At 37.2% G+C, this 55,037-nt stretch overlaps 1 protein-coding gene and 1 pseudogene across 1 annotated transcript; one reads left to right on the top strand and one right to left on the bottom strand.

Annotated features, from left to right (window-relative positions):
• Window positions 1–9,571: 9,571 nt before the first annotated feature.
• LOC106940170 (metal transporter CNNM4 pseudogene) lies at window positions 9,572–11,091 on the bottom strand (annotated as a pseudogene).
• A 4,476-nt stretch (window positions 11,092–15,567) lies between these two features.
• LOC106940171 (phospholipid-transporting ATPase ID-like) lies at window positions 15,568–51,410 on the top strand. The gene is made up of 28 exons (XM_015022837.1): window positions 15,568–15,720; window positions 29,836–29,923; window positions 31,662–31,723; window positions 32,603–32,716; window positions 34,434–34,532; window positions 38,478–38,539; window positions 39,575–39,647; window positions 40,712–40,782; window positions 40,891–40,973; window positions 41,562–41,720; window positions 41,802–41,890; window positions 42,966–43,153; window positions 43,228–43,436; window positions 43,601–43,644; window positions 44,384–44,549; window positions 44,616–44,804; window positions 44,948–45,063; window positions 45,895–46,059; window positions 46,151–46,262; window positions 47,002–47,107; window positions 47,194–47,326; window positions 47,411–47,594; window positions 48,074–48,297; window positions 48,389–48,472; window positions 49,054–49,299; window positions 49,379–49,517; window positions 50,238–50,368; window positions 50,870–51,410. The coding sequence occupies exons 2-28, from the start codon at window positions 29,881–29,883 to the stop codon at window positions 51,197–51,199; spliced, it is 3,621 nt and encodes a 1,206-aa protein (XP_014878323.1). The 5' UTR covers window positions 15,568–15,720; window positions 29,836–29,880; the 3' UTR covers window positions 51,200–51,410.
• Window positions 51,411–55,037: the final 3,627 nt, after the last annotated feature.

Below are 55,037 nucleotides of genomic sequence, written 5' to 3'. Positions count from 1 at the left end.
GTTGGATGTTTGTTTCCAACTTGCTGCTGTTTGTATTTAGCCCTCACCCGTCCAGGCAGAATCACCCATTTTAGATCCCACTACAGTTTACATAAGGTGTAAGCCTAAAGAGTAAGCAAAAATATCCAGCACAGTGTTTCTGTAACAAATTTCTGCTGAGCTGCTCTTTCCTCATGTTGACCAACATTATTGAGGAACGTGGTCTAGATTTGGTAACCTAAATGAAGATGGTGAAAAAGACTCACCATGTTAAAGTGTTGAGTATGTTGAATGTGAGGAAACAAAAGCACAAGAGAAAACTGAGTAACAAGCATGATGCCTCAACAGGAAGACTCCAGTTGCTTCAGTAAAGTCTAACAATAATGACATTTACAGTTAGGGTAAGGCAGCAATGGCTCAGAATGTCATTTCAAAATATTAAAGTACAAATACTATAATAAGAATATGAATGTGAGTGATTGTTTTTATTTGGTTTAAAGTGTAACTACCACTTTAAATGTGAAAAACTGGCCCCGCCCAGAACAGTTTTTAAAATTCCAAAGTGGGCGGAGTCAAGAGACTCGACTTCGTTTTTCAAATAAGCGTCAGATCTCTCGACAATTTTCAAATTTACTCAAAAATGTCATAATTTGAGCAGAAAAAGAAAAACCTTCAACTTACTTGCACAGCTTATCTGCCAAAAAGTTGATTTTGTGGTTTAGTTGTGCTTTAAATTCTTTAGGGTTTTAAACCTTTTGCATAACTAAAGAAAAAAATACCTGCAAATGCACATTATGAAAAATATGATGACAACAGAAAATGTTTAACAGCCTGAAAGTAGAAAGATAACAGCAAAATATTGAATAAACATTAATTATTATTTGAGGCTCTAATAATTGTGCTTTGATGATCGAATGCAGTGAAATCTCGTCATCTTTGAGCTTAAGTTACTAAATGAAGCCATTAAGTCTGTTGCAGTAAGCAACAGACTTCCAGTTCCAGTTCCAGTGTTAAATGTTAAATCTTTGAGAATGTGTTTTTGTATTATTTAGGCGTTACCATTACATTACTTGAAATTGGTCTCAAAACAACAATATTATTTTTTTATTGCAATAACTTCTGGGACAATTTACTGTCCAGCTAAATTTGCCATCATGACAGACCAAGCAGCTCTCTGTATTAGTTAGGCTGTCAAAGTGAGACTCACAGCAACAGCAACAACAAAAGTTTTATTTTCCGCACCTTAAAGTTCAGACGCTGAAGAGAGAAATGCCATCTAACAAAAGTGAGAGTAAATGAATGAGGGTGTGTCTCTGCGGGTGTGTTTGTTGTCTCTGAGGAATCCCTGAATGTCGACAGACCCGTAGAAATATACCTGCCTGCAGCAGCACGACAGGTGCTCTGCAGCTCCTACATGCAGCCTTGGTCCAGCTCAGCTGCATCAGACGCATGAATTTCTCCCTCAGCATGTTATTAGATTCTCTAGAGTCAAAGTCACAGTGTTATGGGAATAAAGTCGTACAACTAAAAGTCTAAATAAAACAAGAAAAAAAGTCATAACATCATGGGAATGAAGTAGTAATTTTATAAGGCCAACACAAAAATATTAAATTAAAATGAGAAATGTTGGCATTGGTTTTATAAATAGGAATTATTATCAATAGAAGGACTTTGGAGTGATTGTGCAAACAGCTCCATAACCGTATCAAAGATTTGCTCTCATTCTAACAACTTTCTTCTGGTTTTATTCAAGGTTATTATAATTAACTAACACTAACAAAATAAAAACTGAAATTGAGAAATTATTTTTAAGAAATAGTAATTAATGGGGGAAAACTAACTGGAGCTATATCATGAATTCATAAAAACTAACTAAGATATACTGCAGTAATAGATATCCATTTTCATGTTTATGAATCTGTTTATTAGCCTTTCAAATGTAAAATGTAAAATAATAACTTTTTTGCCTCCACTCAAGTAGTTTACATCAACTGTCAGCAAATTACGGTAAGTTGGTTGTTTTAACAATTACTGAATAAACTTTTGGAAAATTGCATCTTCTGTTGAGTGTTAATTACCCAATCAATGTGTACATAATACAAACACAAAAATGAACCAAAGGTTAAAATAATTAAAACCTAAACTCCGCTGTAGGTGTGTGTCAGTGAGGTTGATATTTATTGGGCAAGGAGTGGCTGTCGCTCTCATTAGGATCAGTGTTGACGTATGTGTAGCTGTGTGCGTCTGCACTTGTTACAAGACACAAAAGGTCATAAGGTTAGCATGTGACTGAGATCAGATCTTTAGGCGTCTTCAATAAATATGTCACTGTGAAGCAATGGGAGAAAAAAAAAACAACATATTAGGAAGATGCAAAAATATCAAGTAACTTTATGAATAACTCAAGTCAGGATGAACCAGAGTGACTTAAATGAAATGAGAATGCTCTTTGTGTCGGTGTGGACACCAACATGCAAGGAAAATTTGACATTAAAATGTTTGCAGAGGGAAATAAAAGCTGCCAGTCATCCAGGGGCTTAATGCTAAGCTCACTTTGCATGCTGTGTATTAATTCCTAAAAACTTGTTTTTTTCATACCATTCAAGTGACGATAGAAGATTTTTTTTTTCTTTAGGGAGACTATAAGTACTAATTATCATATGTGGTAAAAATATTAAAGTTTTTAAAAACACCGTTGGCACCGGTGGTAAATAGGTGTAAAAAAAAGTGTTCAAACAAATTTAATCTCAATGTTTTAGAAAAGGCCATCCTGTAATTTAAGTACATTTTATTCAGAAAACTAAATCCATACAATGAATCACACAAAACCAAAAACTACTGGCTACAGGCTCCACTAACAATTCCTATCAAAATGAATTTAACTGCACCTCTGTTTATTTCAATTTTACTTTTACATTTGGTCAAAGTGTTTGAGCAGATTGGAGTTGCTTTCTTATTTTGAGTCATATGTTTGAACAATTATTCCCTCTGCTCCTTTTTTTTACTTTCAGACAGTTGTTAAGATGCATAATTGTGGCAATAATGTGTTGATTTCACAACTGGGAGCAGCTGATAAGCATCTCAATAGCTCAAGTAATATCTGAACTATGACCTCAAATTCAACAGGAGTTGAAAAAGGATGCAGAGCAGGAGCGAAGGAGGAAGTTCAAAACATGTTTTCTTTGGGATAAAGAAGCCAAATGTGTTGAATCTGGATGTAAACAATGGCTAATGATTATAATTATGAAGTTATAAAAGCAATCTATCAGTGAAGCGCATCTCATCACATCCCACCACTTCAGGATCCGACTCCAAATCCAAACAGACTTCTCCACAGAAGCTGCAGTCAGGGCTCCAGAAAGGCTACGTTTAATTTGCTTTTTCATCTTGTTATAATTTTGTGACCATCCTGTCGACTCTGAATAACTTTAGAATATATCTATAGGCAACGGCAGCCATTTTTACTTCCATAAACTGAGAGCTGCTGTGTGACATCTACGTTCTTCTTCTGCACATTTGAGTTGCTTTGGGGTCGTATACCAGTTACACAGAAATCTAACTGTGGTTGCATTTAATACACACACTCAAAAAAAAAAATTCAGCAAAAAAATTGGAATTGAGCATCAAGACCTGCTGTGTGAATGCAGCTTCAGTCCATAGCAACACAAGGAAAACACACTGACTCACCTCAGGATCCTGGATGCTTGAAACTGAATGTGAAACTGGCAGCATCACCTACTTTCTGATTAATTGGAACGTCACAGCAAAAGTAACGTACCAGCTTGTGCTACCATTTTTTCCAGTTTCTTCTTCTTTTTAAATAAAACTCTATACTATTAAAGCAAACGGTACGATCCGAGTTTGTGTTAATATTACATAAACCCTGCGTATCTATCAAAGCCTCATCAGTGTCAGGATGGCTTAAACAACTACAGCAGGCTGAATGTACCAATGAGAACTAACACCAGTGTTCTCATAATTAAAAAAAAAAAACATTATGACTCCAGAAATATGTTTGTATCAAACCACATGACTCGCACACGGTGAGTGAACAGAACAGGAGTCTGCTGGCTTGGGTTCCCAAACCCGGATAAGCTGCCTTGACAACCACAAACAAAACGGAGGCTGAGTCATTTCCTCAAAGGCTTGGAAATGTTCGAGTAAAAAGTGCTTAGTCTCAAACGAAACCTGCTTATCCACTCAAAAGTCAATCTGTCCAATCAATAGAGCATAAATAAAACTGAAACTAAGCTACTTCACAGGGTTTCATCCTGAAAACTTCCTAAGTCCAGGGCTAGGGTTGGCAACGTGGTCATCCAGAGCCTTACCAAAAAATATGTTTAAAGTCGACAGGAAATTTGAAAATATTGCTGGGAAATTACATTTAAAGGAAGAAATTATTTACAAAACCTAAACACCGACTACAAAGTCTTAGTTCCTAAAACACTGAACTATTAAAATAAATATTAACTTGTTGCACTTGAGTTGTTTCATCGCAACGTGTCTTTTTTAATCTTTTATCCATGACTTGTCACTTTATTTGTTGAAGAACTATATTGTTCCAGTTAGTCGTGTGTTTATAAAGCTAAAACATACTGAAATTATAGATAAAATATTTTTCATTTTTGTGTTTATGAATCTATTTATCCGCCTTTCAACTTGCTGTGATTTTTTTTTTAAAAACACAGAAGCAGTTTGCAACAGCTGTCGGCAAATTACGGCTCTCCACTTAAGCTAGCTCGTGAAAGTTGAGAGAAAAGGCCAGTCAGTCAGTTCAACAATAACTGAAAACACTTTTAGAAAACTGTATCTTCAGTAAAGTATACATTACGCAATTGGTGTGTACATAATCCCAATATCGTACTTTGACCTTTTTGAATTCTGCACCTAAACTTAAGTATGAAAAAACAAGAACTAGTACTATAACAAATAAAAAACTAAACCAAAACTAAACTAATAACTAATAAAAAAAACTAGCAAAAACTAATTAAAAATATCAACCTTTTTATCTAAAGAGACTCTTTAACATGTAACACTGTTAATGATGTACAAAAAAAACCTATAATAAATAAACAAACACTTAGCCTGGTGGGGACACAAGTAAAGCCTGGTGGCCCGCCAGGCTTACATTACACTGGGGGAGCCCTGCTTTTAGATGTAAAAGTTATAGTAAACCACTCACACTTATTTAACCCAAATAACGTTTAATTTACCCACAGAAAACTAATGTTGCTTTATAAGATGGAGGCTTTAATGTAGGAGCAGTATAACTCAGAACCTGAGGCTGGTCATGTGACTGTTGACAGAGTTCCTCATGCCTCCAGACCTTCATGCTTCACTTGTCGTGTACCTTTTGAATTTACGCCTCATGTCTCATATCCATAAACCCTTGAATGTTATAACGGTAAAACAATCAGCTTAAACAAATAATACTTAGAACTTATAGGTTTACTTTTAGAATTTCCAATGAGTGGAAAATCTTGCGCCATAAGCATGAGCTCACTCCTCCGTCCTTCAAAAGGTGAACGGGAAACAAAACGCAGAGAAATCACAGCAGCGCGTTGTACATTTAACGAGGTAAAACCGTAAATCTGACATAACTGGAGCGCTGGACCATAAGGAGAGCTGTATGTGTGCACACACTGACGCCGCTGGATGCCTTCACCGTGGTAACCGATGCCAAGCAGCAGGTGAGAGGAACTCGAGATGCAAGCGGGGAGTCGGGTCAGAGCAGGAGGCGAGTTCCTCTGTATAATCTACCCACTGACCGCAGCGCTGCAGGTAAGAATAACATAGAGCAGCATCCCTGGCTTAAACCTCTCAGTGATGTTCAAATCAAGGTGGAGATTTTTAATTTAGTGGTTGATGTTCTGCTGAGATGATTTCAAAATAAAACAGCTTCTGTTGCTCAAAACTAAAACTGATCAGTTAACAAGAGATCTGTTAGCAGATAAGAAAATGTTTGTTGCATGTTGACTGGCAGGAAACTGATAAGATCCGTTCTTACATGAACCACAGCAAACCATCACTCCAGCAGTGACTAACAGCCTGTCATGAAGTCTCCTATCTTTGCTTTGCTACATTTTCTTTGCTGCCAGTCCTCAGCCTTCGAGTTAAAACGAGCACAAATGTTCTGCATTTAACACTTTATCCAATCTGGTGATCTAAAAGTAGGATTCTGAAGCAAACCTGCACCTCCAAGCTCCATAAATATGGATTATCATAAATATAGGTGATGATAGAGGTGGTTACCGACATTAAGTTAAGTTTTAAATAGTTGTATGGAGCATAGAGTACCATGTTGCCACGACACGCTGCTGTGCAGCACAAGGCTCTGCCTGAGGACCTGTTCTCTTGTTGACCATATTTAACTCCATCCATTTTCAGTTTAATAACAAGGTATTCTCTAATCCCACTAATCTAATAAATATACTAGCTTTAACTACTTTGTCAATGGATTTCTTTCACATCTGTTCAGAAGTTAGTATGATGGAGCTCTATTGAAACGTCAGCTCTCCATCCAAGTTTTTCTTGACTAATTGTGCATTAAAAGTCCCTTTTCATGACATATTAACGTCAAAGTTAAGTTTCAATTAAATTTTCCAACAGCAAATGGTCATGTAGAATACTGCTAAACGCACTGAAGATCATATAATAAAAATAGAATTTTTCTTGTAAAAGAAGTGAGGCGCTGGGAATCGACACAAAGCAACTGTGCATTAATATTACAGCAATTTATCCTCTGCAGGCAGATTTATGGGTGTTTATATAGAGAGACTGCAGCTTGTTACCAAAGCCTCCCACCTTCCTGGCCGAGCCCTCGTAGATGAGCTGCAGAGCCTTTTCTTTTGCCAAATGTCACGCAGCACCATGCGTCGCTACAACAGCTCTAAACCTGATTTATGTCTGTTAATTAGGGACCTGAGACAAACAGAAACAACAGCACATGAGAAGCAGACACAGATGCTTGGTAAATGCATGCAGCCACTTCCTTTAAAACCACGTCTTGAATTAAGTCAAGCTTTTTGTGCCAACACACAGATATGACACCAAAGCCTGAGCAGATTTTATGTCACACTGAGACCAAATTATGATCCTGCTGCAGATTGGATGCATAAAAAACAAAAAGTTAACTTATGTAACCTGTGAAACTCGTCAAGCTGCTAGAATAATCTGTCTTCACACAGCTTTTGGTGAAAACAGCAACATTTTTTTTGGATAATGACTGTTTATACTTCAAACAGACCTTCTGTTTGGTAATCCTCCCAGTTCAATCACTAAACACCAATACAGCAAACTAGCATTTCCTTCATGTCTCCAAACTAAGGGCTTCATGTTGGTACCCACCAGTTACCATTTCCTGCGGTTGGCTCATTACAGACTCGTCTCACCACTTCTTCCTAAAATCAACCATAAACTGCTGCTGCACTGGAGTGAACACAATGTATTACTAATTAAGTTGCTGTCTGATCTACATGCAGAGTACAAATGGAGAACTGTTCAAAAGTCTTGAGTCAGCACTTCTAACTTATCTCACAATCAATAAACCAGTTACTGATCAATGTTTTTTGTGTTTTTCAGGGTCTTACTTTTCTTGGTTCAGTGTTTTACCATGTTTGAGGAATATTTTTATTAGGTTTTTTTTGCTACATTATTATCATCCCTCATTCAGGCAAAAAAGGCTCCTGATCTTAAAGAGCGGAGCACCTAAGTGTAGGGTTGGAATTCTGATGCATTATTTTCAATTAATTAATTACATAGATGTTGATGTGTTAAAATTTTTAATGCAATTAATTGCATTTTTCATTTTTTCTCCTTTTCTTTTTTTAAATACAAAGGTTCCCCCCGGAACCTTTACATTTTCTGGTTTGACCGTAAATCTGACGCACAAGCTAATTTCTGCTTCGAAACACAATCTGACTGGACGCTGAAAAACACTATTGTTGTATTGAAGTTGTACTAAAAGCAGTTAGCTTATCAGCAAATTTATTCAAGCCTAAAATAGCATCTCAATGCTAACATGTAGCAGCAGCACAGCTAACGCTAACACTTTGAATAACCGGGATTACAGATTAAAATCTATAAATATTTTTGTTACTGGGCTCATGTCTGTTCAAAAAAGGGTGTTTGAATTGAAAATGTTGCTTATTTTATCAATATATGGTTTTCCACTAATTAATTACAGACCCTGCAGTTAACTTGAAAAATTTTAATCTAGTCTAGTAATCTTTGTTACAAAGCCTAAATTTGTCCCAAAGGCTAAATTTGTCCCAATTTAGAAATTTTTTAAAAGACTTTCTGCTAAACTGGTGATCAAGATCACCTTTAAAACCTCACGACAAAGTCTGGCTGGAATATAAAAACAGAATAGTTTCAAAGTATTGCACAAGCTTCAAACGAGACGAAACAGATATTATCTGAATCCTAAACAATAAGCCCCCTTCAGGCATAACATTATGACCAGCAGGTCCTCCTGACAGGTCTGTGCTGTCTTACTTGTTTTGACATGTTTCTATCAGAACCAGCTTTGACTTCTTCAGTAGCCGGAGCTGCTGCAGCTCATCTGCTGGATCTGTTGCCCAGAAGTGTCTCACTGTTCCTAGATTAGCCATCCACCAATCCGTCTTTTCCAGGTCAATTTTCTTTGCCTTCTGACCTCGTGATTTAGATTTTGACTGGTAAAGATTATTTTTCCTAGCAACAATAAACAAATGAAGGAGAAAAAGTGTTGCATACTGATTATTTTAGTTATCAATTAATCTCTTGATTATTCTTTCAATGAATCAGATTTTAAAAAATGAGCACATTCTGCAGATTTCTCATTTAAGCCGTTTTTATACAATATTAGAAATACAAGAAAAGATGCAAATAAGCAAATAATTCAATTCATTTTATGAATACCATTAAATAAAACATTTTATTGTGCAAAATGTAAAAATATAGTATTTCTTTAGTGAACATCGGATTATTTGTAGCAGATAAAAAATATTTCTCATACGGGAAAGCTCGGCACTTTCTGCTTGACTGAACATCAGAACAGTGTAAGGCTGAGCTGGTGATTATTTTTTGGATTAACTGATTAATAACTGGATAACAAAAGGTCAGCTATGAGTACTTTTTAGCTGCAGATGCATTCTTTGCTACAAATTATCAAGCATTCACAAAATGAAAGCTGTTACTGCATTTTAGGCCATAAAATTTAGATTTTCTTATTGAAAATGGTTTTTTTATGCATTTCTAATATTGTATAAAAAGCAGTTGAGTGAAAAACCTGCAGATTAATCCGATTAATCGCCAGAATAATCGTTAACTACAATAAACACAGCACTAGCACTAATGGTGTTAGTTGCAACAGTTGTCAGTAAGTAACGAGATAGTTTCGTGTTCTTCATGTTAGTTTGAGGAAAAGGTTCTACAAAAATGTCAGTTTTGTTATTTTAAATTGGAATTTAATTATTTGTTTATTTGGATTTTTAAGCATTTCTAATGCTGTATAAAAAAGGTTTAAAGGTTGAATGAAAAATCTGCACATCAATCCGAATAATCGTGAAAATAATCGATAGAACAGTTGCAGCCTAGAAATAGTTATTTTTAACCACCTCACCTGTTAGGAAATAAAGAGTTGGTTTCTTGTTCTCCACCTGAATGTGGGGAAACTCTTCAAAACAACAATATAAGATTCCCACAAACCTTTCTTAAACTCCTCCAGCATGGCGTCCAGCTTGGTGTCATGGAAGACGAAGTGGACCGCGTGGTTGTAGTACTTGGTGATGGTCTTCAGGGTGGTGCAGTCGTCTGGGTCCACGAAGGCCAGGTCTTTGACGAAGAGGATGTCCACGATGTTGGACTGCTCGTGCTCGTAGACGGGTATTCGCGTGTATCCGCTCTCCATGATCTCCGACATGGTGTTGAAGTCCAGCACCGCGTCGCTGCTGATCATGAAGCAGTTGCCCAGAGGCGTCATGATGTCCTCCACCGTTTTGGTCCGGAGCTCCAGTGCGCCTTGGATCATGTTGAGCTCCTCTTTCACCAGGTCGTTGTAGGGTTCGGTTACTTTCAGCATTTCCACCAGCTTCTCCCGGTTATATACTGTTCCAATCTCCTGGCCCAAAACGCAGTCCAGGAGCTTGCTGATGGGCCAAGACAAGGGGAAGGTGAGCAGCATGAAGAACTTGGTGAGCAGGATAGTGTTGGCACCAACTGCCAGGCCGTGTCTGGAGCACAGCGCCTGGGGCACGATCTCTCCAAAGATCACGATCCCGATGGTGGAGGCGACCACAGCTCCAATTCCGGACTTGGTGAGGTCGTCCAGGAGGATAGTGAGGGTAGTGTTCACCAGGACGTTCCCGAGCAGCAGTGAGCACAGCAGGTAGTTGCCCTTCCTGCGGATGGGCTCGATCTTCCGGGCCCACTTCTTCTCCTTGTCCGTGCCGCAACTTTGCACGATGCGGAGCTCCATGGGGTCCAGCGCCATCAGTCCCAAGTTGAGCCCGCTGAACATCCCGGACAGCACCAACAGGCAGCAGATGAGGATCACCTCCAGCCAAAGGGGCAGCAGGGACGTGCTCTCCTCCTCCACCACCAGAACTCTTAACTCCTTGTCTTCCAGAAGTAACCATTTGTTCTTCTCCTGGGGGTCGAGGATGCACAATACGAACACTTTCTTATCATCTTTTTTTCGAAGCTTATTCACGGTGATGTTGACAACCCCGACGTTGTTAAGGTATTTTAACTCCATGCTCCCTTTCACTACCATACCATTCGAGTAGTCGGGACAAGTCCCGTTAGGAGACTCTTCAAGTTCGGCGAACCTGATGAGCGCCGAGATGTTGGGTAACAAGTGAATACCGTAGAACCTGAAGAGGTTCTTGCTGTCCTCGGTCACCTGAATCATCCCCTCATTGTTGATCTGGGCCGGCTTGTCGCTCTTCTCCAGCCGCATGCCAAATATCTGAGTGCCGCCCTTGGACTTCTGAGTCGCTGCCTCGGCCTCCGTTCCCGCCAACACGCACAAAAACAAGAAAAAAGTCAGAGGAAAGCCCAGTCCACTCGATTCTGTCGCCATGTTTGTTTCACTCTATGCCAACGTCCGACCTGACGTCAACTACTCCTTTCCTGGGGCCAGCCCACTAGTTAGCATAATCACACATAGCCAATTAGCGGACGATACGTCACGCGAAAACTTTGCTCGACCCTCTATGGTAAGCTATTTTATCATAAAATCGGCTTCACCACACTTACACTCCAGTTACAAGAAATAGGTTTATGACTCGACATATTTAGTTCATTGAGATATTTCTAATTACAATCTGACGTCATTTATTATAAATTACATCAGATTTATCAATAAGTTCAATGAAGGCTTCATATCAAGATATCTACAAATTGTCCATATTTTGTCACATTACAGCTACAAATATAAATATATTTAATTGGAATTTAATGTGAAAGATCAACACAAAGTTATGTAAAATTGTTTTTTATTTATAAAATATGTTTTGAATCATGTATAATTTTCTTTCTACTTCATAATTGTACACCACTTTGTGTTGGTCTTTCACCATAAATTCCAATCAAATGCATTTATTTTTGTGATTGTAATGTGCCAAGATATGGAACAAAATTCAAGTGGTATGAATACTTTTGAAAGCCACCGTATTTTGGATACCAATAATTAAATTATGAGTGGTGAAAAAATTAATTTAAGATATCTCTTTTTTTTTCTGACTTGTCAAAATTCCAATTAAAGAGAGCTAGAATTACACAAGAATTCAACAGATCTTATATGTATTTTTAGACAGAAGATTTACGGGAGATTTGACAAGTAAAATTGCAGCCATCTTGAAATTCAATAAGGACTGAGCAAAACGAAGAGAATTTTGTCTAGATAAAAGACAAAGATGATATCTACAAAAATTAGATATCTTGAAATTTTTTAAAAAATAAACAGCTTTTCTATTTTGCATATCTTGAATTAATATTCTGACTAATGCAATTTTGACCAGTCATAGTTAAGTTTGAGATACCTTAAATTTTAATTACGGATGTGTGACTCTTCAAACCATGACTGATGTCATTTGAGATGTCTTGAATGGACATCTCAAATGTAAATATAGTCAAAATGTAGTTGTGTCACCACATCTGGAATGTTATCACAGATAATCAGGCAAAACCGATTTTATATTAAAACGGCCTGCCGTAAACTCAGTTTAGACTTTTTCAAACTCTGTTTTTGTTCTTAACGTAGTTTCGTCTGAGCCGTTTGATTAATTCACCTCAGTTTATGCAAACATTTGGCTGCTTTCTACGTCAATTTTACACTAAGCTACTTAAACCACAGCATTTCAGATTTTTCCAGTTTAATTCAGCTCAAAAATACTTCATTAATCCCAAAGAGAAATTAAATGCTACTCTAGCTATTATCCAAGGTTCTTCAAACAGTTGCTGCAGATGCTGATGTCTGTGGACAGGAAGGCTCTCCTGTAGCAGTCTGTATTACAGCGAATCTGAAGAAGCCTCTGACTGAAGATACTGAAATCTTAACTTCCGTCAAGACTTTTTTATTCAGGCAAGCCTTCAATGCCTAAAAATGCAGTGGCACTTCTGGTCTTATAATCTTATTTACGCCATTTTGTTTTATCTATCTTGTTTTTAAGCCACATTTTATGGTTTATCAAGCACTTTGGTCACCAATATTGTGAATCTGTAATATAAATTATTATATTTTTGATTTTCACTTTGTTTGAGGTCCTCTGACTCCAACAAAATCCAATTCAATCAAACAAATATCAAACAAAAATCACTTTTAATGACATCCTGTTGGTAACTGTTATTTGTTGGAGTCACAAAAACAGATTTATTTAGACTAGGAATAGAAAATAGAGGCATCTATGAATCATTAGTTATGTAGAAAATGACTCAGGATAGCTACAAATTGGTACAAAAAGTGCCACCACTCTATTTTATATCTGAAAAAAGTTTAAATGGCAGTGAAGATGATCGTTACAAGATTTCATCATTTTGTATTTTAGTGTATTTGATTCAACTTTTCTGGTTACAAAATTCAGCTTTGATGGATGCTAGTCATTTTCCCTCTTCTCTATTTGTTGCTTTTGTTGTTTTGGACATTTTAAGGCACAAACCTTCACTGAAACACACATGCGTAACACTCTGCTCTGCTGTGCAAACGTTTTAAGCTTCTCTGTATAATTTGAAGAAGCTGTCAGCTGATTTATTTTTGGTTTCACTTAGATTCAAGTAAATTCAATCAAAATGAAACAAAATAAATAAGTTAACTTGTGTCAGCAGACAGGTTTCAGAACAATAATATCACAGTTAAATACCTAACTGATTCAAGCGTTTAGCAGTAGGTTGATCTATTTGGATAACATCTTTAAAAAAAAGAGTAAGAGTGGTTAATCAGTAAGTTTCAAGACAGTGCTATCTTTAGTTTTTGATTCTGATTACTGACTCATTAACAACAACATTATGTAACAATAAATTTATCAGCAGGACAATCATTTCAAATAATTTTCTTTAGTGCAACTACAGCACCGCCTTGTGGTCAAACCATGAACATGGTTTTTAATCTGTTGATCTTGGCCTGGTGTTCCCTTTGCTTTGTGTTTGGATATTTAAGCAGGAAATTACATGTCAAACATTAGTTTGTTGTGCAGAAACATGGAAAAGCCCAGTTCTCACCTGTAAAACACACTTAAAACAAAGATATTTCACTTTCTGACTGAATCAACATCTGAAGAGTCCCAGCTGCAGGAGGAATGTGTTTGGCTCACAGCGAGTCGCATCTCAAAGCCTGGTAGATAAAGATTCACTCTGTTCTGCTTCTGTTGCCCAATGAGCAGAAATGAAACCAAAGACTTCCCACTAAACTGTGCAGATCTCTGTGGAATATTAAAACTAAGAGATAAATCTATCAGGACGCCGATACATTCCTGCTGAAACATTCACAAGTAGAGCAGCAGACAATACACTTTACAAAAGTATTTACGCCTCTTGAACTTCTCCAACAAGACAAAGTCACACATTGAAACCATATATTTACATAAAAGCACAAGTGCAATTTTTCTCACTGTGAAGTTGAATCAGATCAAACTTTTCTTGTTTTGGGTCGTTTAGAATCACAAAAATCATTAGGAGACTTAAGAGAACTTGTTACAGTTATTCTCCTTCACTTTGGTTCATGTCTCAGAACAGAAAAGAACTTCTCAAAACTATTTGCTCAAACTTCAAATTATTTCATCATTTGTGCAAATCAAGTTAAAAATGCTTTAGAACATCATCCTAGAGGTTATGTACAATTCTCCTCTGTTTCCTGTATTTTCAACTGATTTTGTTATGTAGATAAAAATACATTATACACGTTGAATTGTCTCAGCCTCCATAACATTTAAATATAATTTCCTGGCTGGGACATCTGAGCTCATGTCTTTTAATAGTGGCTTTGGACTACTGGACCTAGTCAAAATTATGGTAATTCCAGTACATCTGGTAATTCTCAGATGCTTAAGCTTATTTATTTATTTTTGCCTTGAATGCAACCATTTTACTTCTCAGATATCCCAGTTTTTCACCAGCCTTGAACACATCATCACATTTGTGAATCGCTTGTGGTAAGAAAGCAGCTGGTGATTTGTTGTTTTACTACTGGTGCAGTTTGAAACATGTCGATTTGAGAAACTGTTTTTATGCACATTATTATATTATTACAGACATTTCTGAATTATGTTATATACTTACAAATCTTGTTGTGAGCTTTGTGACTAATTCAGCTCCATACTTTGGGTCAGCAAGGATAGCTTCAGACTTCCGTGCAGTTCTGGTTCTGTCCAGCAGGGGGAGCAATACCAGACTCATCCCTAACTGCTACACACCCTAAGAATCCTGTTTAGTCTACTTATTTTGTAAATTGAAGAAAATGTTAAAAGTGATTCGATAAAACAAGAGTAAAACATTTTCATATAAACGGTATTAACATGAGATGGATTTTGAAGAAACAAACAAACTGGGTTTAGCAGGTAATCCATGGTGTTTTGTTGTTTGTACCAATAGCTTTGAGAAATGATCTGTTTTACAAATGATTCGAGAAACACACCAAGGTGACTGAGGAAAACTTCTGAGTTTGACTTTTTAAACTCAGAAATTTCCAAGTTTCTTTTTTCTAGAAAATGCCTGAAATGAATCTAAAAATGTCTGAATTTACTCCTTTTTTCTAGCTACAATGACCCGAATAAGTTCATGTTCAGATTCATTTGTATCGTACCGAATGCAGTTCAATGTCCTTAAAAACACATGAATACAAAGTCGTAAAAGTCAACCAGTAACAAACATTTTATAAGTGCCATCACCAAATTCATCGATACAGACCAAATAAGTTGGTCAATGATTCACTTATCCTGGTTCGAAAGTACAATAAAGACCCAGTAAGGTTGTTATGTTTCATGTTCGCCTACTAGAGGTCCGTACAGCTCCAAACATCTTCATCAAATCTCTGCGTCACGTGACGTCGCCGTTAGGTTTCCTCCTGAAGCTTTGCACAAATCTAAAGCCAAACATCGTAGGGGAGTGGAGGCTCCGGAGGGAGGAGGAACAGAGGGAGGAGAATGAAGCCGGGGCGAGTGGGAACATTTTAGACCTCGACTTTTCTCATCTGGAGGTTTTTTTTCCTCTTTCTTTAATTTCTGTTTCTTCACAGAAACCCGCAGGGAGACGTGCAGCTTTACGGTAAGAACCAGCCGCTCACCTTTTGCTTCCCCCTGTGCTGATCCGTTCAGAGGTTGAGGTGAGGTTCGGTGCTGTGAGATGGATTTTTTAGAGTAAAAAGATGTAGAAAGAAAGTAGCTGCCTTCTAAAGTAAACCGAGAAAGTGACCGGTGGAGTGGAAAGGAAAAGTTTGTTTCAATTGGGTACAGAAACTTTGCTTCGCTTTTTCTTTAACTTCTAGTAACGCGAAACTTCACTCGACTGTACAACATCTGCTCACTTCTTACGGAGCTGAATTTTGAGACGGAAAACATTCCTCCTGAGACTCTGTTGTTTAGATGCTGCCGTAAACTTTGTGAATATTGATAAATGATGTAGAAAAGCTGTTTTTCTAACTCAGTGTGATGGTTTTTAAGCTGACTGTGATGTCACTGATGAGTCATCTATACATCATCAAGAGGCTTTCAAAAGTTCATTCACATCCGGTAACACTGGAGCAGATATCTGTTATCAGAATCAGAACTTATTTTAATATTAAAATGGCTCCTGATCAATACAGCTACAGTTTTTAATCCAAAAACTCTTCAACAAATCAGCCCTATAGACTGCTTTGTTTTTATTTTAAAAATGAATTTATTTATTGCATATTGCATATTTTTATTTATAATATTGTATAAAGAAAGGCTTAATTGAAAAATCTGCAGAAAATGCTCTTTTTAAAATCAGATTAATTGATTAATTGTATTAGTTGCAGCCGTATTATGTTTATAAACTTTTGACCAGAAAACTGCAATCAGTGCACTCCTGTCTTTTACCATAATTATGCATTAGCAGGTGTTAGCTGGTATGAGATTCTTATAACTTTAAATGGAAATACCACAATGCACCGGCCACTTTATTAGGAACCCTTTTTTTGAAGAGTGACGGGTGATTTTCTCTTAGTTCCATCATCATGGTTTTATTTTTTTTTTACTACTTTAACTATTTCCAAAGACACTCATCTTTCTGGTAGGCTACTTTCTGCCAGCTGAGAGGCAGTGCTCGGCAAAGTAGCTTTCATTAAACAGACCAGGGGTTCCCAAAATGTGGGTCAGGGCCCCAGCAGGATCATGAGATGTCGCAAAATCTGTCAGGACCATATGTGATGTAATGCATGTAGACAAAATGAAACAAATAAATACATCTTAAATAAATGTATCATTAAGTAATGTGCAGTAATATATGTTTTAAGTTTTATAAAATGAATACTTTTAAAATATGTATATTTGTTTGACTTTTTATATTTATTTTAAATAAATAGAGGAAAATAATTAAATGTAATTTCAGAGGGTTGCCAATCTGGCACTGTTATTTTATAGTCTGAAAAGTTTGGGAACCAATTAAACTGTGACTGAATATTTTAAAACCTTTTCCATGCTAAGCTGTGCTTGATTGAGGTACAATCTTATTTTAAGGAAACAAAACAGCAGCATGGTTTCGATTAGACATAATTATCAATGTTAATGTTCATCATTTAACAAAAAGACTCGAATACATAACCTTGAGGCTCTCCATGTTTTTCTTTAGCTTCTTACAACATTTAAAAGTTTGCTTTAGTACAGCAGATGAGCCAGTTCAGTTACACCGTTTCAGCTTCATTTCACACACAAAGTAATTACAAATTGTCTCCAAACTGTTAAAAAAGACAATGAAACAGTTATAATTTCTGGAAATAATTTGAGGCTCCTTTTATTTGTTGTTTTACTGGCAACAAACTGATGTTATTTCCTGTGATTCAAAGACAATGTCCTAAAAGCCAAATAGATAATCAGACTTTGTGGTTGGTGATGAAATTGTTTCTTTGTAGAAACGAACTCCTCCAGTTTCCTGCCGCAGACTAAACCTGTTCTCATTGAGAGTGAGTTCTTTGTTGTTTGCTGTGAGTCTTTTTTTAGCGTTGTGGTAGCTGTCAGTTGGCAAGAAGTTCCCAATTTCTGTTATCACCAACCAAATTTTAGGTGGATCCAAATGATGAAGAAATGATGATCTGTTATTGAAACAATAAAGTAAAGCAAAGCAACTAAACATGATAAAAATAGACATTTTACAGTAAAGTTTAGCTTAGCTTAGTCGAATCTCTTCTATTGGGTAAAATGAGAGGACAGGAAATGTTTGTCAGTTTATGAGTAATAAAACTGACAAACATTCACACCAGTCCTGTTTAATCTGCTTTATTCCAACTCTAGTTTGTTTATGCAGTAAACCGGTTCGTCTGAGCTGTGAAACATACTCAAACTGATGCAAACTTTGGTTTGTCTAAAATTATTGGTCTCAGATCAGCTGAAGGGAACTCTCGTGTGGTTTGAATGCCTATGTGAACACCAAGCGAAAAACTAGGAAGCAGACTACACCTCAGGGCATTCTGGGTAAATACAACCAAAATAAACGCCAGCGGCTAGCGCTAGCAGAAGAAATGTGTCGCAGCCTTTTACCGGAGACAAACACCCACCAGAATCTGACGCCACTCCAGTTTACATTTTGTGAAGGAGGAAGTTGCCCTCAATGTCTTCCTCAGAGGTTTTCATGTCATTTCCTTTAGTGGTTCTTGGTGCAGCGCCCCCTCAGGTGAGGAGGGGAACAACCTTTTCAAAAGGTTTGGTTGGTTTGACTCTGAGATGAAAAATGAACTGAAAATGTGATCAGTTTTGTGATTTTGGTCCACAGACGAACTAAATCTAATGGAGTAGGTGTGAAAATGCCCTTATACACACCCTCTATGAGCGCCCCCAAGTGGTCAAATTAATAGTAACTGAATAATCAGTGAGTTTCATCCCATGTCAACCTCTTAAATGATTCCAGCTTAACTGAGGAGATAAAAAAATGTTTGAAAATCTAAATGTCCATATTTGCACCAACATTTACTTTTAAGGATCTGATTGTTTGACATGAACAGAGAAAATAGTTTTAGGAGGTCAATCAAACTGTTAGCTTTTTATGGGGTAAGATGAGAAGAGGAGTGGCTATTGTGACCTGAGAGGTCAGGTGAATAATTCAGAGGTTGATTGTTTTGGGTCTTTTTGTTCGGCGCTCGGTCTCAAAGCCTTCGTTCTGTCATAACAGCACCTCGTTTTCCAACTCCTGCTCTGCTAATTTCTGTCAGGCTCCTGTTCAGGTCACTGCTTCACTCTTTAGTTTTACTAACAAATTAAAACCTAAATCTGTGTGAGCATCTCTGGTCTTCAGAGTCACAAACCAGCCCCGGTTTATGGAGAGTTTTCTAAAAATGACAAGTTGCTGGTTTGGAGTCAGCTTCCAGGACATTTTAATTCTGTGTTTACTTATTTACTCCCAGTTGGAGGAGGACTGACATTAATCAGTAACATGCAGAGACCTTGAAAAACCTTCACAAACAGCCCGATGTGATTCACAGTGTTTGTTCAGCCTCGTTCCCGGTGAGGTTGAATCAATTTGGGCTCAGATCTACACATAATGTTTGACGAGTTCAAGAAACACAGAAATCTGAGAATCTCATAAATAAACATCATGCCGCAATTAAATTCTTTTCCTTCCTTACTTCTTTCACCTCTTTACCTTTAAATATCAAAATATTACAAGAATGGCGTTTATCTTTCTAGGTTCCTACTCTACTTAAATTGAACTTCAGGTGCACAAAAACAGAACTTGTTCCAACTTTCATTATTTATTAAATGAAAGCAAAGACAAAACATGAAAAAAGGATTCTACTATGTCACATACAGTTTTTATTTTGTTTTTTAAATATGTAAGGCACCTTGAAATGCCTTGCTGCTGAAATGTGATATACAAATAAAAGTTGATTGATTGATTGATTGATTGATACTATATCGCGAAATTTTGTGTATTTGTGGATTTTTTTCTAAAATATTTGAAAGAATATACATCCTGGGAACAGATAATGCTACTTGACATGCTATTCATTGGTGTTTGGAAAGCAACCAATCAGTGAGCAGCATTTATGTTCCTTAGCGCTGATTGGCTGAACCCTCAATCATGGAGATAACGAGGACAAATTCAGATTATCATCATTGTCAACAACGTAACATCAGAGATGCAATGCAGAACAAAATTACCATCAGAAAATAAATGTATAAACTATAAAAATGATAAAATAATAAAATAGAACAAAATAAGATAAAAAAAATGGGAGTCTGCATAAATAAAGTACAAACTTTTGCAATTTGTGCAAGAAATGTATAAGAAATAATATGTGCAATCAAAAATAAGTAGATAAAATAGATAACATCAGGAAGACCATGGATGATTGAATTTATTTATTTGGTCATTTTAACCATTTCATAGACAAGTCAAAAAATAAATCAACTTCACACACAAAGCTGGTAAAAACGTTGTGAAAGGGTTAATAGAGGAGCCATGTTATGACTTCCTGAAGTTTCAGAAAGAGCAGGAGCTTCTTAAAGAGACAGAGGCCCAATTTCAACCTGTTAAGTTACAAACTCAAATTTCTGTTATATTTGACATATACAGGATTTTTATAGTAACTGAAGTTATAAAATGCTTCAGGTTTAGAACTGAAGCCAGGTACAGATAATAGACGGAGGGATAGTCGAGGGTAAAGAAAATGAATGACCTGGATCAGTAAGTCTGAAAACAAAACTCATACCTGGATTTTCATCAACTGAATAATTACATTTAAGCTAACAAAGATCTTTCCTGAATCTTTATCAACTATCCAGTAGTTTTACTTGTTTGTGTTCTTACGTTTTTCCTGTTCCACACAGAATAAGAACTGCAAACATGGTCTCTGTAACATGGTAAATGTAAGAAAAGTCCCAATTAATCAGGGAAAATAGTTTTTTTTATTGTAGAACAAACCACTTCACAAAGTCAGAACATAATTAATAGAGTAAAGGAACAATGAGTCTGCTGAGCCTCATTAATGACAGATTCATGAGACTCTTCATCATAACTGAACTTGTTTCTGTCAGAAACAAAATTCCCAGCATCCTTCCTATTATCACATTCAGGTTTCAACGTTTTAACGACTTTTTCCTTCGATGCAAATGCAAAACGTGTCTGTCTTCTGTGACTGTGTGGGTGAGGTGTAAGAAAGCATGCATTGAAAACTGAATTTTCTCTGATGTACCATCAGCAGTGGTTTTCTTCCCAACCAAACATCAGAGTGTCTGGTTGGGGTGTAAAACTGTCTGTGGTTGAACTGCGGCTGTAGCTGAAATCGAAAATGTTCTGCAGTTTAAACTTTTAACTCATCTCTGCATTTTCTCTGCTACTGCAAGTTTTTTGCAAAACAGAAAGTGGCACAAACATGAACTAAGCTAACGCTTTGTCGCTTTTATGTAGGAAAAAACTTCCCAAAAATCATCACGTTTCAGCTCAAACTGTTAATAAATACTATGACTAAAAACAACAATGACTTACTTATGGTATGCATTCAGTGCTATTTATTATGTTACATATTTGTATGATGTAACGCTGAAGCGCTACGCCAACATGGTGTTTAGTGGAAGCTACTGCTAAAGCATTACCTTTAATTCAGATAAAATCTGCCCCTGAAGGACTGCAACCCTTGAGCACCAATTTAGTTTTGACTTTGTAAGTTACATATTCTATTATGCCCTTAAACGTTGTTTCATGTTTATAACTTGTTCTGTACTAACCGTACTTTTTTTTGTTCTTGTTTGAATAAACAGAAGTGCTGCGCAGTCTTCACCTACTTCAAAATAAGAGCATGAATATATAAAAATAATTTAACTTAAAGTTTACAAAACAGCCAAGCAAATTAGTGCTGTAGAATGAATTTAAGGGAAGCTAAGTGTGCTAAGCATCTTCATAGTTAGCTAAAAATTAGCCACACTATTAGCACATCTAATAGGAAACAACAAACAGTGTTTCTGTTGGATCGCCAACGATCAGGGTGAAAAACAATAAAACACTAATAATTAAAACACTAAAACATGTAAAAGTACATTAAATAAGTGCAGGAATGTGAATAACAGTAGTTGAGATTTCAGTCGATTGGTGGGAAAAGTGTGAAACAGGAGGAACGTCTGAGATAAAAGCTGTGTTGAAGAGAGCCTCTGTGTTTTTCTGTGTGCCTGATGTTCCCTCTTAACAGCTGCTGTGATAACGAACAGAAGATAATAAACATTTTTATGTCTGATGGTTGAAACAAAGCAGGAACTTTAACAGCCAGTCAATTCAAACTGCTGCATGTTAACGTTAAACAAAACCCAACAAATTACAGAAACAAGTTCCACAGATTCTTTTCTGCTTTTCTAAATCACCAACATGACTTTTATTTATTATTTTTATGGATAAATCCACTGATAAAAAACAGAAACATGAAAAAAGGAGGAATGATGTAAGATGAAGGACGATTTTAGATTGGAAGAGAAAAATGAGATAAATTTGTGGTTAGTTCATATTTTATCAGATGTTTACCTTTTATTTTTGCAGTTTATGACTAAAACTTCACCATTGTTTGCTCAAAGTGTAACCAAAGTTATCAGAAATGCTGTGAGTAAAGCTGGAGAAAGAAACAGTTCCTTGGAAGTTTGAAAGTGGTTGGTTGATTTATTTAGTTGGGAATTCATCAGAATTGGCTCCTTTATAAAAAAATAACTTCCCTCTGTTCTTGCCAAACTATCGCTAAAAGGAAGTTCTCCCTTTCATCACTTCTTCCTGCTATTGTCCTCTTACTGTAATAGATTTATGGAGAGAAGCATGCAGAGGCTGAACTTCCAGGTTGAATCACGCTTTTATGCTACTGTGTTAGGATATTAATCCAACCGTTCAAACAAAACAGAAAATATGAAGGAAGAAAGAGTTTGGTTATTTAAGTTAACACTTTTTCTGCTGAAGTTTTAGTCGTTTACGGTTTGAGTCCAGATGAAGCTGAAACATAGAGAATGCAGTTAAAATTAGATTTCAAAACACTGAGAATGAAGTGGAAATAATAACTTGAAAAACTGGTGTAATACTCCCAAACAGCTATATGAAAGCCGGCAGAATAAAACCCAAATAACAGAAGTCTAAAGGTTGCTGCTGGAGTTCATCGTCCTGCTGATCAACTATTTAAATAATCGCGTCGTCTCTGATCCTACAAACCAAAAGGCTCAGAGAGTTTCAGCATGGCTGCTGCTATTTTTGGCAAAATCTCTGATAAATGAAGTAGTTGTTGACGGAGACGCAGCAGAAAACCCAAGCAAGAGGCTGAACACGTTTCAGATTTCCAAGATTTATTCCAGATATGGAAGAAATCATCCAAGTTTGAAACACTTAAATCTCCTAACGCTGTTATTGCATGAATCTTCACTTTCATCAAACTGGCAGGTTCATGTTTGAAGTTATTGTTAATAAATGTTCTGGTTCAACTTTAAACATGCCAAACGTAAACAGAAGAAATATTTCTAATGTGACAGGAAAATCTGTAAAAAGATTAAAATTTACCATGAGTAAAATCAATCAAAAACTGAAAAGAGAAAAATACAGCATAAATTTAAAAACTGCTACTTTTATTTTGGACTCTAAATGCATCAGCAAACAGCAGGATCTTGTTTAGATTTTCTTTTATTAGAAATAACATTAAAGTTAAGAACGTGCTTTTGTAACCCTTGTGTTTCAGTTTGACGTGGATCAGGGAACCTGTTGCACGTTTTATTTATGTTATGGGTAATTTCACGTTTCGTCGTTCCACTGAAATAAAACAACTTTATTTGTTGCAGTTCTTAGAGGCTGGAGAAGCAAATAATTAAATGTAGAGAAATGCACAAACTCACATTTCTTATATAAAACCAGATGTTTGAAATCAACATTTGAAGTTGTGAAATCAGAACCACAGTAAAAAAAAAAAAAGACTGGTTTTCCATTAGAGGATGGAAACCTTAAACATGTCCAGCGGTCCACAGTTTACTGGAACCATTAACATCCCATCAACACCAGCTTCTCGCCTCTCGCCTTGTTGCACTTTTCTAAAAAACAGATTTCTGTTTACTGGGAACCAGCTGGAAACGCTGCCGCTGTCCTCAGGCTCTTATCTCCTTCTGCAGCTCGCTCTCTGATTGGCCCTCTGTTGGAAAATACCTTCAAACAACTTCTGTTTAACTTCACTTGGATCAGGAAGTTAAATACATTTATGACCAGGTTAGCATGGGGAGACGGAAGCAGGATTTCTTAAATTACTCAAACAAACTTTAGTACAGAGTGCAAAACCAAAAAACAATGAAATTATAAAGCAAAGATCAAAACAAACAAATAAAATAGTTTTCACATTTATTGGTAAGTTTTGATTGATATTCAAATCAAAGCAGAAATATTTTTCTTTGGAGGTTATTTTTATTTTTGGTCGATCCTGCCCTGAAGTTGAGTTCAGCAAAGTCCTGCTAAAAATTTAAATCAGCATCTCCAGGAGGTCCAGATTTGAGCAGTTATAGGAATTTTCTTCTGTTTTTGGCAAAAACAAAAAAACACGAGCCATCTCTCCTGCTAGCGCTAGCCTCACGTTTGTTTTGGCCGCGTTTACCCAGAATGCCCTGTGCTGAAGGCCATTTCCTGGTTGTCCGGTTGGTGTTCACTTAAGATTATGAATCGAATCAGAGTTCATTTGAACTGAACTAAGACCTAGAATTACAGACAGTCCACAGTTCACTTTTTTGGTCCACATCAGAATTTGATTACACATTCACATCTCCCCAAGTAAACCGGACTCTCAAAACAAACGGACTGGAGTTGGATTGAAGCAGAATAAATGGAGCTCCAGTGAGTGCACCCTAAGAAGGAGAATTTGTGAGTTTTATTGCTCTGGACATTTCCTGTTAGCTCATTTTACCCAATAAGAGAATTGGTTAAGCTAAGCTAACTTTTATAAAATGTAAACAAAATTGGAGTAGCATCAGATTTTAGCTACTGTAGGATTTCTCTTTTATCTTTGGTAAAAGACTACGAGTCTTCTAGCAATAGACTTGTACGTTTGGCTATATTTACCCAGAATGCCGTGCGCTGTAGTCTATTTCCTGCTTTTGGAGCAGTTTCTCGTCCACTTGATGTTCATATATGTATTCAAACCGAACCAGAGTTCACTTCAAGCGAACAGAGGCTGGGGCTTTTAGGCGGACCAGAGTTCGATTACCCGTCCACGCCTCCCCAAACCGGACTGGAGCTGGATTAAAGCGGACTAAACCGAGCTGGTGTGAATGCATCATTAGTCTTAGATGAGTTTGTTTGAAGCTGAAAGACCTTTTAGTTGTGAATCTGCTGCGTTTACCTAAAACTAAACCACCATCACTTTCAGACTAACTCAGGATGAAGAACATCAGTTTGCAAATCAGAACAATAGGCTTTATTGGTTTTAGCTTCTCAGAAGCAAAGTCAAAGGAAATCTGATAACCGTCAGGAAGAAAAGACACATAGATGCTGCGAACGACAGGACGCCTGTGGTATCTGTTGTTTTTGCTCAGTTTATCTGGAAGAAGTCCTTTCTGTCAACGTCGTAGCAGCTAATGACTCTTCAGTGCTTACACGCTTCGAAGAAAACTGCTTTCCCGTCGGTTTCGATGAAGGAGCCCAGTGTGCAGCGTAGAAACAAGAGATCCGCAATGGGACAACACCACCATTCATGAGCGTGACCTCTGACCTGTGAAACCAGTCACAGGTGACTCTGACTCGGCGATACTGTTACCCACCTTTGTGTGCCAAAAATAACAAAAAGGAGTTATTCACTCAGAAAGTGCTCAAAAAATTAAATAGGTTATTTTTGTTTAGTTTTTTTTATATACATATTCAAATCTGCATGTCTGAAATGAAAGGTTAGGACTTTCCAAAGTAAGAGGCGTGATGTATGATAATTATGGTTACATCTTAGGTAAAACATATGAGATGATGACGCACACACCTAGAAGAAAACACTCATGTCTGGGCTTAAATCACAAGAAAACTGCATTTCGTTTCATATTAATTGCCTTTTTCTTTACCGTTCTGTCGACTTTAATACGGATGTAAGGTAGTATTCCTGTAAAAGATAAAAAAACTGCGGTTACATGTGTATTTTTATATTTTCCTCTCAGTCAGATTATAGATGATGTAATTTAATAAAGTTGTAAGAACTTTTGTGACATCATTATTATTCATCAGAAAAACAGTTTCCAAGTGAAAACCAGCTTCTGTAACACAAACATCAATGGAAATTTTTGTCATGTTGAGATCTGGGCTTTGACTAGGTCATTGCAACACTTTAATATTTTTTTTGTTTGTTTTTTGTTTGTTTTTTGTTTTTTTTTTTGATATGACATCTATCTATGTTTGAGATAGATGTCATATTATGACAAACTAAATTATGATCTAGTTTGAGTTCCTGACTCCAAAACAATCCGGTATCAATTTGGTTCAGTTTTTTTAATTTATAAAAAGTGATTTGAAATATGCTTAAAGGGACAGACTTATGTAAAATAGACATTTTTTTAGTTTTCCATCATGTTATGATGTTATTCTTTCATCAAGAACAAACCTGGAGTGTTGCTTTGATTCTTTCATGCATGTTTGAGGAATCATTTAATCTCCATGGCAACCACTCAGCGTTAAATGCCTGGGTGGACCTAGCCCCGCCTTCGAGGCTGTAGCTCTTTGTCTGAGCTGCAGTTTCCAAGCTACTGAGCTTCCACCTCACAGAGCAGCTCTCCACTCAGCTCCTTCAGACTAGCCTGCAGCAATTAGCAAACACTTGGTGGATCTTCTCAGCTCATGATAGGAGCTGCTGCTCAGTTAAACGCTGGTAAAAACATTGTTAAAGGATTAATAAGGAGCCATGTTGTGCTGACTTCCTGAAGGCGGAGCTTCAGAAAGGGCAGGAGTTTTTAAAGAGACAGAGGCCCAATTTAAAGGCGTTAAATTACAAAGTAAAAATTACTTTAAATCATATTTGATATGCAGCATTTGTATAACAACTGAAGGCAGCATAGGTACTTGGTTGTGCTATAAAATATCACTGGAAAATACATAATACTGCCCCTTTGAAATATTTTTAGAACTACAAGCAAACATTATGATATAATTTAACAATGTAAATACCTGAACCTTCAATACATAAATCAGACCTGCAATCAGTGGCACATCAAACACATTCAGGGGTTTATTTCAGTTTAGGTGAAATAAAAACTATTAGGCAACATGATAAATAATGTTTACATCCTTTGTGATCCGCATCGGGATCACTGTTTTGAAAAATACTAAATGGGTCTGAAAAGTCACAAAATATGAAGACAAAGTCACTAAGTTGGACTCTGTCAGCAACAGGCAGGGGAGGGGCAGTAATGTGGAATCTTATCAGACAGAATAAAGAAGCAGATTTGAAACTTTCACTGTTTAAGTTTTAGCGTAAGCCGCCCACTCCTCCTCATCCGCCAACCGGAACAGATTTCTTGCATTTTTTTTACCTGATGTGTTCAAGTACGTGTTACAAAGAACAAAAAGCAGAAATAAGTAGGCCAGCGACTCTCTGTGACTGATGGTGGTTTAACCCAAACCTCAACCTCTGGCTCTGCCCACTTCTTCTTCTTCTTCTCTGCGGTTTGAAGCCAAATGTGAAACGGTTTGCAGCTCATCGCCAAACTGTCTGAAGATTCAAATTTGTTCCAAACTGCTGCTCTGGTTCACAATACAGGCCTGAGATTTTAATGAGGATGTTTTATTGTGTGTATGTTGTTGGCTTCTAGCCATTTAAAATTAAACTGAAATTATCCACAAAAGATTTTGATTTAAAATGGATTTCATTCTGAAATGAGACAGGAAGCTTAAAAAAAACAATAAGAAAATGGAAAAGAATCACATTAAGTGGCACAAATCCATATTTTTGAATGTGAAATTGTCAGATATGTGTCACAAAAGAGCAAACAAGAAAATCTGATTTCCTCCAGTCCAGTTCATTCTTTTAAATCAGGTTGTGATTGCGCCGTCTGAACAAATTATAAAACGTTTTAATCAATTCATGTTTTCATGCCAGCAGAAATCCCTGCAGGTAAAACAAATTTAAAGCCTAAACTTTAAATTCAAAGTGACTTTAGTTTATTTTTAGCCTTATTAACTCTGTTAAAGGGCCACAAGGGCCTCATTTCATTTTCATTAAATTCACATGAATCATAAGAGATATATTTGCTTTTAGTGCAGCTACCTAAGAGCTGCAAATGTTACATTACCTTAAATTACATTTTTGATAAATATCCATCATATTTTTTTTAAATAAATTTGTTATCATTTTTAGAGAACCCCATTTTATTTCTGTTTTTAGGTTTTAAAATAAAGATTAATGTAAATTTTTTGCATAAAATAAGATGGATGCATTTTCTTCTGTACGAGATTTATGGAAATGAAAAAAAAATATCAGTTTCAAACTTAATGACAAAAAGGATCTAAACCATGTAATTCGTATTTTTAGTGTCATTCTGTCGTGAAAAATCAATTTATTATATGAAAACAAATCGTTAAACCAACATTTGTTATACATTTCTGTTTTAAACATGCAGGTTGCAAACCCCTGATTCAGACTGACGCTGGTTTAATCAAAGGATCCGTTTAGTTTGTTTCTTTCTCTTGTTCCTCACATCAGTGAAGCCCAGATTTCACAACCTACGTTAAACTGCCTTTTCTGACGTTTCTGGACTTTTCCAGTCGTTTTTTCCAGTTGCTCTGTGACATTTTTAAAAAGCCGCCTTTCCCACACCGGCTGCTGCCGAGCGTTTCCAGCCTGCTGAAACACCCACATTCTTCTGCAAACTAACACGGCCGATATTTATAGCTCACTTTCTGACATCATCCTGGAAAGTAAAAGTGGATTTCCAAAAGACCTGAAAGTTTGTTTCCTCAGTCCTGGACTCGTTTGTCTCTTTTATTCAGAGTTTTATAGTCTGTTTTTCCTGGTTGCTCTGGTTTATGTGATTAGAAACAGATTAGCGGAGGAAACAAGTTAAAGTTGTTCCCGTTTAACAACATTAAGAGTTTATTAACATGTCATTACCACAGTGGCAGTGGGTTATGTTTTATTTACTTCAGTAACTTTGTGAAAGAACATTACTTCTTGAAGTTTTACTGCACTTTTACTTCTACTAGTGTAAGAATATTTTGAAGTAATTCTCTTCTTAAGTATAAGTTCTGGCTGTTTACCCGCCTCTCCTTACTACAAAACAACAAATGTGTTTTTTTGATTGGTATTTTTTATATGTTTTCATACAGAATAAAAGTGTTTACAAATGTCAGGGTGCAATAATGTTGAACTTCAAAATGCATGTGTTCAGGAACAGAGTACGTGCAAAATACCTCAAAAATAATAAATAAAAAAAATATAAAAATAAATAATAAAATAAAATAAAAAATTTAATAAAACAAAATAAATAATACAATTATAAATATACTGCATAAACTAATATAAATACAAAAATAAGTGAAATAAAATAAATAAATGAAAACAGACTAAAAGAAAGACGGATTTACATCAACAAACATGTTTTTACCAAAAATGCACAAGGCACAGATACATTAATAAACTTTAAATTATAATAAATATCTAACACTGGAACTGGAGACATTTTAGATATCCAAAATAAATAAACAAAACAGAAACAATATATAAAATGAATTTGAAGTCTCTGTAAAATAAATTATTCTTCAAAAAAAGGCTAATTGAGACCAAAACACCAAACTGAAGACATTTTTTAAAAGAGAAAAACGATAAATAAAAAAACTTTAAATCAAGCAAATGGAAATTATTGAACTCTTTTTAATTTATCATGTGATTAATTGATTTATTGCTTCTTGATCAAACCAGCGTAAACTGGGATTGTATTTACTCCCTTTGACAAAAACTTTGACATTTAAACGTCTAGACCTTTAACGGCTTGTTTAGGTCAGAAATGAGGCTGCAGATTGGAAAATTTAAAGGTTCCCTCTTGGAAACGATGAGCTCATGAAGCACATTATGGAAAAGGTTGTAAAGACGGAGCAGCTGGCAAACAGGAGCATCAACATCAGAGCAAACGTTCGGCTTAAAGCCGCAGTAACTTATTTTTAATAAAAGTTATACAGAATTAAGACTGATTTCCCTCATTTAATGAATGTAATTAATGAATTTTTATTTGATGTCTGTTTCCTCCTCAGATTGTTATGATGGAGAGATAACAGACGGAGGAAGAGGAAGAGAAGATGTCGTTCTTTGGGTTGGATTGTTTCCCAAAGACTGAGGGAGGTGAGCCCAAAAGTTTCTACACATATTTCAGTAATTTAGCATTTTTTCTTTGACATGGAGTTTATTTTGCTGTGGATGTTTGTGTCATTCTTAATTTACTGATAAATATAAATAAATGCCTGAACTTAACACGGACACATTCACAGATTTTCTTTTTGCCACATTTGATCTTCACATTATGTGCCGACACTGTTAACCTAACAAAATAAAACAGCTTTAAGTTTATAAACCTTTTAAAACCTTTGAAATCTAGTTTCTGTAAAATGTTCAATACTTAAAACAAACAAAATAACTGCAGAATGGATTCCTAAAACATTTCTAAACACTAAAGAATTACCAACTCAATCCAAAAACCAACAAAAACCTGAGAAACGTTGCCTGTTATTATGAAACTAAAATTAAAGCATTTGGCCATAATAATCCTTAAATAAGGTGAAATAAAAATGAGATCCCAATCCTGGAAGCGCCGTTCTCCACGGTGAAGTTTGGGTGTGGCAGCATCATGCTGCATGGGTGAGTTTGTTGCCAAAGGGAGAAAAATTATGTGGAAATATTAAAGCTTCATCTCAAGAAGTCTAATCTTGGGCTCACAGGGGTATTTAAAACAGACAATGACTCAAAGTGTACCAACAGATTAGCTTCAAAGTGGCTTAGCAACAACAAAGTCAATGTTTTGTATTTGCCAAAGCAAAGCCCTGATCTCATTACTGTAGGTTTGAGGGAAGAGCTGGAAAAGTCCAAATAAATCTAAATTACGACTTTTGGGCCAAATGAATCCTGTTATTATTCCTTCTTAATGAAATTCAGATGAAGTAGGTATTACATAAAGTTACACCAACTGGTTTTCTCTCACCAGTTCGATGTGGAGTCAGACAGACCTTTCACAGTAAAACATTACACTTCCTGTTGCCAGGGGGCGGGGCTTGGTGATGTCAGCATTGGATCAGTTTGTTTTGCCAGGATCTGCTGAAAACCAATCACAGCAGGTTTCAAACCTCTGCGACTTTTAATGTAGGAGTTATAGCAGTTATTATTATTATGGTGTCTAGTCAAAGTTTGAGACCTGGCCACGCCTCTTCACCATGCACAAAAAGTCAGAATTTTAATAATTTCAGATTTCCTGTAACTTTTGAGCAAATTCACCAAATTTCAAGCAGATCAATCAAAATCTCTGAGGAGGAGAGACTAAAAACTTCCAAAACGGGTCAAAATCCATCAGAATCGCACTGCAATCCAAGATGGCCGACTTCCTGTTTGTTTTAGAACATGAGTCCAAGAGAGTTTTGTGTAGGTTCACGAAAAATCTTCAAGCGTATCAATTTCCATATCTCTACGATAAAGTAGGGTAAATAAGTGGCTGTAGGCCTGTATCTGTTGTGATTTGTGTAAAACCATTAAAATCTGTAGATTTCACACAAGTTTGTAAAATATGGTGAGTTTTCTTTATATTTATATTTTCTTTATATTTATATTTTCTGCCTCCAAAAAGCCAATTAATTTGGGAAGAATAAAAAACATTTGAAATATTTGGGATTGTGTGTGTGTGCTTTTTTTTTTCCAAGTTGAACTGCTTGGCCAACATGAATAAACTGATTATCTTTAAAGTCCCCGGGTTGGACTTTAAAGTTATGCTGCTGTTTGTTTTGAAGAGTTTCCTGCCTTTTATACATCTGCTCTGCATTAAACATCATTCTATAAATGATGCTCCTACAATAATAGTTTCTTTGTCTTTCTAAAGCGGAGCTGGAGAGGAAACTCAGAGCCAATGACCGAGAGTACAACCGCTCCTTTAAATACGCAGTAAGTGGCCTGCAGTCGCTGCATGCTGTACCCACTGTTTTCAGAGTGTTTGTTCTATTGTTTTCTGCTTTTGTCACTTCAGCAGTGTGTACTTTCAAGACAGAAGTGAGTATTTTGTATGTATGCAGAGAAAACAGCCATTTCAGGCATGTCTTGATTTGTTTGTGTCTGGTTCTGGTTGTTATCAGGAGACTGGATGTCAGCCAAAGAGCTGAAGGTAGAAACCTCTGCTGTAGTCAGCGGCAAATCCTGCACTTTTTTAGAGGCGTAGCCGAGGATACGATCAAACAAACCTCTAGTTTTCTATGAAACAGATTTTATTGAACTGCGGTTCTCTGATACTGCATGAACCCAACCTCCATACTGCTTCACTGTGGAATAAACACTCATTTCCCCTCATAAGCATTTATGGACAGAACTATCCCGTGTGTGGGTGGTGTAGTGAACACGAAGATCCAGTGATAATGTGACAAACCTTCCAGCTGCCTGACAAGAGCCACCTGGGTCTAAAGCAACATATTTAGACCCCAAATTACTTCCTTAGATTTCTGATTTAAGGAAATCCTTTGGATAGTGAGAAAAATAAACACAGCCTCTCAGTGGAAAAAACCAGCAAAACATTAAATCAAGAAATATGGTAATCAATAGAATGAGAAATAAGAAACAGATTTATTATTAAATTATCAGGAATTCTGAATACTTATGGAAAAACACCTCAACAGAAATTTGGCTGAATTTCTTTACAAATGTTCCATCACATCTAAATATAATATCCTTCAATGTTAATTTGCTTTCTGAACAGAAAATGATAGTTATGACTCTCCAAACATATCTGCCGTCTTTTTAATTTGGATTTTCTTGAACTTTAACTTTTTGCAGACAAACGCCATCAAGACCTCCAAGTACAATTTCTTCACCTTCCTTCCTCTCAACCTGTTCGAACAGTTCCAGAGGATTGCGAATGCCTACTTCCTGGTTCTGCTGGTGCTGCAGGTAAGAGGCAACACAAGCTCAAACATCACTGACTTCACTGAACATATTTAAAAGACCGTCACATGTCTAAACATCACTTATCATTTATTTGATTTTTTTTTTAGTAAGGAGAAACAAACTTCAATCAGTTAAACTTAATTTCAGCAAAAATATGTTTCAGTTCAATTCGGTTTATTTACAAATGGTGAAAATATTTCCCTAAACTGTTTTGCTCTTTATTAAATCACTGATAGATGAATAAAAAAAACTAAACTGATCAATTGGTAATAAAGTGGATAGTTGTAAATTTAATTTCCAATACATGCAGCTGTAAAACTTAATTTATTCGAGTGAAGCCAACTTCTGGGTTACAAGTTAGCTTATTACTAAAAATGTAATAATTTTACTATTAACAAGTATTACATTTTTAATAGTACAAAATTTTAATAGTTAAAATGTAATAATTCTGTCTGTTTTTACTAAAGTACTGGATATTTGTCATACACTGGCGATATGAATGAACCAAACTGCTCTTAGTCGAAGTAAAATGAACTGAATTCATCTGTTTGTGTCAGTCGAGGTCTAAGGCATGTTTCTCATCATAGTTTGCATTATTGCAGAGGCTTTTTTTAAACATTAAACACGTGGTTGTGGTTTCCTCACATGCTAACTTACCACAGCGTTACATGTCGCAGCTCAGTAACTAAAGTCCTGCTTCTGTTGGTGAAGATCTGCAGTTTGATTCCTCATCCTGACTTATTACAACGGGATATAAAGTTTACTCACAGAAAGTTGAGTGGAAGGAAAAAGTGCACACCAGCAACAGGGGTAACCAAAGGATATTGAAATAGTTTGAGCTCCATTTGTGTGCAGTTATGTTCAATAAATTCAGATTAATTAAGAATGTTATTGAAAAGTTGAAACACATTATACACTATCTTTGTTTCTGTACGTTTTTATGATTTTCTGGTTACAGATAATAACCACCCAACATTAAAGATAGCATATCAGACTAATAAAAAATACATATTTTAATACTGAAACCTGGGCTTAATGAAACATATGTTTACTATGTGCTTAAAAGTTATTATTGAATATGGCTGTTTACTGGGAGGAGTGAAAATAAAGAAAGAAAAACAGAAAAAGTCTCAAAGATCCTGACGTTTTGTCAACATTTGTTTTTCTCTAAGCAGCAGAAATGTCTCCAAGCAACTTGAAATCAAACAGAAACCCAAACCAGTCGCAGCCTTTACATGTCGACTCTCAGTTTCAGTGAGAGAAGTTTCTCTGGCTGACGCTGCAAACAAAACACACAGAAAACTAAGGAAGTGAGATATCCAGCGCAGGAAGTTACTTCATCATGAGCAAAGCGGCGACTTTACTCCAGCTGCAACGGCCGATCTGCAGAAAGAAAAATCAACATAACAAACCGCTCTGTTAGGAGTTATTTAAACCTGACTCTTCCTGGAATCATTACATTAAAGTTATCACTTTATTCTGAAAGCTCTTTTAAAGGAAATCTGAGTTTCAAAATTAAATTTCTTGTAAATATTTTTAGTCTTATCTATAATAAATATTCTGAAATGGTGAATTAAGGGGAAGGCATGTAGTTTATAAGTTTTCTTGGATGATTGTTTCATACATTTGTTTAGAAAGGTCTTGTAACTGAGCAACAACGTTTATGCGATGGACTGTCTGCACATATGAGCAGGAATGAGCTGTTGTCTGCTGCTTCCAGTTGATTCCTGAGATCTCCTCCCTGTCCTGGTTCACCACCGTCGTTCCTCTCGCCCTCGTGCTGACGGTCACCGCTGCTAAGGACGCAACTGACGACATCGTAAGCAGATTTTCAAATATTTCCTTTTTCTTTTCCCTTTGAAGAAGAACGAGAGTCTGCTCTCTCTGCAGTGACATAATTGCTACCTTTCTTAGATCAAATAGTTTGGACCTCATTGTGAGGCGAGAATCAGTAGCTGTGTTTCCTTATATTGACCTTATATTTGCTAGGCCTTAATATTAGGCCCAAAGGCCTTTACACATATTTCCTGCACCATATTTAGTAGTGCAGAAAATAAAACATTTAGTTTCCATTGCTCTTTTTTACTGTTAAATAAAGTAGAAGAAAGAAACGTAAAGTCCTGAGCGAGAAACCTGATAAACTATCATCCTCAGGCTGCGTTCACACCAGCCCTGGTTAGTCCGCTTCAATCCAACTCCAGTCCGTTTGTCTAGAAAGTCCGGTTCGGTTAGGGAGGTGATGTGGACCAAAAAAGTGAACTCTGGTGCGGTTTGAATGGACGTGTGAACACCAAGCAGATTGGAGACCGCTCCAGAAGCAGGGAGTGGACTGCAGTGCAGGGCATTCTGGGTAAGTACCACAATGCCTTGCTTCCGCTAGCAGGATGGTTTGTGGTTTTTTTACCAAAAACAACTGATAAAATCTGACACCACTCCATTTTTGTTTTCATTTTGTATCCTGAACCTCTCTCTCTCTGGAGTTTCTCCTTGGAAAAACAACGTAGAGCAAACAGGAAGCAGCGTCTCTTCTCATTTTGAAATGTCAGGACTGGAGTGTCTCTGGACATCAGTCGACTTCCTGAGACTCTTTCTTGGATGAATGACGGATAGAACTGGTATCTGTTGCTCGTCATTGACACACCCACTGAATCATGCAGTAAAATGACCTGAGTGGTGGTGAAACTAATTTTACTGATTGTTTGCGTCAGAGACGCCTACATCTGAACTACTTTGTCACTATTTCCCCGCAGCGCTGCTGCATCCGTTCCTCCCTCCGTTCGGTTCGTCATATTCGTTCTGTTCGTTAGTCTGTTAGTTAGACTAACAAGAAGTTAGTTATTCTTGTTAGTCACAAGAAATTAGTCACTTACTTTAGATGTGACTTGAGTAATTTTGATAACTGCATAATAATAAACCTTTAAACACAAACAGGTGTTGGCGGTTCATCCGGCCATTTAATGCTATTTACTCTGACAGTTGGCAAACAGATTTTGTTCTCATTTTCTTTTTAAAGTTTTATACTTTAAAAAACAATAGATTTTAGATTGCCATGAGATTTTGTGTAACTTTTTCATCAAACTCATCTTTTCTGAGTTTCATTTCTCCTTTGCTACTTCAGTTATGTCATTTGGGACTTGAAACTTATTAGGAAATAGTAACAGTTCCTCTTCTTTCAGGGTTAAAATGTCCAAAAATGGTTATTAGAAAGACAGAACGGGCCTCTGACGCACCGGTTGATCGGTTTTCCTTTAATGTGTTGGAGTCTGGGTGTGTGGGGGGAATGAGGGAGGGATGAGGCAGCACTGAGGAGGAAAGAGCTCATGCAATGGGTTGAACGTTAGCTCAGCGAACAGAAACAAAAAGGACTCGAGGGCCAAAAATAATGTTCTTTTACCAACTCACTGATAAGCTGAGCAGGATAAATGTTAGGTAAGCAGCAGATTTGTTGCCAAAACTTTAAGAAGGGCTCTGCAAGTTTACCTTATTGAAAGTAATTTTGCAAAGTTTCAAGGTATCAATAGGGAAAAAAAACAATTTAGCAAAAGTGAAAGTTACTAGAGAATATAAAACACTTGGTAATTTAAAGACAAATATTTTCTATTGTAAGAAGATTTTACTTTGTCCTCTTTAAAAACAGAAACATCTGTGTTTGGACCTAATTTGTATCATTCTTGAACTGAAGTCAGGGGCCATACATGATCAATCCATGGACCACAAAATGGCCCCTGCGCCGCACTTTGGACAAACCAAATGTAAACAAACACTGAAGGAATATTTGGATGTTTTAGGAAAGCTTTACAAGCTTAAATTTAACAAATGTTCACTTTGGATGAACAGATTATGAAAAATGTTTTTATAAACTTTTCGGACAACGAAGAATTTTGATCTTTTTGTCGTCGTCATGGTGATTGAGGTAAGATCTGGAAGATAATATGTACGGACCCATTAAACACAATAAACACAATAAACACATTAAACACATTAAACACATTAAACACAATAAACACAATAAACACAATAAACACATCAAACACATCAAACACATCAAACACATCAAACACAATAAACACAATAAACACAATAAACACATCAAACACATCAAACACATCAAACACAATAAACACAATAAACACAATAAACACAATAAACACAATAAACACAATAAACAACAATAAACACAATAAACACAATAAACAACAATAAACAACAATAAACAACAATAAACAACAATAAACACACTAAACACATTAAACACTGGCCTGTCATTTTGGGTCAAACTTTGTCTATAGATGGTGTTTGATTCTCTTTATTTCATAAGAAGTCAACTTGAACTTGTGAAATGAAACTGATTGTATCAAACCTCCTGTAAATATTTGGTTGCTCTTTTGCTCATTTTTAGTTTTATTCTATTTATTGTGTTTCCTCTTTTGTAATATTGTAACTTTAACAAAACAAAGATAATCTGAAAGCATCCAAACATTTTCAGAAGGCTGTTGTTTTGTTTTGTTAACCCATTTAACTCTAATCTACGAATCATTCAAACCAAAAAAAACCTTGGAAACTTTAGGGCCAAGATGGATTTAAATAATAATATTTAAGTGTATAAATTTAATGCTCACAAACACAACAGATTTTAAATCATATTCCACTGAGCAAACAAAGTGCAATACATTTAACGATATTTAGAGTAATACTAGGGTTTAAGTGAGAATAACACTTATTTTGTAGTATTTTCATGTTTCATTTAGAAACAATTTAATTTTGTTTTTGTGAGAAAGATTCATTAGGAGGATTTAACTAAAGCTGAAGATCCTGTGCAGAATGTCCTCAGATTAAGTGACATGTTGTCTTAGATTAACAGACTGTAACACTTTTATTCACAGTAACTCATTTTTTACTCTGAACAGAAGCAACAAGACTAAACATGGAGTCATTTCTCATGACTTGCTGCTTTTGCATCTATAATGTTTCAGGTTTTTGTTTGTTCAAAGCAGCTTAGTGTTGCTTTAGTAGTGGATAATTACATGTAAATGACGCTTTGCTACATTTTTTGTCTACAACAGTAAGATAATTACATTGTTTCTCTCCCTCTCTGCTATGCAGGAGATTCATCGTTTTCTTGAATAAATATCTCACTGTTTTGGAAGTTATTAACTTCTTAAGTGGAAACTAATTCAACTGGTTTCCACTAAAACCAGACCTTTCCTCGCACTGGGCTTCTTAGAAATCCTTCAACAATTAATTTCTCTTATTAAAAAAACACTTTAAAAAAATTCAAGAAAGGTCAGAAAAGTTCAAAACCAACTTCTCCTCAATGTCACCAGTTATTAACAAAAACACCTAAAAATGAGGCTTAATGATCTCTCATATTATTCTGTTACTTTATTTAAATTAGAGATCTGTGTGTCTGTTATGGTAAATAAATGGACTCGTATGTTTAAAAGACTAAATTTAAAAAGTGAAGGGAGGAAACCGCCTTCGTTGGCGCCTGTGTGTCTTCAGACGGATCTGAAACCAGACGACCAATAAAAGCCTCATGTTGCTGTAATAATCCAAGGTTTTAAAAAAAGGAAGAAGACGTCCGTCAGCAGGTTTCCTCCCAGGTTATTTACAGTAACATATCTGCTCCCAGATGCGATAAAACCCCTGATGCAGCCCGTTAGTCGCTGGTGATGGCGCTGTCTGATCAGAACGTGATTCAGTAAACAAATTTAATTTCCTGTAACCTGACTGCTGTCACTTTCTGCTCCTTTCTGTCTCCTAGAATCGCCACAGGAGCGACAATCAAGTAAACAACAGAAAAGTTGAAGTACTAATTGACAGAAAGTAAGTTTATTTTATTAAAATGTACATTTTTTTCCCATTTGCCGTCTGTGGCGCCGTGTTTGTTGTTGGTTCACAGGTGAAATGCTCATCAGATAAACCATTAAATTATTCAGCACCTGAACTACTTTAATGTGAAAATCAGTTCACTCACTTCACACATTTGGGATTTCAGACGTTGGGCTGACAGGAAACAGAGAAATGCTGGTCATCGTCCTGCTGCAGAAACCCAAATATACATGAACATTTAACTGATTTATTTTGGGAAAAACGTTGAAATGCTGAACTCTACGAGATGAAAACAGAAATATTTTGGTCCGTGTTGTTCCTCCGTAGAGGCCTCGTTCTGTGCTTTAGGAAGCAGCTGTAGGACGGAGGAGGAGACGTTTGCTTCCTGTTGACATGTTGTCTTCTGTTCATAAAAATACAGAGATTTACACAGATTTGGCTCAGTTGAACCCGTCCAGGTGTGCTGCTGAGTCCAGAACCTGCTTTTTCATTCATATTTGCTGATGTTCTTCCTGTTGTAGGAAAACCCAGCCTCTGTTTCATCACAGTGCTTTTAGGCCGGCTTGTGTTATAAATAATTTACTTTCTGCGTTTAAACTTTAGCGGCAGAAACATTAGTGAAGATGACTCACGAAACAAAAATGGACAAACAAAACTAAATATTTCCCAGGTTTATCCTGCCAGGTTGTTTTGCTCTACATTTGTCTCCAAACAGTCGAGTTGAACTGAAGCGACAGAATCACGTTTTAATCCCTGCTGCTTTGATGAACTCTCCTATTTTCTCCGTCCAAGATCGGAAAACGTTCCGAGTTTCTGGCAGACGGACAAACAGAGTCATACAGGAAACCAGCAGCAGCCAGCAGGGGAAAGTGGCTTGTATCGGTGTGACCTTTAGGGTCAGAGTGGGTTTGTTTATGGTCCCTCAGACGGTTTCTTTCCTGGCATAAAAAAACAGAAAAACTGGTTTCCAGCCGGCAGCGAGCCTCCCACTGTGACGAAACCAAATGTAACTTTGTGATTTGTTCTCAGGCTGCGGAGCGAGAAATGGATGGACGTCCAGGTAGGAGACATCATCAAGCTAGAAAACAACCAGTTTGTAACCGTAAGTAAACTTTTTATTTCATATTTGGCATTATAAGTTTGGATTACTGTGTTCTTCCCATCCAACCACGTTGTAGTTTCAGCTCGTTGCTGTGTGTCATTTCTACGTTCTCCATAAAAGCTGGAGTTCCTCTGGGTTGTGTTCTTGGTCCTCTGCATTTTGCCTTGTTTTCTAATGACTAAATGTTTTCAAACCTTTTAGTCAGAATAAAAATACACGGAATAAAAAATGACACAAAAGATTTTTTCTCTTTTGTCAGACATTAAATAAAACAAAATTTGTCCTGTTTTATGTTAGTTAGGGAATTTTCTACATGTAAATTACAAATAAAACACGGCATTGTGTCGACTAGGAAATGATTCAAACTATTGTTTCTGTTGAAGCTTAATGCTTTAAATATTAGCACCTGTTAGCTACTGTCGCTTTAAAATTACATGGAAAAATCTTAACTTGTCCCTCTGGCTGTATTTTGATGTTCTGTCATTTGTTGCTTATTTTTAGGTGTGACAGTTGATTCACAATTCAAATTTAAATGTTATTTAAATAGATATTGCAAAGCATGAAAAAGGTTAATATTGGAATCACATTTCTGTTTTCTGTCTGCACCAGAGAGGCTAACGATGATCGCCTCACTGTTGACTTTTCAGAAAAACAAACGTTAATCAGAATCAGACTTTTCAAAGATCGATGATCGGCCAGAAAACTCCAAATGGTGCAGCTCTAATTTTTATTTTTCATAGATTGTAAACAGTCTGTTGTCTTTCTAACACATGAACTTTATTTACATGTTTTTTAAGGTGATCCTCGTTACACAGTATTTCTGTGTTGTAATCATGTTTTTTCTCTGCAGAAAGTTTTTCTTAGACTTGGTTTTTGTATATTTTTAAAATATATTTTTAACACGTTTGATTTTGTGTGAACTTGTTTACCTCAGTCCTGCTGTTTTGCCTGAATTTGTGTACATTTATATTTATAAAAAAATGAGCCATTTAAAGCTGAACACAATAATTTCCTCTTATGAAAACAAACGTTGGAAACATTTAATGAAACCGTTTTTATTTCAGGCCGACCTCCTGCTGCTCTCCAGCAGTGAACCCCTGAACCTCGTGTACATAGAGACGGCAGAACTGGACGGGTTAGTTCACTTTCAGGTTTAAGACGTAACTCATAAATGTGCCAACTGAAAATAATTCACTTATTTCTTCATTTGCTTTTCCCTCCGTCTGTTTTCTCTCTTCCTCAGAGAGACGAACCTGAAGGTCAAGCAGGCCCTTCCTGTCACCGGAGACCTGGGAGACGATATCGAAAAACTGGCCGATTTTAATGGTACAAATCAGAGCTGGTACATTTACTCCATTACATTTACATTGGTAACTTTTTAGGGGAAGAAAATTACTTTTATGAGTTTTTTTTACTATGCTCTACTTGTTACTTTTACTTGAGTAATTTTATTATAAGGTATTTCTGCTCTTTCTGGAGTAAAACTTCTGGATTTTCTACCTACTGAATGAAAAACAAACATGTTTTAATCAAAAATTCACCAGACACACACAAACCTGCAGCTTTTGTTAAAGTTTCATAAGTTTTTTATTGAAAGAAACTGATTTGCTTCATTTTGTTATTTTTTGTCACTTATTTGAATTATTGTCAGATTTTTTGGTCCACCTGATAATATCATTTTTAAGCATTAAATGATTGACAATTTGATCAGTTACTCAGTAATTTTTACCAAATACTTTTTTACCTTTACTTGAGGAAACATCTGTTGAATTAGTGCCAGTCTTACATTAATACAATTTTTGTTAAAATCTACTTCAAAAAGCTAGAAAGAGCGACAGAAAGGGACTAAAAAGTGCTGATATTCATCATTATTCCAGTTCTCTAGTATTTACGGCGTTTGTGTCTGGTTTGAAGGCGAGGTTCGCTGCGAACCCCCCAACAATCGTCTGGACCGCTTCAACGGGACGCTGGCGTTCGCCGGCCAGAAATACCCGCTGGACAACGAGAAGATCCTGCTGCGCGGCTGCACCCTGAGGAACACCGACTGGTGCTTCGGCCTGGTGCTGTTCGGGGGTCAGCCAGGCGCTTCGCTCAGGTTTAATCTAAAACTCCAAACGAAATGAAAATCTTACTCGTGCTTTGTTTGTTTTGCAGGTCAGGAGACGAAGCTGATGCAGAACAGCGGGAAGAGCACCTTCAAGAGAACCAGCATCGACCGACTGATGAACGTTCTGGTTCTGTGTGTGAGTTTGAAACTTTTTAAAAATGTTTTTAGACGGCATCCTGACATAGTTATACAACGTTCTTTGTTTTATTCAGTTATTTAATATGAGTGTTTGCCCAGGGCGGCATTAGAAAGGGGCAGGACGCACAAGAGCTAGAAAATTTGTTAGAACAACAAATTTTGCTGGATGATAAAATATCCCAGTACATAAGAAATATAACGATACGAACAATAATAAACAATGCAAACAATGCAAACTTCTCCTCTTAAAGACCAATAAACTTTAATTTTGTAAAGTAATTTTAATACTGGAGCTGGAAGACATTTTAAATAACCAAAAAGAAAAACAATAATTTAAACGGTACTAAAGCCACAATTAACTGAAATCATAAATAAAACTGATAATGGTGCATCTATAAACTAACTTTCCATAAAAAAATAATCACCAGAATAGAAAATATTGAGCTCATTTTAATTTATCATCTGATTAATTTCTTATCAAGTTAAACATGAATTGAGTTTGGAATAATTAGAGCAACTTAAATATAAAAAATAATCAGTTTGGATTATTTAACAGTGCATTAAATTACATAATGACTTATTTTCTGATTATTTGGCCTTAAATTAAACTCAACTTGTGGACAGAAAGAGACGTAGATGAAGAGTTATGGTGCTAACATTATAAAAAGTAAAATATGAGACGGGTTTTCTCAGCTCCTCTGGTTCTGGTTCTGGTTCTGGTTCTGGTTCTGCTCTGCATCCAGAACCAGAACCAAACATAGAGAAGCAGCATTCAGCTTCTATGCACCACAAATCTGGAACAAACTTCCAGAAAACTGACAAACATCCGAAACACTGAGCTCCTTTAGACCCAGACTAAAACCCAGCTGGTTGAAGTTGCTTTTGAAACATAATAAATGAAACACTAACCAACGTTTTGATGTGTAATCCTGGCAAAATGCAACGTTTTAATTACTGATGACTTTATATTTTGTGCTTTTAAAGCACTTTGAACTGCTTCTCTGCTGAAATGTACAAATAAACTTGAACTTGTGTCCCTGACGATAAAGAAGCTTTTTGCTCTCATTCTGTAGATTTTTGGATCTCTGGTGTTCATGTGCATGATCCTGGCGATCGGGAATTACATCTGGGAGGTAAAGAACGGCTCCAACTTCACCGTCTTCCTGCAGAGAAAACACAGCGCCGGCTTCTCGGCTTTCCTCACCTTCTGGTCCTACATCATCATCCTCAACACCGTGGTGCCCATCTCGCTTTACGTCAGGTGACCTGTCCGCACACTTTCACATCACTTAACGCAAAAAAGCCAAATATTATACCTGCTGCGTCTTTTTGCAGTGTGGAAATAATTCGGCTGGGGAACAGCTTCTACATCGACTGGGACAGGAAGATGTATTATTCCCGCAGTGACACGCCGGCCGAGGCGCGCACCACCACGCTGAACGAGGAACTCGGCCAGATCAAGTACGTCTTCAGCGACAAGACGGGGACGCTCACCCAGAACATCATGATCTTCAACAAATGCTCCATCAACGGGAAGTCCTACGGTGAGATAAGACGCCTCACTGCTGGTTTTAAACCAACAACAACAACAAAAACTTCTGCAACATGCAGGGCTTTAGTTCACTCCTTCAATCTGTTATTATTATTATTCTGTATTTTATTTATTTGTTGAAATGTTTTAAGTATGCATATTTATTTGTTTCTGCAGGAGATGTTTACGACTACACAGGTCAGAGACTGGATATTTCTGAGGTAAGTTAATAAAAATTCAAGTAAAATTTAATTTACTTGCATTTATTTGGGGAGTTTTAGGGCAAGGCTAAGGAAAAAACAGTTTGAAAGTCTTTGCATGAAAATAAAAACGTAATAATTAAAATGTAATAACAGGAGAATAAAGTCATCATATTACAAAACTTAAATTGTAATAAGACGATAGTCATATTACCAGACTAAAGTCATAAAGTCAGAATAACATGAGAATAAAGTTGTAAAATACAAAAATAGTTGTCAATACTCAAGAATAAAGTAATTATACAAAAATAAAGTTGTAACTTTATGGGAAGTAAATAAATTCATGAATAAGGAAATACTTTTAACACATCAGCATCAAATTATTATCAGTTGCTGGACTTTGAAATGATTGCAGAAACGTCTGAGTCTATTTCGAATAAAAAACATCAAAGACTTACCAAGTTGGTCACATCTGAGCTTTATAACTCTTCTCAAGCATTTTTCTCATTAAAGCCACTTAATTTCATGCATTTTTTCTCGTAATGTTGCATTTTTATTCAGCTAAAACAATAACTTAATTAAAAAATGTTGTTCTTCTTAGTCTGAGATGATTTTCCACCAACATTTTTAAATTCAAAACAGCAGTTGTTAAGTTTTGAGCTTCATTTTAAGTCAGAAGCTGATGCAGATTTAACTGCTGCTGTTGGGACGCGTTCATCCTGACGTCAGACTAAAGGTCCGTTTACGTCCTGACCTGCAGCTTAAAGACCCGGTGGACTTCTCCTTCAACGTGCTGGCCGACCCGCGGTTCGTTTTCTACGACCACGCGCTGGTGGAGGCGGTGAAGCTGGAGAACCCGGAGGTCCACGCCTTCTTCAGGCTGCTGGCGCTCTGCCACACCGTCATGGCCGAGGAGAAGAAGGAAGGTGGGTGGAAAACGTCCCGCTTTTCTCTCTGGCTTGAATCAGGAAGTCACCCTGTTTCTCCTGCAGGTGAGCTTCTCTATCAGGCCCAGTCTCCAGACGAAGGCGCGCTCGTTACTGCGGCCAGAAACTTCGGATTCGTCTTCCGCTCGCGAACACCCGACAGCATTTCCATTGTGGAAATGGGAAATCAGCGCAGCTACGAACTGCTGGCGATCCTCGACTTCAACAATGTCCGCAAGAGGATGTCCGTCATCGGTGAGAAGACCGGATTTTTCTGAGCTGCTTGGCGTTGAGTTTCTGTTTCCTGATAAATGGAACCAAGACTTTGGGGTGTGTGTGTGTGTGTGTGTGTGTTTGGGTGTGTGTGTGTGTGTGTGTGTGTGTGTGTGTGTAAACAGTGCGCAGTCCGGAGGGGAAGCTCTCTCTCTACTGCAAAGGCGCCGACACGATCATCTACGAGAGGCTGCACCAGTCCTGCAGCAAACTGATGGACGTCACCACGGACCACCTGAACGTCAGTGAAGCTGCTTTTCCTCCTCATGCTTTGGTTTCCACTTGTTTGCACGACTCCAGTCCCTCCACCTGATCAGGCTGATCAGGCTGGGCAATAAATCAATAAATCAATAACAATATATATCACAACAGACACGTGATCGATATCAACACATAACACATATGGTTGAATATTCAATAGATAGTTCTCATGTGACATCACACTTACAGCAACTTTGTAACTGGCAGCCATCTTGGTAGGCTATGGAGTTGCTATGACAACAACAAACAAGCCACAAGCTTGGAAGTATTCCTCGCCTCGTTCCTACATAACTTATAAGCAATATAAGTACATTATGACTGTTATTTGTTTATAGTTTTTGAGTTCTCTACCCACCTCTGTGTGATACTAACATAAATATCAGTGTTATTGACTGTAGTACTTACTGGTGAACTAGCATAATTCGCTTAGCTAACTTAAGCTAATTATATCTGCTAGCTAAGGCGTACATGTAGCCTACGTGTTTGTTACTACATGTACTGACTCTGTCAGAACCTTCTTATTCACACCAAGGTCACGTTTAGTTGGTTTGGATTCTTTACATGCTTTCCCTCCTCTCTCTGTTCACTTCATGTCTGCTAGCTTAGATCATGATTATGACAGAAAAACACTCAAAACCAAAACTGTCTGTTTTTTTCTCTCACTGTTAGTTTTATTAGATGGGAATCTTTATGATTTACGCAGCCGGATGCTTCACTTTGACTTTGTTTATATCTTCAGATGCTATCGCTGCTGCATTTGCTGCATCTTCTTACGGCTTGTCCTTATAAGTATGTGCATGCTGATCTGCAGGAATTTGCAGGGGAGGGATTGCGGACGCTCGCTCTAGCCTACAAAGATTTGGACGAGGAGTATTTCAGCCGGTGGAGAGAGCGCCACCATGAGGCGAGCACCTCGCTGGAAGACAAGGAGAGCAAACTGGATGAGCTGTACGAGGAGATAGAGAAGGACCTGCTGGTAGGAAGATGAATAAATATCTGGAGTACAACAGATAAAAACAGGAAGCTAACTGGATTTAATGCATGTTGCTGTTTGTGTTGGTCTGCAGCTGCTGGGAGCAACAGCCATCGAAGACAAGCTGCAGGACGGAGTGCCTCAGACCATCGAGCAGCTGGCCAAAGCGGACATCAAAATCTGGGTTCTGACTGGCGACAAGCAAGGTATTTCATGGAAAACTTTGTTTGACATGAACAAGTTCAGCTAAAAAGCAGCCAATATGCTCAATATCCCCTGCATGCAGTGGCGGAGCTAGACTTTTACCCCCGGGGGGCCACGGTGGTGGGGGGCTCATGGATGAGAACAACTAAGATATTTATATGAAACCCAAAAGGTTTGACCCAAGTCATACAGCTGCAACGGCAACTTTCCAATTCAAGGAAGGTTTCAGAAAAATCTATTTAAAAAAAATCTAGCAAAGTTTTCTGGCAATTAGGAAATATAAATAATTTTGGTAATTTTAACTGACCTGAAACAAAAAGAGTTTGATCAGATTTAACTTCAGACACCAAGAAATAAAAAGAGGTTGTGTCTTTTGCAAATATCTGATTTAAAGTGTGTATATAAATAATGTTGTCATTCTGATCTGTGAGGGAAGAGCGCCCCCTGTAGCTCCGCCCCTGCCTTCACTCCTTGAAATAACAGAGGGTCATCAATTTACCTTTCATCCAGGTGTCGTCCAATCAAAATGTCTTAAAATGAATAAAATGTAAGTTGGCCTTAAATACAGTAATCACAGGTCTCAAATTTTTCTGTCAGGCAAAACTTCATGGTGGCATTAAAAAGGTCTTAAAAGATCTTAAATGTGACATTTCATGCTCTGTGTGTGAAGGGATTCTTTACTTTGACCTGGACTGAGACTTTGTCCAGGCTTGTTTGTTGCAGCTTTAGTTTGTCTTTTAGAAACGGCAGAAAACATCGGCTACTCGTGCAACCTGCTGCGGGAGGAAATGAAAGACATCTTCATCGTCTCGGGTCACTCGCCTGAGGATGTCAGACAAGAACTGAGGTCACAGGAACATTTCTAAAATCCTTATGAAGCCAAGTCGTTTTAAGCTCCAATTTAACCAGCTGTGGTTTTGATTTTTGGAGCAGAAATGCACAAAACTCCATGAAACCAGACGGAGCAGCAAACAGCCTGCTTTTGACAGAGGAGAAGAGTAAAAATCTGATTAAAGACGAGGAGGCCAATGGGGAGTATGGACTCGTTATCAACGGACACAGTCTGGTACGTTACAGCAGCGCCCTCTGCTGGCCAATGAATCAATGAGCCTGGATGTTTATGAGTAATGCTCCTGTCTTTGTCGGTCAGGCGTACGCCTTGGAGAGCAGCATGGAGCTGGAGTTCCTCAGGACGGCGTGTTTGTGTAAAGCGGTGATCTGCTGCAGGGTGACGCCGCTGCAGAAGGCCCAGGTGGTCGAGCTGGTCAAGAAGTACAAGAAGGCGGTAACTCTGGCTATAGGCGATGGAGCCAACGACGTCAGCATGATCAAAGGTACCACTGCGTCCAAGGCTTTGGTTATAGTCAGTTTGGTAATAACCTCACGCTTCATGTTTTCTGAAATAAATGATAAAATGTGTTTTTTCTATGGTGAGTTTTGCATTTTAAAGGTGATCATAATGACACAACAGTGTGGAATAAAACAGAAAGTCGTAACTTCCTCAGTTTGTTTCTCATGTTGACAGAAACAGCATCTAGTCTTAATCTGCTGCTGAACACAGAAAACTGTGATGCTCCACGATTTTAGTGTTTTTCTGCCACCTACTGGACAATAAAGGGATGACAGCTTAGAGTCGGAGGTGTTTTATTGGAATAAAGATCATCTATCCATCTGTACATCCATCAATTCATTATAAAATCCATCATTATAAAAGCCAGTCATCCAGTTGTTTTACTTTAAGTATATTTCTGCAAGTGTCCCTCTGTTTTTAATTCATCATTAAATAAATCGTTTCTCTCTCCGTCTCCTCCAGCGGCTCATATTGGTGTCGGCATCTCAGGACAGGAGGGCATGCAGGCCGTCCTGTCCAGCGACTACTCCTTCGCCCAGTTCCGCTTCCTGCAGCGCCTCCTGCTGGTGCACGGACGCTGGTCCTACCTGCGCATGTGCAAATTCCTGCGCTACTTCTTCTACAAGAACTTCACCTTCACCTTCGTCCACTTCTGGTTTGCCTTCTTCTGTGGATTCTCGGCGCAGGTGGGACAGCCGGAGATGAGTCCTGGCATTTAAACGCCTGTTTTTCACCAGCCAGAAAAAAAGAAATCTGAACTTGACTTTGCTCTTTCAGACGGTGTATGACGAATGGTTCATCACGCTCTACAACCTGATGTACACAGCTCTGCCTGTTCTGGGAATGAGCCTGTTTGATCAGGTAATAATCATTAATTGTCATATTTTATTTGATTAAAATTAGTTCCAGTCGACGAACTAATAATACCGTCTGCTTAGGCCTTCTTTTATTGTTGTAATTTTGCCTCCATCCAGCAGAGGGGGCCACTGGCCATCTTTAAGCGATATATAAACAAACATGGTGGCCATATTATGATTTGTGAAAAGAGAAACTGTCACTAAAACGCACTTTATGCGGTTCTTTTTTGAAATATAAACACTCAACAAGCTACTAAAGTAGCTCTTCATTCAGCCGGATGTTACAAAAAGATGAGAAAACCTCGATTTTCTATTTTTTCAGTCAGTATTTAACTCAGCTGACAGAAACATTTCACCTTTTATGAAAGATGGTGGATTTTCTTGATACAAGAGAAAACAAAAATTGTTAGCCTGTCGATAAGATCAACCAACTTTAGATCAACTGATTCATAGCTTTTTGATCCATGTTCCAAAAAACAAAACTAAATTTTAATCTTGTGTATTTGTTTGAATTGTGCAAAAGAAGGAGTTTATACCTAAAATTTGGATTCAGAGTCGTCACCTTTGTCTCCCTCTGCTGGTCAGGATGTGAACGACGCGTGGAGTTTCCAGCACCCACAGCTCTACATTCCCGGCCAACTCAACCTGTACTTCAGCAAGACGGCCTTCTTCAAATGTGCCGTCCACAGCTGCTACAGCTCCCTGGTGCTGTTCTTCATCCCGTACGCCGCGCTGCAGGACACGGTGAGGGGCGACGGGAAGGACGTGGCCGACTACCAGTCCTTCGCCCTGCTCACGCAGACCTGCCTGCTGTTTGCAGTCAGCATCCAGGTGAGGAGGATCAGCCTGTTGCTTAGCGTTTGCAGAGTGAAGTGAGCATTTTGGAGATGGTCTGTCTGCTTGTCGGTAGCTGGGGCTGGAGATGTCCTACTGGACGGCGGTGAACACCTTCTTCGTTTTGGGAAGCCTGGCCATGTACTTCGCCGTCACCTTCACCATGTACAGCAACGGGATGTTCCTCATCTTTCCATCAGCTTTCCCCTTCATAGGTGAGGATCTGTTGGCTTCAAGCGACGCTGACTGGACTTGGCCTGCATTAAATAACAAAATACGTAAATCGGTTAATCACATGATAATTTAAAATAAGCCCAATAACTTCCATTTGCATGATTTATCTTTTTCTCTTTCTCTCTTTCCACCAAAAACTGGATGATAAAAGTCTTCAGTCTGGTGCTTTGATCTCAACCAGCTCTTTTTTAGAGGAACAATTTTGTTTGCAAAGATTTTATAATCCATTTTATTTGTTGTTTTTGTTTATGTATTTTGTATATTTAAAATGTCTTCCAGTGCCAGTTTTAAATGTTCATTAAAATTTAAAGTTTATTGGTCTTAGAGAATATGTTCTTACATTATTTTGCCATTATGTTACTGGAAAATTGTCTCAAAACAACAATTTTACCATTTATCACAATAACTTAGATCTAAATTTAATTAAAAATTCAAGTTTTCACATTTAGATTTTTTGTTATTTTCTGTTTAAAGGATAAACAAATTATTTTTAAAATATTTTATTCATTATTGAGCCTTGAGAACATTGCCTTTTAGTTATTATTATAATTATTATTCCTTTATTTCTCCCATATTTGGTTGAGATATATCATTTTTGTTGTCATTAAATGTTATTTTAAAGAAGCCAAAAGTTTCATCCATGTCTGACTGAACCTGATTTTTAAAAAGTAAATTTTATTCTGATTTGTTTGTCTCTTTAGGAACGGCTCGAAACTCTCTGAACCAGCCCAACGTTTGGCTGACGATCATCCTGACCTCCATCCTGTGCGTACTTCCTGTGGTCACCTGCCGCTTCCTGTTGATTCAGCTCTGCCCCACCATCAATGACAAGGTGCAGGAAACACCAGGAGCCGCTTTGCATTCTCACCAATGCACAGCGGCTGCTGGAATGTCATTTGCATGAAGCGTGTCCCTCGTTCATTTAGAGAAAGCAACATGCTATTCAATGTTCAATTATGGAATAAGAAAAATGAGCTCAATAACAAATATATTTATTGTTTTTAATCTGAAAGTGTTATTCTACCCATTCAGTTTCCAGAGTTTCAGGAAATGTTAGCTTTGGACATTAGCGTCTGTTCTGCTGCTACCTGTTTAGCATTGAGATGCTATTTTAGTCCTGAACAGCTTCGTTGAAAAGCTAAAGTGTACAAAAAGAGTAAAAGGATTATTTTCTGACTTTATCAACATCCCAGCGGTAATAACTATACGTGAAGATTGAACATCTGACTCTGTAGTATTAAGTTTCTAATGATCCAAACATTCCTTCCAACGTTGAGACACACGTCACACCAGACAGTTTTTCCATCTTTTCTTCTCCTCCTTTGACCTCCAGGTAATGTTCAAGGTGAGGCAGGCCAGAGCCACGCCTCCTCCTCCGCCTCGCCGCTCCCGGATCCGCCGCACCAGCTCCCGCCGCTCGGGCTACGCCTTCTCCCACGCGCAGGGCTACGGCGACCTGGTGACGTCGGGCCGTTTCCTGAGGCGTCCCGCCGTGTCGCGGGCGTCGGGTTTCCCCCAGGTGGGGCGCGCCGCCACGGGGTTCAGCCCCATGGGCCGGTCGGCAGGCTACAGCCCGACGGGCCGGCCCCAGAACCTGAAGGTGCCGGACGTGGAGGTGACCTCGCTGCAGATGTACAGGACGTTCAGCGACGGCGATCTATGAGAGAAGGAAGCTAATTAAACTTCTGGAGGGAAACAGAAACTCTGAGGTTTCTGTGGAAATTTTTTCGCTGACAGTTTCATTTAAAGGAACGGCAGCCCTCACTTCTGAGAGGTAAACGGTTTACTGGCGTCAGATGTTTAAGTTTGAACCTGGAGGAAGCAGCAGGTGGGACGCTAACGGACGGATCTACTTGATAACAGACACAGAAACAGACCAGTGAGCTTCCAGGCAGCAACAAGCAGAGAATGGAAGTGATTTAACATGTTGGGAAACACAGAGTGTCATCATGTTTACAGACTGCCCAGACCTTCGTAATCCTGGGAGTCCAGAGGCGACGCAGAGTTTCGTACAGAGGGAACAACCAGCAAAAACACGCTGCTGTCAGTACTTTACTCTTCTTTTTCTCTTCATTTGTGCTTCCTTGAACAGGTTAGGATAGATCTATGGCCTATTCAAAACATGTTCATTGCATTTTTTACATAAAATCATTTTAGATAATGAGATTTCCTGTCAGAATGAGCTGCTTTAGGACGTCTTCTCACTTTAAATCCAAATAAGCTGCTGCTGGCCACACCCCCCAATTCAACATTTAGACTGACACGTGAAAATGGCTGCAGACACATGCACGATTATACAACCTTACAAATTTGAAAAACAGAAGTGGAGCCTTCTGCACAGTCAGCCAGAATGCAGGAATTGGTTTCTGGTGCTAAATCAACAAGTAAACACTTGTCTTTTCCAGCAGCCATTGTACAGCGATAAAACCAGCTGTATGGAGCTCCACTTTGGTTGCTAAGTAACGGCACAGTATGACTCAACAATATGAAAGTTTTTGTAACGAGTCGTTTTCCAGACACCAAAAAACATCAACTTATTGCCAAAAACTGTCTTTTTAAGCCCTTAGGCTGTTTTATGAAGCAGTGGAGACTAAATGTATGTACAAAGACATGCAAAAATGTGAGTTTTGCATAATAGGCCCTCTTTAACTGCCTCCTTGTTCTTCTTCTTGTGTGTAATAACGGTCCACCATCCAGTCCAGCTGGATGGTGAGAGATAACAGCATGTTTAAAACATATAGAAGTTACTCTGCTGCTCCTCTTTTTCTGTGCTATTTTGGCTCTTTTGGGGGATTTATTAAACATATTTTCATTATTCAAATAAATTTAAGGGACTTAATCGGTTTTAAGGTGTTTATAAGCTGTCGATCGTTGGCTAGAGAACAACATATCAGCCGTTAATCCTGAAATGTCTCTGTGTGATACGTTTTCTGAATCATGAATATCAGGACGTGTTAAAAAATAATGTGATCTAACTCGAAGTGTGCAAAAACGTTCAACAGATTCCTGTCTGTCATTATTTCTAAAACAAAGATGAAGTGGAAAAGATTAGTTTGTTATAAAATAACTAAGTACACCCCTCAGCAGTGGTTTCCAGCCCATTTTATTCACCTCATTAGTTTTTGCTGCCTCTCTTTAAATCTCTATATTTTAGGTTTGAAAACCAAGCAGAAATGTTTTACCTTTTTATTTCCCCATAATTTTATGTGTGATTTATTTATTATTCAAAATTGTAAAGGTTTTTAATTAACAAATAGATTAATTAAAATCCCCCAACTATTGGTTTTGTCTTTACAGAAATTAAACATTTTTCCTGCAGATGTTCATTAAAACTTAATATTGACTCTTTTATTGTTGAAGGATTTTTATTTTCTGGTTTTACTTCTTTACTTAATTTCTCTATTTGTGGATTTCAAACATCTATAAAAACCAACATATTCTTCAGTTTTAAAGTGTGCCTTGTTACTTACTGATCAGTAATATTTTGCACTGCAGCTCTAAGGAAGCATTTCTGTGATTTTATGTTTTTGAGTTCATCCATTTTGGTCGATTCTGTCGAACAGCAGACACACTACAAACACGACCGGTCCGACTTTTAGCTGCTCAGAGACGCTTCCTGAGTCGTCTGCCTGGTTGTTGGTGCTTTCACAGTTAGAGGTGACCAAAAAACAAAGATGCTGAACTTCATCGTTATGAACTTTACATCGTGAAGCTGATCATGTTTTTGCTTCATTTCTGTGTCAGTTTGTCAGAAAACGTTTCATCTTCTGGTCAGAAATCATGTAAAGTCTGTTTTTTCTTTTTTTTTGTCTGTTTTTTTGTCTTTGTTATTTTGCAGCTGGATACTTTAACCATTCACTTAAAATGCTGTTTAACTAACTTGATCTGCACACCTTGAAATTAAAACAACATGGAGATGATAATAATATGTTAGTTTGGTCAAAACAGGGATGATTTCTGTCAATGAACAAATCTTAAATATTTTATAATATATATTGTAATACTTCAGTATTTACAGAAATATTTAACAGAAAATTGTATTTGCATTTTTTTAATTGGTTAAGAGAAAGTGTTTTTGTGTTTGTTTGTTTTTTGTTTTGTTTTTAAGTTTTAATTTTTGTTTTTGCCCCAAATCCAGTTGAATTATGCAAATTTTGTCCCTGGTGATGAACCAAAGATATTTAAAGCTTACGTGTTGCAGATGACTGTTTATAGGTATTTGATGCTGGAAATCAAAGTTGAACTTGGATCTGTTTTTGTTTTAAATTCAAACAAGTCAAAAGAAAAAAGTTTTTTTGCATCTTTGGTGTTTTCAGAAAAGATGACATTATTTTGAATCTTGTACAACAGAACCTGTTCTGGATGCTGATAATTTGACATTTTGCATGGCAGCTAAAAGATGCAATAATTTCTGTATGCTTTTCATCTTGAAGAATGAATATATATATATATATATATATAAAATGTCATATCGCCTTAAAGAATGTATTCCGAGTGTCTTTCTGCAGTGGGAACTTCTTGTTTTCTGCTGTGCTGTTTAGCTGCATCGTTGCTATGGTGATGGGATATATATGATCACTTCCTCCGATTTACCATACTGCACTTCTGATTAACGTTTTGTATCTTTTTATACACTTCAAATGTTTTATCTGTAATAAAGTGACCTAAAAGATGAAAACTTTCTCCATGACTCAATGAAACTGAGCAGAAAAACTAAATGAAAAACCTTCTTAAAGCACTTTAAACTGTTTAGTTTTATTTAGGATTATAACTCTCATAGAAAACCATTTCTGTATTTTAGATCTGTATATTGTCAATGTCTTAAAACATTTTAACATCCTTAAAATTGGGCATTTTGATTAAAAAATGTTTCAAAATGTCTTTGAACCTTTATCCTCATGCAGGAAACTGTGAAAATCATTTTGATTCTGTCACCTTTGGTGAATACAGTAAATAATTGAGTCTGTTATGCATAATTTTATGCATCTGGATCAGACGTGTTGTTGCAGTACTCCTTCTGCCCACTAGATGTCCTCAGTCTCCTGCATCGCTGAACCTGCTCACCTGTAACCTGTTTCTTCTGCAGCCCTGCAAATATATTCTTCTGAGATCATTTCATTCCGTTATTTTTTTTGTTTTTACCACTTTATTTTTTTAAACTGACCCATGTATTAATCTTTTAAGTGCAGCAGTATTTGTGCATCAACTCATATATGTACAAAGACATTTACGGATAGATGTTGCATCAAATGTTTGTTGGAATGTATTTTTAATAAATGCATAATGCACACATTTACAAATAACAGTTTCTACAAGTTACCTCCAGCAACAACCTGGGAAATAACTTTCTTGGGACGTTTTTGGAAGGACAATTTAAAGTAAGTTAACTAGAAAGCTGCTGGAAAGTTTCTACCTTGTAAATTGGGAAAATTAATTAATATACAGGGGTAAGAGTAGTTTTAAATTCTTCAGGGACTATGACAAAAGTATATATATATATA

The sequence above is a fragment of the Poecilia latipinna genome, unplaced genomic scaffold (assembly GCF_001443285.1).
Source record: "Poecilia latipinna isolate Pla-1442-1.1 unplaced genomic scaffold, P_latipinna-1.0 Scaffold3113, whole genome shotgun sequence".
Taxonomy (NCBI): Eukaryota; Metazoa; Chordata; class Actinopteri; order Cyprinodontiformes; family Poeciliidae; genus Poecilia; species Poecilia latipinna.
This window is presented reverse-complemented; position numbering and strand designations above follow the sequence as displayed.

Excerpts from the sequence above, each read along its gene's own strand:
- LOC106940171 (XM_015022837.1), top strand. The coding sequence starts at position 29,881 with ATGTCGTTCTTTGGGTTGGATTGTTTCCCAAAGACTGAGGGAG. Across the intron at positions 32,717-34,433 it reads TGGTTCTGCTGGTGCTGCAG|TTGATTCCTGAGATCTCCTC; the intron begins GTAAGAGGCAAC and ends TGCTGCTTCCAG. Across the intron at positions 41,891-42,965 it reads TGAACGTTCTGGTTCTGTGT|ATTTTTGGATCTCTGGTGTT; the intron begins GTGAGTTTGAAA and ends CTCATTCTGTAG.